The sequence below is a fragment of the Triturus cristatus genome, chromosome 5_1 (assembly GCF_964204655.1).
Source record: "Triturus cristatus chromosome 5_1, aTriCri1.1, whole genome shotgun sequence".
NCBI lineage: Eukaryota > Metazoa > Chordata > Amphibia > Caudata > Salamandridae > Triturus > Triturus cristatus.
Genome location: NC_140587.1, coordinates 785,683,576 through 785,755,664, shown reverse-complemented (window position 1 = coordinate 785,755,664; position 72,089 = coordinate 785,683,576). Strand labels below are relative to the sequence as shown.

General features: G+C 48.1%; 1 long non-coding RNA gene across 1 annotated transcript; it reads left to right on the top strand.

The window, feature by feature from the left end:
* Positions 1-41,655: 41,655 nt before the first annotated feature.
* LOC146831478 (uncharacterized) lies at positions 41,656-70,530 on the top strand. Its single transcript, XR_014961299.1, has 3 exons — positions 41,656-41,717; positions 46,188-46,238; positions 70,414-70,530. It is a non-coding gene; the product is annotated as an uncharacterized LOC146831478 (long non-coding RNA).
* The last annotated feature ends 1,559 nt before the right edge of the window (positions 70,531-72,089 follow it).

Here is a 72,089-nt window from a genome sequence, read left to right as displayed (position 1 = left end):
CAGTTTCAGAAGGGTGGAGAGCCCAAATCTTTCCAGTCTGTAGAAAATCCTGTGTACTATACACAAAGTTACATTGCACTCTTTGCTCCAAGCTCAGTCATGAAGTTCTTTTTGGGCCTCCGACATGTGATTAAATTATCTGAGGTTTCGCATAATTTAGCACCCGTTGCAAATTGAACCCCAGGTATGTGGACGAGCCTAGATACAAGTTGTTACAATGGACAGGTTTAGACAGGACACAAGAAGGTCTCAGTAATGCATGACTTTCCCTGTGGAGAAAACAGAGAAGCCTCCCAGTCGAGTATAACTGTATAAGATTTCACTTCCGGAGTGAGCAAGGGACATAGCCCCATACTTTGTGGCCTGAGAGTGCTGTCTCAACTATTGGGATTGTTAACCAGGACAAACACTTCAGAAAATTGTACCCCATCTACTGTTGAATGGCTGTCAAACAATCCCTCAGTCTCTGCTCAGACATTGGAGCCTCCTTACCATACCTGATAATCAACTGAGTAACATCAGCATAGGTCACAACACTGCAGCTAAAGGATCTACTCAGACCTGACAAAGGATGGATATCCATGGCAAAAAGAATTGGTGACAAGGAGGAGCTAGACCGGATGAATGCCTTTCTGGATCTGAAGATGGAGGAAACAGAGGGGCATATTTACAAGAAAGTTGCAAAGTGTGTCGTTAAGCCAATAAGGCTAACGCCGCGCTCCGCCACTTCTGAAACGCAGGGCTGCACCGTATTTACTAGAAAATGGTGCAGCCCTGTGTTTCCCCCTGCGCTGGCGCTAAATTAATCTGCCTAGCGCCAACACAGGGAGCCATTACAAAAATGGGGTAACCCAGTCGTGGTTAGGACCTGGGTACAGTACGATACAAAAGACAATGGTCCTGGAACTTACTTGTGAAAAGAGATCAATCAGTTTACCTGTTTGGTATATTTAGCAATTAATTTTCATGAGCATACAAAAGACGATTTATCAGCTCATAATACTTAATATATTATTCAAAAATACAGACAGAAAAGGGCAACAAACCATAGTCTAATTCACCATGCATTTTATTCTCATGTCAATTGGTGAAACAATCAGATAAGTTTGTACGTTTATCATTTTACAGGGGAGGTTGCTCCAAAGGGAACGTGCGTGAAGGAAAGGTGCTCAAGGGTGAAGTGGTGAGGGAAAATATTCAAGGTGGTGACTTAAGGGAAAAACTTTACACATTTAAACAGTTGGACCGGTTGTAAATCACCGTCCTATTGGGCCTGGCCACGGTTGAATACACAACTTCAATTTTGTTCACAGTTTTAATTTACATAGAGAAACACTCTCATGTGGCACTTTTGGGGTGAATGCGGGGACAGACCAGTTAAAATGGCGTCGACGTTTCGACCCGTCTTGTGGCCATGAGGGTGGTTGGAACCTTGGCCTTGCAGGTCCTCTTCAGGACAGGGTGGGGCAACCTAGGTAGGTATTGGGCCTTTTCCCGTTACCTATGGAATGAATAGGGAGAGGTGGGGGTCAGGATGTTGCACTTAGGGATAAAACTGATATGCCAAAAGTATATCCAAAGGTATATCCATATTGACTTACCCAATGTGACTAGCGGGATGTGCGTCACAGTCAAGGTTAGGAGGTGGCAGTCCACATAATTCTATGGCCGCATGGACAATTGTGCTTACAGTTGCTGGAAGCTGAAAAGAAATGGGAGAGTAACTATCCCAAGTGCCATACAACATGTGCTTAATCGAGGGTTGATGGCGCTAGTGCGTCGGAATTACCTTCAGTCAGCTTAAACCAGTCAAGGTCCAATGATTAATAGAAGACGGTCTGTGTAGCTAAGACGACCGTCAACAAGTATGGAAATAAATTCCTAGACTGTAACAATAAATAAAATAAAAGAATAGGGAGTCAGCCTGCCGTCTGGTGCGACATCGGCAGATGGATAAAACCCCCCAGGGGAAAGAAAATAATTACCTTGCGCCGCTATGGGTCAGCATCCGAGTTCCGCCTCGAATGGCTGGATACTAGAGACGAGGCTGCCTCGAGGACGTTTTAAAAGAGATTCCACGTCAACGTGTGGCTGACGTTGCCGTTACGCTGCAGACGGACAGGGATGACAGCCTGCCCTGAATCCGTGCGTTACGTGTCCTAGCCGAGTAGGTCCAGGGGGCTCAGTTCCGTCATATCTGGGGTGTTATAGAATACACCCGGTGTTCAGGGTGGCATAGTGGTGAATTAAAAAAGGATGCGTGCCCACATGGCCGAGTAGGTTCAGTTCCGTCATGTCTCGGGTGAGCACAGTGGTGAATTCAAAAGAGAGGGTGGTGCGTGCCTTCATGCTCGTAATGTATTCGCTTGGAGGTGGCATAATGTACACAGGATGTCATAGGTGCTACACAATACATAGAGGGAAAATGCACAGTGATAGTTACTGAATAAAAGGACAATTAAAAACATAAGGAAATAAACACTATTTACAGAATACAATCGTTACACAAAGCAGGCACAGTTATGTCCCATCTAAAGGGCGGTGATATTATGTATAGGATGAACCTGATCATATTAACCTGCACCTTTCTAGTCATGGAGTGTGAAGCACTAGCTCCCTAGTGTTCCAGACATAATGTGTGCAAAATCATGTATCACTAGCTTTGACAGAGAGTCAATTAATTTCTAGGACATTCTGATCAAAGCGAAGTCAGGTAAACTACACACCAGTCTGTACAGAAAGAATAGCGAGCGCAATACACTTCTGAGATACACAAGCCATAACCCTCGTAACCTCAGGGACAACCGGCCCTTTGGCCAATTCCTGAGGTTAAGGAGGAACTGCTCCAAGAAAGAGGACTATTTTGAGGAGTCAGCAGGTCTCTTAGCTAGATTGATTGAACGAGGGTATCCGATTAGACTCCTTAAGAAAGCACGCAAGCGTGCGTGGCATAACCATAGGAAGTTCCTACTGGTCCCTAAATCAAAGACAAATTCAAGTGAGGAGAGGCTAGTATGCGTGACCACCTTTAACACCAAAAGCAATGCAATAAAAAAGACCATTAACCAGCATTGGCATTTAGTGTCAGACGAACTGGGAAATATGCACCCCCACTCTACATGCATTTAGAAAAGGTAAAAATGTGAGGGACCATGTGATCAAATCTCTGTTACCCACACCACGCACTCCTGGCCAAACCACCTTGTGGGGGATCCCGCCCATCAGGGGACACCACAAATGTGGCCTATGTAAAGCCTGCCCATTTACAGAAGAAATCACTGAATTCACACACAATGACCAGACACACACACTACAAGAGCACAGTAATTGTAATACCACCGGGGTCACTTATGCGATCATTTGCCCGTGTGGATTCATGTATGTAGGCCAGACTATTCAGAGAGTGAAATGTCGCATTGTACAGCACTGCAGCCGCATACGATGCGGCACCTTTAGTGGAGCACTTTACCACATTTGAACATACAGCTGAAAGTCTCAAATGGTGGGTAATTCAGAAAGTTAAGCCCAACCCGAGAGGGGGAGAATTTGCAAACATACTCAATAAACGTGAGTGCAGATGGATACACTCATTAGACACGATCGCAAGGGGCTTGAACGAATTTGAGGAAATCAGTAGACAGGTTTCTGTACTTAGTAACGGATGAACCTGTGGTTGAACACATCATGTATAGAACACAAGGGGGCTAGTGATACATGATTTTGCACATATTATGTCTGGAACACTAGGGAGCTAGTGCTTCACACTCCATGACCAGAAAGGTGCGGGTTAACATGATCAGGTTCATCCTGTACATAATATCACCGCCCTTTAGATGGGACATAACTGTGCCTGCTTTGTGTAACGATTGTATTCTGTAAATAGTGTTTATTTCCTCATGTTTTTAATTGTCCTTTTATTCAGTAACTATCACTGTGCATTTTCCCTCTGTGTATTGTGTATCACCTATGACATCCTTTGTGCATTATGCCACCTCCAAGAGAATACATTGCGAGCATGAAGGCACGCACCACCCTCTCTTTTCAATTCACCACTGTGCTCCCCTTCAACCTCGGGTGCATTACACAACACCTGAGACATGACGGAACTGAACCGACTCGGCCATGTGGGCACGCACCCTTTTTTAATTCACCACTATGCCCCCCTGAACACCGGGTGCATTCTATAACACCCCAGATATGATGGAACTGAGCCCCCTGGAACTACTCGGCTAGGACACGTAACGCACGGATTCAGGGCAGTCTGTCATCCCTGTCCGTCTGCAGCGTACCGGCAACGTCAGCCACTCGTATCTCTTTTAAAACGTCATCGAGGCAGCCGCGTCTCTAGTATCCAGCCATTCAAGGTGGAACTCGGATGCTGACCCATAACGGCGCAAGGCAATTATTTTCTTTCCCCTGGGGGTTTCATCCATCTGCCGATGTCGCACCAGACATCAGGCTGACTCCCTTTCTTTTCTTTTCTTTATTGTTACAGTCTTGGAATTTATTTCCGTACTTGTTGACGGTCGTCTTAGCTACGCGGACCGTCTTCTATTAATCATTGGACCTTGACTGGTTTAAGCTGACTGAAGGTAATTCAGACGCACTAGCGCCATCAACCCTCGATTAAGCACATGTTGTATGGCACTTGGGATAGTTACTCTCCCATTTCTTTTCAGCTTCCAGCAACTGTAAGCACAATTGTCCACTCGGCCATATAATTATGTGGACTGCCACCTCCTAACCTTGACTGTGACGCACATCCCGCTAGTCACATCGGGTAAGCCAATATGGATATACCTTTGGATATACTTTTGGCACATCAGTTTTATCCCTAAGTGCAACATCCTGACCCCCACCTCTCCCTATTCATTTCATAGATATGTGACAAGGCCCAATACCTACCTAGGTTGCCCCACCCTGTCCTGAGGAAGACCCGCAAGGCAAAGGTTCAAATCACCCTCATGGCCGCAAGACGGGTCTAAACGGCGATGCAATTTTAAGTGGCCTGGACCCCACATTCACCCCTAACGTGCCACATGAGAATGTATCTCTATGTAAATTAAAACTGTGAACAAAATTGAAGTTGTCTATTCAAACGTGGCCAGACCCGATAGGGCGGTGATTTACAACCGGTCCAACTGTTTAAATGTGTAAAGTTTTTCCCTTAAGTCACCACCTTGAATATTTTCCCTCACCACTTCACCCATGAGCACCTTTCCTTCACGCACGTTCAATTTGGAGCAACCTCCCCTGTAAAATGATAAACGTACAAACGTATCTGATTGTTTCACCAATTGACATGAGAATAAAATGCATGGTGAATTAGACTATGATTTGTTGCACTTTTCTGTCTGTATTTTTGAATAATATATTAAGTATTATGAGCTGATAAATCGTCTTTTGTATGCTCATGAAAATTAATTGCTGAATATACCAAACAGGTAAACTGATTGATCTCTTTTCACACGTAGCGCCAACACAGGCACCCTTGCACCATAGTGCAAGAGTGCCTGTATTGAGGGGAACATTTTTTATGTGCAGGAAGGTGTCCCTTCCTGCATATAAACAATCTTTAAATGGTGTTATGTAACTTCTATGTGTATAGAAGTTGCAAAACAGCATTTTTTTAAAATGATTGTTTATGTTCAGGAAGGAGGACATTCCTGCAAGTAAACAATCATTGGTGTTTTGCTTAACCGGCAGCACACATGGAAACAGCAAAAATGAGGAGAAATAAAGCATTTCTCCTTGGTTTTTAATGTTGGCACTGCTTCTTATTTACGCTGCTTTTGTAAATAGGGGGCAGCGCAAAAAATCAATGGGTGTTGCGGTGGAACGTCCACCACAACACCAATTGCCGACCCCTTTCATGCTAAGTGTAGTGTGAAAGGGGGCCTTATTCACAAGCCGGCATTAAGTCACTTTAAGTGGCTTAACGCTGTCTCGTAAATAAAGAAAAGCTCCTATCGCCATCACCACGTCACTGAAAGTGATGCTGTGTTGGCGATAGGGGCTTGTAAATATGCCCAAGTGTCTGGAAATTACCATCTTTGAGAGATTCATATGACCTCAAAACAGCATTTCTATATCCAACGTTTCAAAGGTGTTGAAGATGCAGAACGATCGAAAAGAATCACTGCCACAGTGCCACCACCATCATCAAGAATAGAGCAATTCTCACGCAGGACCACAAGCAATGCTGTCTCAGTACTGAACCTCGACAGAAGCCCACTTGCCATGACTCAAGAATGTTATGCTCTTCGAGATACTTTGAGGTTGCTCAGCTGCCAGTTTTGCTAGCAGCTTACCTAAAAATGGTTAGAGAGTAATGAGCCAATAGTTGTTGAGGTCTACTGGATCAAGGCTGATCTTTTTCAGGAGTGGAGAAACTACCCTGATTTTCAAGGTATCCAGCACTCTCCCAGACATTATGTTGGAATTAGTCCTATTAACAATTCTACCTGTCAAGGTGAATGCCAGCCTCTGAAGAAAAGGCACAGAAATGGATCAATAGACGAACCAGACTTTCGTCAAAGGATAGAAGAAAGAACCTCCGTCTTTAAGGGAAGACTAAAACTTTTCCACAAATGGCCAGCACCCAACTGCAGAAGGATAAAGAAGCCGGACTGGAGGGAATTGATATCTCATAGAATTCTCTGACTTTGATACTGAATTAAGAGATACGAAATTACAAAAAGTTTGGGATTGTGGCCTTGAAGTGGAAAGGCATGATGAGTTAATAAAAGATTTTATGATGAAAAAGAGGTGCAATGGGAAGTTCTGAGCTTCAAGAAAACTTTTGATCAATACGATGTGTTTCGCTTGCTTGGTGCTTTCGGATAAATAACATGCTGGGGAAAATAAGCAGAGGAGTTATTCTTCTACGTTTGCATTTTTAGTCTACTTACATACATGGAGTTAGAAAAGCAAGCATTTTTGAGTATATTAGAGGTTTTTCCTCAGGGGCATATTTATCCAGTATGTTATGATTGTAATCCTGAATATTGAAGAAAAAAAATTGACATACATAAAAATGAGGTTAATATATAGACTACCAAACTATTGCTGACCCTATACTTATAAGAAAAAGGCTCTCGTCAGGAGGCCACTGTAGCTTGCACCACACATTGGCCCTGCCAGTGCTGCCAATGATAGTAACAACACAACCACTAACTAACTTACTAGGCCCTTCAACCTATACGAATGGCTTGGGCAGCAGGAAATTGTAATTTTTAATGTATATTGAAAAAATAATTCATTGGGGTATATTCACAAGAACGTGTGATAACTACCGCAAGAGTAGCGTAACACAACTTTCAATATCACAGCCCATCGCCGGAAAATAACCCCGTGTCAACGTGGAATTCACAAGGCGGTAGCATGCGACAGACACCAGATAACGCATCAAATGTCAGCATCAAAATCGGTGCCACGCCGCAAAAATGCGAAACGCGAAAAATCATGCGATGAGGACTATCACGGTACACAAATCAGTGAAGACCAGCCACAGGTCAGCAAATCCCACGCATCTGGCAGGATAAAGCAACATAAAAGCAAGAAAAAAAAGCCAAAAAATATTTCAAACTGCGTGCCAACATGGATGCACCCGGACCGAGTGCAGAGGACAAGCCGGACACCACAAGCCCCACGGAGGACAAGCCAGGAACCCCACGTTCGTGGAAGGGCAAGGACAAGAGGAAGAGGAATACGGGGTTCAGTCCGCAGGAAGACCGGATCCTCGTCACGGAGGTGACTGAACAGCATCACCAACTGTTCGGCATCTCCACTGCGGCACTGGCAACCCAAACCAACATATGGCAGGCCATCGTTACCAACGTCAATGCAGTCGGAGTGCCGAGGAGGTCACTGGAGGAGGTCAAGAGGTGCTGACATGATCTGAAAAGGCAGACCAAACATAAGCTTTCCGCCAACAGGGAGACAGCACAAGTATGCGTAGCACACTGCACACCCACAATGACCGTGGAACATGTCCCTGATTGCCTTGGCACACTGCAGCACACATAGAAACGCCAAGTAGGCCCCCATCCTCAATGTGCACAATCACTAATATCACAACCGACCCATGCATATGTGCCAAATCCAGCAAAGCAGCGGCTCTGTGACCCATACTGACTATGCAAGTAACACTGCATGTCCGATAGCATGGTAGCAGCCAAAAAAACGACATGGCCCACAAATCGACATGGAGGTAGCCCAGTGCGGATCACATCTGTAAAGGAGCAAGTCACACTCTGACATATCCACGTGCACCCACAACCCATGCCATACAATACACGCAGCAGACGAACAATGCACCAGGCCACTAAGTGTGTCTGAGAGCACATATGACCCAAGTCAAAAACAATTCAGCCCCCGAAAAGCACACAATTCAAAGGCACCCATCCCCAAAGGGAGAAGGCTACACAAAATCAGAGTTGCAGGGGTAACTCTCCCACATTGCAGCACACCCACATAGCAATCACAGGACATAAGGAGATGCGGAGGTCAAAGGAGACCATGGAGCGGATGCAGGCTGGAAGGATGTCTGACACAGATGGACACCAGCGAGTAGTAGCTGGGGACTTCAATGCCCTGCAGTACTTCATCTTGCCATTGCTGCCACTGAGCCATTCCCAGATGACTGCAGCGGGAACATCGACACACACAGCTCTGACCCCTGATGTTTCCGTGGCACACAGTGATGCTGCCCCATCACCTTCTCAGTCTGATGTGTCAGTGGCACACAGTGATGCAGCCATCACCCGCCGCACACACCGGACACACCGGACACAGAACCCGTATCAGGGGAGTAAGAAGGGGATGTGAACTACTGTGTGGGGAAGGAGGCAGTAGCAGCCATCACCGCCATATGGCCTATCCCTACCTGGTTATGATCTATGCATCATGGCTTGGGAAACACCTCATAGTGACCCCCGGAACACTCTGCGACTTTCACCCGGACCCCGACACGGACTGCCATTTCTTCACCGCTGGCCAATTACACAGCTGTCCTGTTGCAGACTGCACTCTCCCTCTTCCCAATCACTGTGCAAACCCCAAAGGACTCTAGTTAGCACACCACTGGGCTTCCATGTGATGTGGGCTTGGATGGTCATGTGCAGCCCCAGCTCCTGCAATCACCTGAATGTGAATAAAACATTCTAAATCACACAGATGTGTCATCACTATGTTCACTCACGTATGGAGGTATGACTGGATGTAGGTACAATGATTGCACATGAAGGTACACCCTGGTAACTGACATCTATGCGCATGTGCATCCCTGAGACACATGGCCAATTGGATGACTGTGACGGTGAGTACTAGCTGTGTCCCCATTGCACATAAACAACAACCTCAAAACCCCCAACGTAGGCACACGTCCATGTATTGAATAGGGCTGTGTGTAGGACTGGTCTAAACGAAAGCAGGCAGGGACATGCTTAAGACACTTACACGCAGCATGGGTACATGTCGAAGTTCAGGAAATGTTGGGGCTAAACTGGGCAACATTCATCACGGATGGCAACGCTCTCAGCCCACCTTGCCTTGCTGGATGAGTCATGTGTTGTTTGGCGTCTGCCCATTGCCCCGTGTGAGGGGGCACGACTCACTGCCCATGGGATCTGTATAGTGCTCTGGCTCCGGAGTGTGCCGATTGTCTGCTCTGCTGACAGTGATCAGGTGTGAGGATCCGACAGGTTCACATGTAGTGCTACATTGCCATGTGTGTGCTCTCCCCCAGCAGTGTGTTCGAATTGGCAACATTGCCAAACGACGCTGTGTTGCACCGGGCATGGACCTGCATCCCCTTGCACAGGTGTGTGTACACACGCGTTGTTCCATGCACATGCATCCAGAGCCCGGATGTAGGCAGACATATCCTTTGTTGTGGTGGGATGTGTGAGAAATCCCCATGATGCAACAAGTTGTTGGGACATGCGCTGTGGGTGACAATCGGATGTGGCTGCAGGAACGTAGTTACTCGTCCATGAATGCCCGTGCAGCTTCATGTGCAATGTGTTCCAATAGTACGTTGTTGTCGTGTTCAAGGAACCCCAGGGTGAGCCAATCCATTAAGTGGTCCGGGCAGGTGTGCTCAGCCCACGCCGTTTCACCAATCCGCAACACAGCCCAATAGCGGAGCGCCTCGAAGTGGCCACTGCACACGAGGAATTGTGCAATCTCCCATGCACAACTACCAATACATACGCAGTATGTCAGGGCATTCCATGCACGGCTGTCTCGGTTACACTCCTCTTCCTGATCCAACAGGGGGCGCAGACACAAGTCATAGTCCAATTCATCAACAGTTGTGTTCGATAGGCAGACATCAATGGGACACTCGAATGTGCATGTTCGGCAGTGGAACAAGGGCTGGATGCAGGTGACGTAGGCAAGGCGGAAGCTGAGCCGGTAACTGATCCGCAGCACTGCCAGTGGCACTGCGCCCAGTAAATGCAGCATACGTGCACAGTACTGTTCCACATGCTGGGGGTTGTGCGTGTGCCCGGCATGGCCTGCCATTGCGTTGGTGAGTCTTGTGGAACCGGCACTCTTCTGAACTGCGACATTTGTGTGGAGGATATGCCACAGCTCTGAGCTGTGATTCGAATGTGTGTGCAACGTTGGGGAGAGTGGGTTGCTGTTTCCATGAGTGTCAAGGGCATCCCATGCGGAGGTACCACAGGCAGGGGCTTCTCTGTGTGGGGTGTGGATGAGTCGGATAGTTCATTTGCAGAATGTGTGGTGTGGGAGTCATACCCGTTTGCCGTTGCATCTCTCTCAGGGTGTTCCAGGCGCGTTCTGGACCAAGGTCAGAGGTGCAGGTGTCCTTCCGCCTTCTGCATTGGGACAATGGAGCTTTCATCCCTGATGTTTGTCTGACTACTACTTGCGTTTCCGGAATGTGATGTGGCGTTGGCGCTGAGATTGGGACACGGCATTGGGCTCATGGTGTACGGATGGCGATACTCACACACATGTTGGCATGTGGAGCCAAGTGCCCGAGGGGCCTTGCGCTGCTTGTGCAATCTCAGTCCGTCTCTCTCCCTCGCTCCCTCCTTGTCTTTCCTTTGTTGGGTGCATGGCACACCTTCTTCACTTGAATTTGGTCTTCCAGGCTGTGTGCTACGGATTGTCCAGTGAGGAGCCGCTAAGACTCATCCTAAGGGTTGTCTCGGCTTTTGTTTGTATGGTGCTTCGTGTTGGTGATTGCATTGCTGTTTGACTGAGTCTCTATTTCCTGGCCACGCATGTCTGTTGACTTTCCTGCTTGTGCGAAATCAGGCAAAATGTTTGTATTGGGATTTGTGGTGTTGGTGTGCAGTTTCTTAGTCTGGGGTTGGGGGTGGTCCCGGGGGGGGGGGGTGGTGTTGCGGGCCTCTTGGGTGTCCGGGCCACATGATGGGTGGCTCCATGGCATCTGTTGCCCTTCCGATGTGGCCCTGGGCTGTGCTCCCTTTTGTTGTGCAGGCTGCCGTCCAACTTTACACCAGGTCAGAGCAGGTGTAGATTTCCTGGTGCTAATGTGCCTTATCCCCTGTTTTGTGTTTTAATCGCAGATCTGTCTGGTCGTTGTGAATGTTGAGGTGTGATATTGTCGAGGCTTTTGGTACGGGAACGTCCACTCTGCATCCTGTTAGCGATAGTTGCGGGGGGCCTCTGTGGCGATGTTTTTTGTGGCTGCTATCGCAGGTATACTGGTGCTGTGGGCTGTTAACACTAGCTTGTGAATGGGGTGTTAGATTTATCGCAACTTTGGCTGCGATAAAGTGCCATTGACTCGGCGATAGTTCCTTGTGAATATGCCCCATTGTTGTTGTGCTCATCTCTAAATCAGACAGCGCCACCTTGTGGCAGAGTGTCACAAGCGCCGGTGTTGACAAATAGCCGATGTGGACCACCAGAAACCACTGTCTCAAATTAAGCACTGGAACTTGCCACAATACCCATAATTGTAATATGCCAGTAACAGGAGTTACTAGAGTACTTCAAGAGCCAGCGGATGCAAGTCTTTTAAATAGTCCATGCATACCTTGCTAGACTAAAATAAGATATTCAAAAGTACTTGTACATAAATAGCTTGAAATATTTAATACATGTAAATGCATATTTATTTAAATAACATTTCCCCAGCATGTCAACGTGTGAAACATGATCCTTCTCGCAAAGTGGTCAGTATTTATTCTTATGTAATTCTTAATGTGCAAACCACTGCAGCTCGGTAATGGAAAACATCATGGGATGCTAAACAAAGGTGGCTGGCGGTAAAAGTACAACATGACGTTCCGTTCAAGTCCAATGTTTTCCAATGTGGTGCAGTTCAGAGATATCTACATTTTCAGGAAACATTATTAGAACAAAATTCAGAACTGCTCAGCAGTGATTATATCGCCGCTCGTTTCAACCCCTTGTTTTGGAAGGGGGAGGGGTGGGCGCTGCAGCTGATGATCTATGAACGTGCAATAAGCCAGAATTGCTAACATCTTAACAAAACGTATGGGCCAATCCTTTGATCTAAGATGGTCATTGTATCATAAAGCTGCACAATAATCCTGTGTGCTGATGCAAACTTGAAAGATATTCCAAACAAGCAATGGCTGAAATTGCTGACCGAACAAGCCAATGGATGAAGTGGGCTAACTCCACACCCTGCCTGTCTATGTTGAGTGTGTTGATGCCATGGATTCTGGCAGACGTAATAATTTTTTAACTCACTCTTACTCTACATCAGTCCGAGGTGGCTTGAAAGTGTTTACTGTAAACTGAAAATGTGGGTGCCATCTTAGAATGGTCAACATCTCCTGCATCTCAGAATGATCATTGATTTAGGTCTTAGAGTGATGGAGGACACACACTCATCCTGGTCGAGCTGTCTTGCAGGTGAGAAGAGAAGAGAAACTCCTTACAAACCCCACCACAGATTAAACCTTTGAGACTACAAGCCCCACCAGGCCACCACAGATGGTATTCTCAATAGAACTGGTTAGGAATAACCTCGGAGGGACACTGCAAAACTCAGTGAGTTCTAACAACAAAGAGGTGGCTTTCCTCACTATGAAATAGTCTCATTCAGAAACTGAAACTCCAAAGCTGTGTTTCCAATCTAATGCACATGATGGACATTGCTCTATACCAGGGTTCTCCAAAGTAGGTCCTGGAGGGCGGATCAATGCCCGATTTTTAAAATAACTACATTTATCTAAATGAAGATATGCTAAAAATATGCCATGGATCCGGCCCTCCAGGACCGACTTTGGAGAACCCTGCTCTATACTATCACTATTCTCCATTGCAGTCTGGCAATTAAATTACTTTTAGTCGCCTTGCAGTCCTTTGACCATTGATAACAACCTGTCTCCATATATTCCATTTAGATTAGAGGGCATACATTCCTCCTCCATACCCCTGGTAGACTACACCACCAAGTAGGAAAGCATCTTTCTAGAAAAAAACTATTTTTATGTAAATTTAACAGTGTACTATGAGAGTTTTTGTATTTAAAAAAACAAACGTTTGTTCAATGAGGCAGGTAGTACTACAGTATTTAGACTAGATAATGTAACCATGATTTCCAGCAAGCCTTGGCCGTTAGTTGGTGATTGCTAGTATGCATGGCTGCATTAGATAACAATTGAGTCAAGTTTAAGGCATCCATCCATTTAAGTCAAGGCATCCACCTGAATATATGCTTTGTGGTGGAGCGGAAGTACACGCCCACTGGGACGGGACTCATTGAATAAATGGCAGGTGCCCTACACAGTGGTTTCTGTTTTCTATTTGGCTTGTGAACAAGGACCAGAGTCTGAAACGCGTAAAGCATTCTTATAAGGATTGAAAGCAGAAACCTGATTGAGCTGCAGTCCTTACTTTCAGAGGTTTACTTTCTGTGTGGGCATCCTCATTTAGGGTAAACCTGTTGTTTTGGATGTTGGCCGCTGTGCCCAGCCGCGAGGATGAACCGCCGCGTAACTGCGGATCGGCAGCGCCTTCTGGACTTAGCGCTGGTGGAACGGAAGGCTCAGTGTGAGTTACTGAATATGGGCGTGCACCTTCAGCATCTCTAGCTTTTATCAACCCACAGTGGATCATATATTTTTGACATTGATGACTATGGCAATACACACTTGGGATTTTACTTTGTGTAGTGACTGCCAATACCATAATGCATTGTAGCACACGCTCATTGGAGCGGAGGTACATGCCCACTGGGGCTGTACTCATTGAATAAATCGCAGGTGCCCTACACAGTGGTTGCTGTTTTCTGTTTGGCTTGTAAACAAGGACGAGAGTCTGAAACACGTAAAGCCGTCTTATAAGGATTGAAAGCAGAAAGCTGATCGTGCTGCAGTCCTCACTATCAGAGGTTTGCTTTCCGGGTCGAGTGTAACGCAATATGCTGCTAAACTCCTGATGCGCCAAATCGACAGATGCACAGAAATCAGTTACGGACCACAGCTTGTAGTTTTAGAAATTGCAGTGCTTTAATGCAGACAAAAATACAGCATGTCAGTCAAATACTGGCCAATGCCCAGCCTGACGCGTTTCGACCGCGATGCCTCAGTCTTGATATATATATCGCCAGTAGGTAGTTATAGTTAGGACCTATTATCCATAGGAAATCCACAACATTCTATTTGGAATAACTTTTGGCGCCGGTTGACGAATCGTCGCGAAATTTTCAAAACTCGTGGCCCGCTCCGGTCCGCTCCTATCCCGAAAGTCTCGGGGTGATTCGTCAAGCGGGGGCCGAGAAAAAAGGGGGGTCCCAAAACGTGTTTTCACCATGCAATTTTCCATAGGGACCGTTAGTCGCAGCTACAGCCCGAACTGCTGAACGGAATTATACCAAATTTGGCAGAAAGGTAGACTTTGGATCAGAGTTGTGCCTTTTGGTTAAATGGTGTAAATCCGTTCAGTAGTTCCTGAGAAAATCAAAATCACATATATATCTATGGCCGCGCTGGATTCGCGCACCCTGAGCGCACCCTCCCGATCACGAGCTGCATGCTAATTGGCTGTCAACTGTCTGTCAACACTCCAAACGAGGAAGTGTTGGCAGCCATTTTGTTCTTCGGAAGAAGCGAGGCTGAAGAAATCAGTGGAACTAGTGTGTAAAACTCATAAAGGGGGCAGGGTAGAAATACCCTGACCATCTAGACCTGCTTAGGGGGTCGCACAAGGACCCCCAGAGCTGTAAATGTTTTTTTTTGTTTAAAAAACGGCGAATGTGCGCAGGGTGCGCAGATCTTGCCATAAAAAAACGAAGCGCAGGCTTTAATAATTAGCCCCCGGGGGGGCCAAATACTGGGGTAAAAAGTTTTAAATTTATATGGGGCCCAGAGGGGCTCCCCAGCCCCGGGGACCGCCACCCCCCAGGGCTACAACAAAAATGGGTGGGGGGGCTCAACCGCCACCACCCCAGCAAAATAGATGGGTGGGAGGGCTCAAAGGCCCCCCCAGCCCCAGGGACCGCTACCCCCTGGGGCTTTCTCAAAAATGGTTGGGGGGGCTGAAATGCTCAAAGGCCCCCCCAGCCCCAGGGACCACCACCTCCCCGGGGCTTTGTATGTTGTGCAGGGGTCACGTGGCCCCCCTCCTGGAGCCATCGAGGGCCCTGGGGACCGCCACCCCCCAGGGCCGGCTCCTGCAGTGTCCCAGGGTGCCCACCCCCAGGACACTGCTGTTTGCTATGGCAGGGCGAGAGTCGAGGCTCCCGCCCTGTCATAGCAAACTTGGTTTGGATTTTGAAAGATAGAGCAGGGAAACCTGCTCTCTCTTTCAAAATCCAAACCATTTTGCTTTTCCACATGGGGAGCTGCATGTTAGCAGCTCCCCGTGCGGAAAAACAATGCCGGCTCCCGAAGGCCGCGGGGTTCCGGCTGGGACCGTGGGGGGCTGTCAGGGGACACGGCAGTTTCCCTCGTGCAGGCAAGCGCTGAGGCGCGGGAAAGACTACATTTCCCAGCGGCCTCGGCACGACGTCTGACGTCAGACGCCGCTTCACCCATGATGTGGAAGCAGAAATAGCGAGGCAGCGGGATCGGAGGCTGACGATTATTCCGCGATTACCTGGATTACCGCTGGTCGTTCTCCTGTTGTTCTTGGTCTTGTACAACTTCATAGTAACGTTCCGCCCTGGAAACATGAACAAAAAAGCCGACGCTTTGTCTCGACAAGAGTCCACAGTAGTACCATTAACCAACCCAGATAGAACTATCCTGGATCCTCAGAAGGTTATTGGAGTAGTACATAGTGACCATTTCCTACGAGATGTTATGAAAGGACTCCAGACCTTTCAATGGAAGGATTGGTTTAAACACCATCCTGAATGGACAAAGAGACAATGTGTTGTCATGAAAGGGACTCAAGTTCTTGTTCCCACTCTCAAGTTGAGACAGACCGTCTTTCAATGGTGCCACACAGACCCTAGTGCAGGTCATCATGGCAAAGATAAAACATGTGAAAAGATCTTGCGACAGTTCTGGTGGCCTTCTCTCAGAAGAGACATTCAAGGAAAACCACAAGGGCTATTGCAACCTCTACCCACTCCAGACGTTCCATGGGAAAAGATTCTCATTGGATTTTATAGTTGGGCTTCCACCAGACAAAGAACATGCAGTTATTCTGGTCATCATTGACTAATTAATGAAAATAGGGCATTTTATAGCCGGCAAAACAATTCCTAACGCCGGTCAACTAGCCAAACTTTTGATGGAACATGTGGTGAGATTGCATGGCCTGCCTAAGGTGATTTTGTCAGACCGTGATGCCCAGTTTACGGCCAAATTCTGGAAAGCTTGGTGTTCAGCGTTGCCTACTAGTTTTCACCCCCTGACAGACAGGCAAACGGAAAGAGTGAATCGAACACTGAAACAATACTTACGTAGCTATGTTGATATCAACACCGACGCTTGGGTGGAGTGGTTATGGTTGGCTGAAATAGCGTATAATAATGCCCAACACAGTTCCACAAGACACTCTCCTTTCTATAGCACTTATGGTTACCACCCTCGCTTTATCCCATTCAGTACGCCAGGTAGGTGTGAGCGTATTTCAGAAGTGCATGAGAGAATAGTACAGATACAGAAAATCAGAAAATCCTGCAACACACGAAGAGACATCTGGTTCATGCTAAAGTTTTGTATAAGAGACAGCTGACAAACATCGCAGTCCAGGGCCCACTTATAGAAAACGGGATTTAGTGTGGCTATCTGCACGTAACATCCGTTTCAAAAGGTATAGAGTAGTGCGACTTATTAACCCAGTGGCAGTGAAGATAGCTTTACCCCCTCACATGAGAATTCCCCCTGTGTTCGACATCTCTTTGTTAAAGCCTGCATTTGGTCCGGCCCGTGCTAGGCCAGCGCCGGTGTGGATAGATCAGGATGAGGAGTATGAAGTTGCTAGAATCCTTGATTCCAAAATCAGTCGTAACAACCTCTGGTTTCTGATTGCATGGAAAGGGTATGGTGCCGAAGAGAACTCTTGGGAGCCAGAGTCAGCGGTGCATGCTCCTAGACTGGTTGCTGCATTTTACAAGCGAAACCCCGACAAGCCATGCGCCTGCCTGTGCTCTCCGGGAGGGGGATGTACTGTCAGGGGACACGGCAGCTTCCCTCGCGCAGGCAAGCGCTGAGGCGCGGGAAACACTACATTTCCCAGATGCCTCGGTGCGACGTCTGTCATTGTTAAAACGTTTATTGCTTGCTACGTTGCTGTGGATTACGTGCGCATACTGTTGTATATTTTCCATACGTTGGTGAACTCTCCCTTGTTCTTTGCCCACAGAGTTCATGCGAGGGAAATCTTGGCACTTCAGATACCTTCATGATTTAGGGGATCCCTAGTACCGGTTCTTTTGAGAGGTGCTTACTAACGTGGAGAGTGACGTAACTCTTCCTGTTGTGGGTTCATACCAGCACCTTCTGGATGTTGTTTGCTCCACGAGATTGAAAGCTACTCAGTGTTCGTAACGTTGTGTTTACTGTTCTATTTCCATTGCGACAATCACAGCTACACTACTATGTTACTTGCTCTTTTACTTTTGTCCTCCACAGGGGTGTCTCAGACAGAGGGTCTTTTGAGCAATAGTATTTACCTCACAAATCCCAGGTAGAAACTTTAGGGCATGGGATGTCAGTAGGCCATGACAGAAGAATAGGTTTTGATCTGATGAACCTTTTATGTTTTCCAGCATACTGTATGGTGATTAGAGGTGGCAAGCTCAACACCCCTGTTAGCCGGCAATCTTATTTTTTCTTTACAGGTTAGTGGAAGTATGGGCATAAAGGAAGAGAGAGAGGTTATAGGTTCCAGTAGTAAATACTTCTCTTTTGTGCAAAGGTTGGTCGCACACTGCTCGTCACACCAGCAAGTTGCCCCAAGGAACTGTGGTAGATGTAGTGGCGACGGCGAGTACGCCTATGCCACGATGTATAAAGAACAGTATGTGTTGCGTTAGCCATCCCTGGACACGTGTTTCGAGGTAGTTGCCTCTCGTCAGCAGGGAGCAGGTCAGTGTAAAGGGGTGCCGCGTAGACTGCCAAAATGTAATTAAAACAGGTCAAGTACCTCTCATGGCGCGCAGGTGCAGATCCAAGGCTCGTCAGCCCGTTGGCTCAAGGGAGCCGTAATAAATTGTGCAAAGGTTGGTCGCACACTGCTCGTCACACCAGCAAGTTGCCCCAAAGAACTGTGGTAGATGTAGTGGCGACGGCGAGTACGCCTATGCCACGATGTATAAAGAACAGTATGTGTTGCGTTAGCCATCCCTGGACACGTGTTTCGAGGTAGTTGCCTCTCGTCAGCAGGGAGCAGGTCAGTGTAAAGGGGTGCCGCGTGGACTGCCAAAATGTAATTAAAACAGGTCAAGTACCTCTCATGGCGCGCAGGTGCAGATCCAAGGCTCGTCAGCCCGTTGGCTCAAGGGAGCCGTAATAAATTGTGCAAAGGTTGGTCGCGCACTGCTCGTCACACCAGCAAGTTGCCCCAAGGAACTGTGGTAGATGTAGTGGCGACGGCGAGTACGCCTATGCCACGATGTATAAAGAACAGTATGTGTTGCGTTAGCCATCCCTGGACACGTGTTTCGAGGTAGTTGCCTCTCGTCAGCAGGGAGCAGGTCAGTGTAAAGGGGTGCCGCGTGGACTGCCAAAATGTAATTAAAACAGGTCAAGTACCTCTCATGGCGCGCAGCTGCAGATCCAAGGCTCGTCAGCCCGTTGGCTCAAGGGAGCCGTAATAAATTGTGCAAAGGTTGGTCGCGCACTGCTCGTCACACCAGCAAGTTGCCCCAAGGAACTGTGGTAGATGTAGTGGCGACGGCGAGTACGCCTATGCCACGATGTATAAAGAACAGTATGTGTTGCGTTAGCCATCCCTGGACACGTGTTTCGAGGTAGTTGCCTCTCGTCAGCAGGGAGCAGGTCAGTGTAAAGGGGTGCCGCGTGGACTGCCAAAATGTAATTAAAACAGGTCAAGTACCTCTCATGGCGCGCAGCTGCAGATCCAAGGCTCGTCAGCCCGTTGGCTCAAGGGAGCCGTAATAAATTGTGCAAAGGTTGGTCGCACACTGCTCGTCACACCAGCAAGTTGCCCCAAGGAACTGTGGTAGATGTAGTGGCGACGGCGAGTACGCCTATGCCACGATGTATAAAGAACAGTATGTGTTGCGTTAGCCATCCCTGGACACGTTTTTCGAGGTAGTTGCCTCTCGTCAGCAGGGAGCAGGTCAGTGTAAAGGGGTGCCGCGTGGACTGCCAAAATGTAATTAAAACAGGTCAAGTACCTCTCATGGCGCGCAGCTGCAGATCCAAGGCTCGTCAGCCCGTTGGCTCAAGGGAGCCGTAATAAATTGTGCAAAGGTTGGTCGCACACTGCTCGTCACACCAGCAAGTTGCCCCAAGGAACTGTGGTAGATGTAGTGGCGACGGCGAGTACGCCTATGCCACGATGTATAAAGAACAGTATGTGTTGCGTTAGCCATCCCTGGACACGTGTTTCGAGGTAGTTGCCTCTCGTCAGCAGGGAGCAGGTCAGTGTAAAGGGGTGCCGCGTGGACTGCCAAAATGTAATTAAAACAGGTCAAGTACCTCTCATGGCGCGCAGGTGCAGATCCAAGGCTCGTCAGCCCGTTGGCTCAAGGGAGCCGTAATAAATTGTGCAAAGGTTGGTCGCACACTGCTCGTCACACCAGCAAGTTGCCCCAAGGAACTGTGGTAGATGTAGTGGCGACGGCGAGTACGCATATGCCACGATGTATAAAGAACAGTATGTGTTGCGTTAGCCATCCCTGGACACGTGTTTCGAGGTAGTTGCCTCTCGTCAGCAGGGAGCAGGTCAGTGTAAAGGGGTGCCGCGTGGACTGCCAAAATGTAATTAAAACAGGTCAAGTACCTCTCATGGCGCGCAGGTGCAGATCCAAGGCTCGTCAGCCCGTTGGCTCAAGGGAGCCGTAATAAATTGTGCAAAGGTTGGTCGCACACTGCTCGTCACACCAGCAAGTTGCCCCAAGGAACTGTGGTAGATGTAGTGGCGAAGGCGAGTACGCCTATGCCACGATGTATAAAGAACAGTATGTGTTGCGTTAGCCATCCCTGGACACGTGTTTCGAGGTAGTTGCCTCTCGTCAGCAGGGAGCAGGTCAGTGTAAAGGGGTGCCGCGTGGACTGCCAAAATGTAATTAAAACAGGTCAAGTACCTCTCATGGTGCGCAGGTGCAGATCCAAGGCTCGTCAGCCCGTTGGCTCAAGGGAGCCGTAATAAATTGTGCAAAGGTTGGTCGCACACTGCTCGTCACACCAGCAAGTTGCCCCAAGGAACTGTGGTAGTTGTAGTGGCGACGGCGAGTACGCCTATGCCACGATGTATAAAGAACAGTATGTGTTGCGTTAGCCATCCCTGGACACGTGTTTCGAGGTAGTTGCCTCTCGTCAGCAGGGAGCAGGTCAGTGTAAAGGGGTGCCGCGTGGACTGCCAAAATGTAATCAAAACAGGTCAAGTACCTCTCATGGCGCGCAGGTGCAGATCCAAGGCTCGTCAGCCCGTTGGCTCAAGGGAGCCGTAATAAATTGTGCAAAGGTTGGTCGCACACTGCTCGTCACACCAGCAAGTTGCCCCAAGGAACTGCGGTAGATGTAGTGGCGACGGCGAGTACGCCTATGCCACGATGTATAAAGAACAGTATGTGTTGCGTTAGCCATCCCTGGACACGTTTTTCGAGGTAGTTGTCTCTCGTCAGCAGGGAGCAGGTCAGTGTAAAGGGGTGCCGCGTGGACTGCCAAAATGTAATTAAAACAGGTCAAGTACCTCTCATGGCGCGCAGGTGCAGATCCAAGGCTCGTCAGCCCGTTGGCTCAAGGGAGCCGTAATAAATTGTGCAAAGGTTGGTCGCACACTGCTCGTCACACCAGCAAGTTGCCCCAAGGAACTGTGGTAGATGTAGTGGCGACGGCGAGTACGCCTATGCCACGATGTATAAAGAACAGTATGTGTTGCGTTAGCCATCCCTGGACACGTGTTTCGAGGTAGTTGCCTCTCGTCAGCAGGGAGCAGGTCAGTGTAAAGGGGTGCCGCGTGGACTGCCAAAATGTAATTAAAACAGGTCAAGTACCTCTCATGGCGCGCAGGTGCAGATCCAAGGCTCGTCAGCCCGTTGGCTCAAGGGAGCCGTAATAAATTGTGCAAAGGTTGGTCGCACACTGCTCGTCACACCAGCAAGTTGCCCCAAGGAACTGTGGTAGATGTAGTGGCGACGGCGAGTACGCCTATGCCACGATGTATAAAGAACAGTATGTGTTGCGTTAGCCATCCCTGGACACGTGTTTTGAGGTAGTTGCCTCTCGTCAGCAGGGAGCAGGTCAGTGTAAAGGGGTGCCGCGTGGACTGCCAAAATGTAATTAAAACAGGTCAAGTACCTCTCATGGCGCGCAGGTGCAGATCCAAGGCTCGTCAGCCCGTTGGCTCAAGGGAGCCGTAATAAATTGTGCAAAGGTTGGTCGCACACTGCTCGTCACACCAGCAAGTTGCCCCAAGAAACTGTGGTAGATGTAGTGGCGACGGCGAGTACGCCTATGCCACGATGTATAAAGAACAGTATGTGTTGCGTTAGCCATCCCTGGACACGTGTTTCGAGGTAGTTGCCTCTCGTCAGCAGGGAGCAGGTCAGTGTAAAGGGGTGCCGCATGGACTGCCAAAATGTAATTAAAACAGGTCAAGTACCTCTCATGGCGCGCAGGTGCAGATCCAAGGCTCGTCAGCCCGTTGGCTCAAGGGAGCCATAATACATTGTGCAAAGGTTGGTCGCACACTGCTCGTCACACCAGCAAGTTGCCCCAAGGAACTGTGGTAGATGTAGTGGCGACTTCTCTTTTGTGTCTCATTACAGGTCTCCCTCCCTGCTGTCCCCATCCTTCCCTTCCCCCGCTTAACCACCCTTTAGTCTGTGTGTACTCATATCCAGACTTGGGGCTGTTGAGAGGTGGACCCCTAAGAGCATCAGTTCGATCCTGAGGATACGTTTAGGCCTGGGACAGGGTCATTGGGGCTCCCCCCACGGTCCCCAATGTTATACATGAGCCCCGGGGGATGGGGTCCCCGGGGAGAATAGAAATTAGTGATAGGTGCTAATTTGTTTCTTACGCGCACCCTACAGGTTAGGAGTCATGCACCGTAAGAAACAAATTAGACTCCAGCGCGTCGGCTGCACAGTATTTCTTGCGTTGGGTGCGCGATTCCTAACGCGTTGGGAGCGCAACTCCAAGCAAAAACAAAAAAAATATTTTTCAGATATACATCAAGCTGATGTGTTTAGATCTTGGGTGGCTCTAAAAAGAGCCGTTGTGTTTATTGGGAGATTTTGGTACCTACAAGTAAGTACCGATGCAGAGTCTAAAGTTCATGAGGAAGACTCTGTTACCCTCATCTGTAATATGTACACCATCTCTCCTATAGGTGCCATCCATATTGAAACGCAGATTGTTGTGGTAAATGGACCCCATCCTATAATCTCAGAAAAAAGCAGAAACAGCTTTATTGTCATGTTTCCTAGCTTTCTCAATCTGTGGACAAAATTGATTGGACCAGTTCCATTTCTGCCTTTGGCATATGTTAGAATAGACAAAGGCAGTTTGGGGGAAAAGTGACATAAATTCTCCAAAGGTGTCCTTCATAAGCATTTCCAGACCTACCCCAGTCAAAGTGCCTAGGTCATTGCCACCACAGTGCACAATTATGAGGTGAGGGTGTTGGAGATGTAAAAAGGATTTAACCAATGGCATCAATTGGTGCCACTTTAACCCTCTCTGTCCAATCCATTTAATGTCTACATTTGGCAAAGCTAGGTCTTTGTCAATGCCTCTGTTTTCTGCATACCTTTGGCTCCAGAAAATATAGCTGTGTCCCACAATCCACACTCTAAGCCTCTTGAAAGGAGGTCTGGATGCACTCAGATGGCTTCTGTAAATGAAATGGCAGTTTGAAAACTAAGATGTTTCTAAAATGGTGGATAAGATGCAGTTTTGAAAAAAGAAAAGAAAAGATTGATTGTTTGAGAACATTCTAGACTGAAATCTAGGGTGCATGTTTCTGTTTTTTAAAAGCATGTTTCTTAATGGTTAACAAAAAATGCTTGAAAGGAACATTACATAGGATAAGCTGATATATTGAAAAGTGAAGCACACTTGTTGATTTGATTAGCAACATTGTGTGCTGAACTTGTGACCTGTGTGCTCAGTTGAGTGTTCTATGAACTGTTACTATGGTAACAGGCATTAAGCAGAGTTGAGGGTAGGGTTCAAAGTTACGTGAATTCCTCAGTCAGTATCCAAACACTTCCAGGAAACACCCTGTCACTCCCCTTGCACTCCTCTAGTGACCCCTTCAGCACCATGTACTAATCCATTCACTGCGACAAAACCCAACCACTTATAAATACACCCAGGCACTCTCCTTGCAGTACTCTAATCATTCAGTCAGTATCCAAGTATTCATGCAGTGAGCCTGGCCTTAGCACGTGGACTGCTTCAAACCCCTATCCACTATGCATGCAGTCCTCTAACCACCTACACACTTGTCTTTCACACCTTCAATTCCCCAGTCAGTATCCACACACTTCCAGCAAATACCCTGTCACTCCCCTTGCACTCCTCTAGTGACCCATTCAGCACCATGTACTAATCCATTCACTGCACCAAAACCCAACCACTTATAAATTCACCCAGGCACTCTCCTTGCAGTACTCTAATCATTGAGTCAGTACCCAAGTACTCATGCAGTGAGCCTGGCCTTAGCACGTGGACTGCTTCAAACCCCTATCCACTATGCATGCAGTCCTCTAACCACCTACACACTTGTCTTTCACACCTTCAATTCCCCAGTCAGTATCCACACACTTCCAGCAAATACCCTGTCACTCCCCTTGCACTCCTCTAGTGATCCATTCAGCACCATGTACTAATCCATTCACTGCACCAAAACCCAACCACTTATAAATTCACCCAGGCACTCTCCTTGCAGTACTCTAATCATTGAGTCAGTACGCAAGTACTCATGCAGTGAGCCAGGCCTTAGCACATGGACTGCTTCAAACGCCTATCCACTATGCATGCAGTCCTCTAACCACCTACACACAGATTTGATTGGTTCATAATATTTCTCATTGTACCTATTGAAGAACCGCAATCATTTCAATCATTCTTGTTTGAGCATCTTTGGAGACATAACTCTGTGCTTACCTGCTATCACTCTCATGCAATTTTTCAAACAATGAACTAGCAATATGTTCTTATTGTAACAGTCTGCCAAATCCTAAGCACTTATGGGGCAAATTTAGAAGCATCCAGTGCCAACAATATGTCACTTTTTGTAACATAGTTAGAGCGCAAGACACTCTTTCATATTTACAAAGAGAGTAAAAGGTACTCCGTGTACCTTTTCTTCTCCATGTAAACACGACCTCATCATACATACCACTTTGCATTAAAAGGATGTTCTATAGGTGTTGCTGTGCGTGTTTGTACAGAACACGCATAGAACAAAACACATTTCCAGATTTATCAGAATTCATAAATCTGGACATATGTGTGAATGCTGCACCTTCCTCCTATTGGTGTAGCAAGGCATAACAAGGAGAATTGTTTTCATTTCTCCTCATTTTTTCTCTTTCAATATATGCTGCATTGCACAGCATACATTGAAGGAAAAAAATGCCTTCATTGATTATTTTTGTGCAGGAAGGTGTGTCTTCCTGCACAAAAACAAACTCCACATGACACAGATATCCTTGCACCATGGTGCAAGGGTACCTGTTTCACCACATGGCGGCAGTTTAAGCAGCAGTGCACAGAGAAGCATAGACTTGCAACATATTTATGTACATATGTTGCATCCCTGTGCTTCGGAAGAACCACAGCACACTCCAGCTAAAGAGCTTACAGTGTCATTCTGCAGCACTTCCTTATAGTTCTGCACTTATACATTCACCATACACTACTAATGCATTCTTTATGTCAATTATACACTACGCATACATTCATCTAAACTTTCACAGACTATCATACAAATATAGCTCTTTTTTTAACCAGAGTAGTTAGTTCTGAGAAAAACTTTTATTTTTTTTGGAGTTTTATATATTTTTTTGATTTTTTTAACGTGTTTTTATTTTTTTGTTTTTTTTTTAAAGGAAAAAAAAGTCAACTGGTCGAACAAAACCATGAAAATGAGGTTCTTCTTAGTAGAGTTGGTGCTCCAAAGAAAGTCTAAGAAGAATGGTTGAAATGGGTGGGGTCCTTCAATAGTTACAATAGGAAGTGTTATGAACCAATCAAATCTCTTTTTTTCTGGTCACATGGGGTTTGCGTAGGTTGCACGCAGGCAGCACGCACCCGGCGCGACTTTGGGAAAATTGCATTTCAAAGTAATATAAGTTTATTAAAACTAACAGAATATTATTTTTATAATTAACTCAGATAATGGCTCGCCTTAATATTTATATTAAATACATATATATATCTTTTTAGACATTAAAAAAATTTCACGGATTCGCGCTACCAGCGCGTCGAGTACGTATATGATGTCACGCAGAAGCGCGCGAACGTTGCGTAACGTAATACGTATATGTCACGTATGCGCTTGAAGTCGCATAGCAATCGCACAGGACAATGTGCACCCATCGCACACCCTACGCGGATCCTACACAATAATCCTAAAATGGCAGCTAGGGTTCCGCGCAGTGATCGAGAAAGGTACACTTTGGGTGCGCGACTCTCAAAAATATATATTTTTTTAAATAACAATAAAGAAAATAATATTAATACATTTAAAAATATAAAATGAAAAAAAATAGAATTTCAATAATTTTTAAAACATTTTTTTTCAATGTATATTAAAAATATGTAATGTAATTTAAAAATAAAATATCTAAAAATAAATAGTTTAAAAACATTTAGTAAATCAGTATCAAAAAAATAAATATAACAATTAATACATTTAAAAATTGTAATTGAAAAAACCTTTGAAATTCACTGAAAAAAAACATAGGTTTCTGGCACGTTATAGTTAGGAATTAGCATTTAAAAAACCTTTGAAATTCATTGAAAAAACAAAAAATATTTAATTTTCAGAAAGACACACATTCACTGGAGGATGTCATCCGTGATGTCATTTGAGATGTCATCAGTGATGTCATGAGTGATGTCACTGACCATGTCATGAGTGATGTAATATGTGACGTCATCAGCAGTGCATTGCGGGCGCGCGAGTTGTAGTTAGCTGAACTAACTATAACAGGGGAATTTCTATGATTTTGTACGAGTGCAATGTCCAGCTAACTATAACGCCCCTGAAACCTATGGTTTTTTCAGTGAATATATATATATATATATATATATGTATATATATATATATATATATATATATATATATATATATATATATATTTGTTTTATTTATTTAAATGTGTACTTACCTCCGTTCATCCATATTCCGGTGTTTATATTTCCCCACCCTGCCCCTCCCCCGCCCCGTCTCACCGCCCCACTGAACTCCCTCCACGGACCGCTACTGCTGTAAATATCTGTCGATTGGTCATTTTTCCTGCTTGGGTGTATGTTCAGATGGTCACAAAATATGTGTAGGAATATATTGTAAGGAACAGATATATATATTGTGCATATAGGTGCATGTGGGCTACTCACCTCCCCGTGTATATGTGATTACACACATGCGCGCAGGTGTATTTATATATAATATATATTTGTACAACATGAACTAAATATGCATATATAATGGCATGCATTTATAGCATAACATTAGCATTTATAGCATAGCGTGTTTACAAAACGCATGTTTATCTGTGGATTTCTTGGTGCTAATAGAAGATGAGCATATGTTTAGGAGCACCCGTATGTATATCGATGTCTACATGCATGTCTGTACCTCTGGACACTGTTGCACACGTATGTGTATTACTGCATACAGAGTGACGTGTATGTATTTTCTACGAGTACGCACACATACAGTTGTGTGTGTGTTGTGTATGCATGTTCGTAGTTATGTATAGTCAGGCATATTTGCTTAGACGCACTGAGGAATATGCATTTCATATGTAAAGCAGCTTTTTGAGCTGGGGTCGGAGGGGCTCCGGGAGGGGGCAGGACACGGCCACTCTTACTCGCAGAGTGGAGAAGGGTTCACCCGAAAGCCTTGGTTTTTGCCAGGTTTCATGGGACATGAATGTAGCTGTGCTGTTTGCCACTTCCGGCAAGCGATGGACACACAGATGCGTTGTGCGGCTCTTGTATGTGTAGACATGGGGGCACCTGCGGGGTTTCAATGTGCTGTTCACCACCCCAGACCTTGGCCCAGGGCAGCGTGTGCTCACCAACACATGTGTCCCTCCACGTGTTACTCCTGATTTTAGCATGCTCTCTTCTCCCCCTGCAGCCACCCGCTCTTCCCCCTTCTCGCACTGGTCTTTGAGGAGTGCGAGCTCGCCACCTGAACCCCCCGGGAGCCCGACATGACCGGGGGAGATGTCTGCTCCTCCGACTCTTTCAACGAGGACATCGCCGTCTTCACCAAACAGGTCTCCGCCTTTTATCTGCCTGTGCCCCTTCACCCACCCGAAATACCATCTTACTGGCCCGGTCTGGCAGGGCACTCTGGCTCGCTGAAAACCGCTACACGTGGTCACTTCACGCATGTTGTGTTCAGTCCTCGTGCACGTGGCTGTAGCGTCTGGCAGGCTGCTTCAGTGCTCTTGTGTGTATGGCATGGAGTCACGGCAGTGCACCTTACCTGTACAATGTGCACTCAGAGAAATTTATGGCTGTTGTAATGTACGTATATTTGCAGGCAGTACGTGTGTATACATCTCTATGAATCAACACATATGTGTATACATCAACTCACTTTCTATAAATATGTTATATATTAATTTATATAAATATACATATCTGTGCATGTATATCAGTAAATAGATATTCACTCACAACAGACGCCGGTCATATTTTAACAATTACATAATATTCTACAAACCTATATGTGTATTGTAGTTCGATATTACTGTTTAAAAAATCTTTGTATATTGCGTTATGAAAAAAGCAGCATATTTCTATTCGCCTGTGAGTGTGTGGGGTGTATTAAAAGAAAAAAGGCATCAATCAATCAATCAGAAACATTTGTAAAGTGCATTACTTACACGTGAGGGTCTCAAGGCGCTGAGGGGGGGGGGGGGTGCTGCTACTGCTCGAATAGCCAGGTCTTGAGGAGTCTTCTGAAGGTTAGCAGGTTCTGGGTCTGCCGTAGGAGGATGGGGAGGGTGTTCCAGGTCTTGGTGGCGAGGTAGGAGAACGATCTGCCGCCAGAGGTTGCTCTTCGGATGCGGGGAACTGTGGCATGGGTGTGGTCGGCGGAGCGGAGCTGGCGGTGGGGGTGTAGAAGCCAGGGGCGGCTGGTGTTAATGGGCGTAGAGGGCGTTGCCCTACCACCCTGAGAGAGAAGCAAGCAAGATGAGCAAAAACACCCAGCAGCTTGAAACAAATGATCGTCAATAAACACGTTGAATTGTTGACATTACCTGCTGCGCATGTGCCATGCAAGGGCGAGGTATTGCTCAACCTGCAGGCACAAGCTGCAGCAGTGACATCATTTTAGAGGGAGTGGTGAAATACAATTGCCATCTACAAGGATGCCTTTGGGGCGCACATGCAATGGCCCAGGAAGGAGTTAAAAAACACTGTATTCATTTCAATGGGAGGGGGTGGGCCAGGCTGCGGCCGAAGGAAACAAAGAGGTAGTGGATAGGTCATCCCGAGAGGAGGCGGGTGTAGGAGGGGTGCCTCTCCTGAATAACTTGCTGTATCACATGTTTAAAACTGCATGGTTTCCCTTTTGAAAACGTTAAGAAGCAGCCTGAGCCCCAACCTTTCACTTCGGGAGGGGCCCCGGCCTCATCTCGTTTGATTTTCGTGTACAACAGAGGCCCGAAAGAAGGAACCGAGTCATGGAGGAAGCGTGGAGAGAGAGAGACGAGAAGGCCATACCTGACTGACTCGAAAGGCGGGGCCGGGATCGGCCCCGCTGCAAATATGGCGGGGCACCGACCCCCTTCCCCCCTCGCCCTTGTGTGTCCGTTGGGCGGCGTGGACCACCGCGTCATCATGACGCAGTGGGCGCGCCGTGTGCAGGATTGGCTCACAACGGTGACCCATGACCCGGAAGCGGTTAAGGCGCTTCCGGGTCATGGGGGAGTGGGGGGGGGGGGCTGGGGGTCAGACCAGTTAGAACTGGTCTGCCCCCATGTATTAGGTTAAAAGGCTGGGGAGCGCGGGACTCGGCCTCTTTGTCCTGCGCTCTCCCAGCATCTGGTCGCAGCCCTTTAGGAGGCTGCTTAACGTCTTTTGTTGTTTGTTTTACCTCAGTTTCCCCGTGACGACTCGTACATATAGAAGAGACGCGTGCAGCGCCGGTGTTGTTGTCGGGAGATCTGCCTGGCAGCGTGGTCCTGGGTCACGGCATTCCGCCGCTATGAGTGCATCCTGGGCAGAGGAACAGCGCGTTTCAGCGCGAGGACGGCGCTTGCTTTAGACACGCTGGTATCGTGCTCGAGGAGGCTCGCGAGGGGTTCCAGGGCGCGCGCACGCGCCGATACGGTATTCGTTGGGGGGGGCCGGGGGGCTGAGCGCTGGGGTGCTGAGCTCGTGTTATACGATATTGAGCTAATGGTGTAGGGAATTGTGGGGAGGAGCAGCTGTGTGTGGCATACGGTGACCGGGAGGGAGTGACATTGAAACCCCTTTGTTTGTTATGTGCATTTTAGCGATTGTGGCCTGATAGTTTGGGTCCTGGGCTTCTATGTTCAGGTGATAGGTGTATTCCCATTGGTGGTTGCTCCCAAAAATGCCTGCGCTTGTGTGGGACAGTCAAGGCATTTTTCCTATATAGTATCTGGGGGAACACAAGTGGCTGCATTGTATTACATTATTAATTTGGAGTACTTTTAGGTGAATCAGGGTTAATGTTTTCACTATAATTTGTTGTTTGGGGCACATTTCCTCGAAAATACAGTGAACCAATTTTATGTGTATGTTTTAAGGGGGGCAGGTATTGTTTCTACAATATTGTGATTACTATATTGCGCTAAGACTGTGTCGCTTGTGTATTTCCAGGTAAAAGAGTTGAATTGCGGGTGGGCAAGGGGTATTGAAGGAGAGGCGCGTGGGGCATAGCGTAGCATGTCAGGGAAGCGGGGAACCAAGCGTTCGTGCATGGAGCATATGCTTGAGGCAATGATGCGTAGGATGGCGACTATGGATAGGAGGTGGGGCAAGGTGGAGCAAATGGGCCATAGCCTGGCTGAGCTCAGGCAGAAGGTGGAGGATCAGGGTGGGCCGTCCGGGAGGCCTAAGCGCACAATAGTACCCCCAAAACCGAGGGGGTAATTGGAGGCTCTCCCTAAGAGGGTTAGACATAAGAAGGGTAAGATTCAGGATCCCAAAATAGTGGAACCTCTAGAGACCCCGGGGGGGGGCTGTCCGTCCGGGCTCCCAGCAGTGCCAGAGACTCCGGATTTAGTGCCCAACGTCCCGGGGTCAGCAGTGCCAGTACCTGCACCAGTTCCGGTGGCCCCTGTGATTGAACCGGTTGTTCCAAGTATCATCCCGGTTGTGCCCCCAACAAGCCTCAATGTTCCTGTATCGAACCCTGTGGCCCCGGTACCATCACCAGCAGGGGGAGGGCAGGTCCCGTTGGAGTTAGCCACTCAAATAGCGGCAGTGCTTCCATGGTTAGGAAAGGGGGGGGTGTTGCCTTTGGCGGCGGGCACCGATCCCTTGGCAGAGGCACAAAGAATGGTGGCAAAGATCATGGCGGCCCCGGGCGTGGAACAGAGCCTGGGCGCGGTGAAGGCCCAGCAAGCACAGCCAGGGCCGCAGGAAAGCGACAGTGGAAAAGCCGGGACGGCAGAGCCAGCGGGTAAGGGATTGTTGGGCGCCGGGGTATTACCTTCCAGGAAGGAATATTTAGCGCGCCATGTTGCAAAAGACGTGAAAGAATTGATTTGGGCTGGGGCGTATGTAAATATGTTTTCCTTGTTGGTGGACAATAGGGAAATGGGGTATGCTAAGAGACAGAAGGATTGGATGCTTCCCAGTGAGTGGCGGGCGGAAATGTCTAGATTCAGGGTAGAAGAGACTTTGACAAATTGGATAAGGGCATTTTCTGTTTATATGGCCATAGTGGCTGAACGTACACCTAATATGCAGGCGGAAATGGCATGTTATCAGAGCAGGGTGGCAATGACGCATGATAAATACGGTGGTGTGGGTTGGAAGGAATACAATATGAATTTCAGGAAGGCGAAAGAGTTTGACCTTTCACTCACATGGGACAGGGTGGATTCTATTTCCTGGTTTGATCAGTTTGGCCCAGGGCAGATGGGCAGTACAACTCAGAATTGGGGCAAGGCACACATCTCACCGCCGCATCAGCCCTTTCGGTCAGGGCACCCCGGGGCGGCGGCGTCGGTCACTGAGAAAGGGGGAAAGCGAAAGGGAGTGTGCTGGGACTTCAATAGGAAGTCCTGTACTAGAGCCCAAGGCACCTGTAAATTCAGGCATGCATGTGCCATATGTAACCACCCCTCTCACCCAGAGTCAAAGTGCCTTAAGAAAGGGAACAACTTTTCAGGGGCATGGGGGGGAAAAAACAGGATTGAGGAGGAAATTCAAAAGGTAACGCACTCGCCCATTGATGTCTTGGCCATGAATCCTTGGTTAAATCGGTATCCAGATCATGCAACAGCTAGGATGCTGCAGGAGGGTTTTTTGTATGGTTTTAGGATACCGGTGGGGGATTACAAAGGGGCATCGGAGTGCAAAAATCAATTGTCTGTCAGATCAAACACAAAGGTTGTAGTGCAAAAGATTAAGAAGGAATTGGGCCTAGGGAGAATAGTGGGTCCATTTGATGTCCCCCCGGTGCCTAATTTTGTCTGTTCTCCCCTAGGGGTGGTACCAAAAAAGGAAGAGGGGGAGTTTAGATTGATTCATAATCTATCAGCGCCCAGAGGCAAGTCATTGAACGATGCCATCAATGAAGAACTTTGCAGTGTAAAATATGCGTCCTTTGATCAGGCTGTAGAGATGTTGAGGGTTTTGGGCCCGGGGGCTTGGATGGCAAAATCTGATATTGAATCTGCATTTCGAATGTTGCCAGTACATCCTTTAGATCATCATTTGCTGGGTTTTTCATTTCAAGGACAGTTTTACATGGATAGGTGCATGCCTATGGGTTGCTCAGTTTCCTGTGCTTATTTTGAGAAATTTAGTTCATTTTTGGAATGGGTTTTCAGACAAGTGACAGGACATCATTTTGTGATGCATTATCTCGATGATTTTCTCTTTCTGGGACCGGCGGGCTCTCAGGAATGTTTTGTGGCCTTGGAGGAATTTTGTGGACTCATGCACACATTTGGGGTTCCCCTGGCGCAGGGGAAGACAGTGGGGCCAACAACCATAATTGAGTTCCTAGGCATTGAAATTGATTCAGTACAGGGCTGTTTTAGGTTACCTGAACAAAAGATAATGAAATTCCGTGCTGCTTTGCAGCAGTGTTTGTTAAAGGACAAAGTGACCTTACATCAATTGCAGCAGGTGGTAGGCCAGTTGAATTTTGCACTACGGGTGATACCTATCGCTCGACCATTCTCTCGTTCCATTTCTCAGGCTATGGCAGGCTTACACGAAAAACACCATCACACGCGACTGTCATCTGAGGTTCGCCAGGACATGCGGATTTGGATAGCATTCCTGGAGGGTTTCAATGGCAGAGTGGTGTGGCCCGGTCCCCCCATTACTTCGGCTGCCTTAGGTTTATGGACTGACGCGGCGGGTAGTGTGGGATTTGGTGCCATACTTGGGAACAAGTGGGTGGCTCAGCCGTGGCCGGGGTGGTGGTGTGAGTGTGGCTTAACAGCTAACATAGGTTTTTTGGAATTATTTCCCATTTGGGTTGCATTAACGGTATGGCCCCAGGATCTCCAGAACCAGTCCGTAATCTTTTGGTCTGATAACATGACAGTGGTAGAATTCATCAATCAACAGGCGGCAAGGTGTAAAATGATTCTTCGCCTGTTGAAAGAGATAGTGCTGTTATGTATGAAACTAAATGTACAGTTTAAGGCAAAGCATGTCCCGGGAGTGCGGAATAATGCTGCTGATGCACTCTCTCGCTTCAAGATGCAGGTTTTCAGGGAACATCTACCATCTGCGGAGGCAACATCAGCACACTTCCCCGAAGTTCTTTGGCAGATTGGTGCCCCCAACTACAGAACCTCGTGGCTGCTAGCCTAGCTCCAGGGACCAGGAAAGCTTATGAAGGGGCGTTTTGGTCTTACTGTACTTTTTTGGGTCAAGACTGGGAGGAGAGATGGGATACGTCAGGCGCATTCCTCTTGTTTTTAGACAGCCTACATAAAGGGGGGCGCACGGTGGCGGCAGCCAGGCGTCATGTAGCGGCAGTTTCCTTCTTTGCGCAGAGTAGAGACAGGAACAATCCCACAAATAGTTTCATCGTGAGGAAGGCTTTGAAGGGGTGGCGACGAATCCAAGGTGGGGTTCCTGATACCAGGCAGCCGATAGGGTTGGAGCGGCTGAGTGCACTGCTGACGGCGCTGGGTGCTATCTGCAGTTCAGTCTATGGGGCATTTAGAGTGGGTGAATTGGTGGCGCGCAACAAGCAGGATAGGCAGGGTGGCCTCTTAATGGAGTACGTAAAGATACAAGGTGACATTTTGCTTTTGACCATCAAAAAATCAAAAACCGATCAGGAAGCTCGGGGTGAAAGGGTGGTACTGCATAGGGCGCGAAGCAATCTGTGTTGCCCGGTAATGCATCTTGAAAATGTCCTCAGTCTAAGGAGCAGCGCGTTGGGTGGAGCATTACTAGTACATGCAGACGGTACACCACTTACCAGGTACCAGTTCAAAATAGTGTTGGATATGGCAATCACCAAGGCGGGCATGGATCCAAGTGTTTTCGGAACGCATTCTTTTAGGATAGGGGCTGCCACTGAGGCGACGGCTAGGGGGTTGCACCCCAGTAAGGTACTGAAGATTGGACGATGGGTTTCCAATAGTTATAAGCGTTATGTGCGGCTACACATGTTGTGATGGCTCATTATAATGGTGTACTGATGCTTCTCTGTCTATCGTTTTCTTCACAGTTTCTCATTCCTATCACGGAGGGGGGGAACTGCCATCATCCCAGCAACAACGTTCTCCACATCGATCAGCAAAGCTACAGGTCACAGGGTCACGTAATGTGTGGATTGTGGGGCATTCATATGTGCGGCGTATGAAATCTGTTTTTCTTGCAGGTGACTATAGGAAACGGGCAGAACAGAAGGGGTTCACAGTATCTTTTCATGGAAAGGGGGGCCTTTGCCTTAGTCAATTTAGGGGCTTTATGACTGATCTGCTGAGGAGACACAGTCCTCCTCCCTCTATCGTTATTCTACACCTGGGGGGCAATGACTTGGTCAGGTTGGGCAGGAGGGTCTTGTTTGAGAGCATAATCTCTGAGATTGGCTGGTTAGCCAAGGCGTGCCAAGGGGGCTACATAGTTTGGTCACACATGGTACCCAGATTTAAATGGAGAGGGGGGGACTCTGTGAGAGCTTTGAACCGCTCGGTAAAGAGGGTCAATAATAAAATAGGGAAACTGTTCCGATCTTCCAAATTACAGTGCATTGCACATGGGTGTGTTAGGGGGGAACCGTGCTTCTTAAAAGACGGGGTCCACTTGACTAGGTCGGGTAATGACTTGATGTTAGAGAATTTCATGGCTTGGCTAGAGGGTCTGAGGGAAGGGGCATGACCTTTCTGAGGGGTGGTTTGGGGGGGGGGGCAGATAGTCGGGCAACTATGCTGGCCTGTGGCGGTAAGGTCATGACTAGTGAGCAGTAAATTTAAGGTCCTTAGGGGGCGGCCTCATTCTCAGATGGGGTCGCCCAGGGGGAGGGACAAGGGGTCTCTCCTATAACTCCAGGGGCGGTACATCCGGTTGGCTGGATGGGTGCGGGGAAGGGGAGGAGTCACGCTTTCTTTTAGGCTGGTTGGCCACCCCGCACTGGCATGGACGTCATTAAATGGCGCAGAGTGCAAGACCCCCCAAATTGGCGTGGAGTTCAGGGAACGTATGGGGGTAACCGGGGGGGGGGGGAAGTACCCTCTCGGTAAGCGGGCCCCCTGCGCATGCGCAACCCTACGGGGGGCGCGGTAAAATTGATAAGGATCTGACACCAGTTAATGACCTTGCCGAAGGCCCAAATAGGATACGCAGAAAGTAATTAATGTATGATTATGATCTTTATGTTAGATTCGGATAGGAAAACTATGTATTAGTGATATGTTAAGGTTAGCCATCTGAAATCTGTGCATATTAATTGTAATCAAATGTCGTGTTATGTTTCTGCGTATAAAATGTAACTAATGTTTATCTCTTAAAAAATTTTGATTTGTTTTCATATTTTAATAAATACGGCCGGGGGTTGTTCGACCCCCGCCTCCAAAAGTCATTACCTCTCATGTTCCTCATTACAAATGTGTTTATGACCAGGGGGGGGAGGGGGAAAATCGGTAGTCCCTGCCCACATGACCTCGTGGCCTGAGCCTCCAAGCCTGATGCGAGGCATCGTACAGTCGCAAGCACTGGTGTCTGGTCAGTACTACAAAAAGTCAAAATTAAATATACAGGTTACTGTTATTTAGATAACTGTTGTTTAGGTGTGTACTGTTTGGCAGGGCCCGGCGACCCGGCCCCAGCAGCGTGCTGTATTGGCATGTGATGTGACTGTGTTTCAAAATACTGTATTTTGGTAATTCTAATTATTCTGATTCTATGGCGCGCTCAGCACTGCCCAAGTTTCAAAAGTTAACGACTGTACCAGCGAACAGTAACCCAGGCCTCACCTCAGGTTGCTACCATTTGCCGCTAAGCTGCATTTGTTGATAACAGTAAACACATTGCACGTTGTCACCGCTTCTGTCAAATAGCAGAACATTTTATTCTTATTAAATATTAAATATTGCTTTTCACCTCCTCAGCTCCATCCCATTTTGCCTGCGCGCGGTGAGGCTTTTCGAATCTCAGCCTTTCTATTCTCTTTTTTCTCTCACTCTTCTCACTCTCTCTTTTTCGCTACGTATTTTGTTTCTTTTTCTGCCTTCTCTTCCTCTCTCTTCAGTCTGTCTGTCTTCTCTCCCTCTAACCCACTCTGAGCTCTCCATACTTTTTGCCTCTCTTGCTCCTGTGTTTGTCTAGTCTATTCGCCTGTTGATCTTGTAAAAAGTCGCAATCCAACACAGAACTCATTTCGGATTTCGAACCTTTACAAATATTCCCTTTTTGTGTGTGTTCTCGAGAGGGACGTTCCCTCACTCGTGGCTTTTATTACAAGGGATATTTGTAAAGGTTTGTGTTCGGTGGTCACATACACGGGCTTTGCAGACATAATGTGATGTGACGCAGAAACACAGTTTGTATTTGAAGGGCCATTTATCCCTCTGAGATGGGGTGGATAGCACATAGCATTACAAATGTTCATTGTTGCCAGCTTTCTGTGCACTGACTTTGGTAGACTTGTTATCATTAAGGTCAGTGTTGGCCCTCCCACCCCTGGTTCGGTCTCAGTTAATGGAAAATTGTCCAGGGCGTGTTTTGTAAAGCAAGGGTGAAATCCTGCTCCATCATGAAAGGACTTAGCAAAAGATGGGGTGATGGGGCACAGGAGAGGGTGGAGGATGGGGTGTGTTCACTAAGGAGGAACACAACCCATGCACATTCTATCGGACTGCAGCATTTGTATAGCGCTTACTATGCACGTGTGAGTGCTGACATGCTTTCCTAGAGCGCTTACTATGCACGTGTGAGGTGCTGAGAAGCTTTTGTTTTTCAATCATGCACTCCTTGAGTCCAATGGGCCTCCATTTTTCGATTTTCTCCTAAACTGCACTATGATTTCTTTGTTGATGTTAGTGCTCTGAGCCCCTTCTGCTCGCACATGTATTAAGTGCAAATTTTCCAATGGACTCAGGCTGTGACTGACTGTCATCCCTGCGCATCAAGGACTTCCTCCTCCAGCAGTTTACAGCTTGCCCTGAGATATGTGTGCTGTGTGTGTTTATGGCCTGACATATGGCTTGCAACCTATTTGTCGATGGGATGACACCATTGCCAAGGCTGTACTCTGCTCCAGCGTAAACTTTGAGAAAGAAAATCCCGAAGGCCCCTCTTCCCTTTGATGCACTGTGCTCTTGTGAACAGGTCAGTTCTCTGGTTATACTGAATAAGCAGCTATCACCGACATTAGCATATGAAATATTTTTATTGATGACATAACTACAGTATCACAATTGCTTTATTATCCTTCTTGTGCTCACAAATGTGCTTGAAAATGCACCATTTGCCCATTCGTTTTTCCAAATATTCCCAGGGGGATAACTCCTCCCCCCCCAACGCTCCTTATGACAGTCAGGCTCAGTCGCTACCCTTGCTCGCCACAGGGCACTCATAACAAACCTTTATGCCCTGCAACTTTCAAATGTCACCAGCCGCCCCTGGTAGAAGCTGAGTCGTCTGTTGAGGTATGCTGGTCCGGTGTTGTGGAGTGCCTTATGTGCGTGGGTGAGGAGCTTGAAGGTGATACTCTTGTTGACGGGGAGCCAGTGCAGGTCTCTCAGGTGGGGTGTGATGTGGCTGCAGCGAGGGATGTCAAGGATCAGGCGAGCAGAGGCGTTTTGAATGAGCTGGAGTCGTTTCAGGAGTTTGGCCGAGGCTCCTGCGTAGAGGGCGTTTCCATAGTCCAACCTGCTGGTGACGAGGGCCTAGGTAACCGTTCTTCTTGTTTTGGTGGGGATCCACCTGTAGATCTTGCGGAGCATGCGGAGGGTGTTGAAGCAGGAGGACGAGACGGCGTTGACCTGCTTTGTCATGGAGAGAGTTGAGTCGAGGATGAATCCTAGGTTGCGTGCGTGGTCGGTGGGGGACGGTGCGGAAGGTGGCCGTGGGGTTGGAGGTCTCGGTGGTTGTCGGGCGGTCGTGGCGTTTAAGCTGTCGTGGATGTCAGCGATCTTGCGATGGAAGAAGGTGGCTAGGGAGTCGCACAGGTCTTGAGAAAGTGGGATGTCGTTGGTGTTGGAGCTGGGGTTGGAGAGTTCCTTCACAATGTTGAAGAGCTCTTTGCTGTTGTGTGCGTTGTTGTCTAGGTGGTCTTTGAAGGAGGCCCTTTTGGTGTATCTGATGAGGTGGTGGTGTCTGCGGGTGGCGTTCTTGTGGGCTACGTAGCTGTCCGGTGTCTGTTCACGGTGCCATTTCTTCTCTAGCTTTCGACAGGTTTGCTTGGAGGGCTGGATGTCTTCAGTGAACTAGCTGGCTTTCTTGCTGGTGTGTCTGTTAGAGAGTTTGTTGAACGGGTCGAGGGTGTTGGCGCAGTCGTCGATCCATTGTCTGAGGTTCCGGGCGGCGGTGTCGGGGTCAGTGGGGTTGGTGGGTGGGCCCCGGGCGAGGGTGGTGGTTAGCTGGTCTTCGGTGACTTTGCTCCAGCAGCGGGGACCTGTTGGGTGCGGTGGTGCGTGGTAGGTTTCCGGAAGGTGAAGTGGATGCAGCGATGGTTGGTCCAGTGGAGTTCGGTGGTGTGGTTGAAGGAGATGTGGGAGCTGGCGGAGAAGATGGGGTCAAGCGTGTGACTGGCGGAGTGGGTGGGCATTGTGACGAGTTGTCTGAGTCCGAGGTTGGCGAGGTTGTCGATCAGGGTGGTGGAGTTGTGGTCATTGTTGTTCTCGAGGGGGAAGTTCAAGTCCCCGAGAAGGATGTAGTCCGTGGATGCAAGGGTGTGCGTGCTGACGAAGTCGGGGATGGAGTTTCTGAACTGTTGTCTGGGTCCGGGGGGTCTGTAGATGAGGGTTCCTCTGAGGGTGGTGTTGGGATCGGCATAGATCTGGAAGTGCAGGTGTTCGGCAGTGCTGAGGGTGTCGTCGGTGTTGGTTGAGATTCTGAGAGTGTTCCTGTGGACAATGGCGATTCCTCCTCCTACTCTGTTGGTGCGGTCCCTGTGGGTGATCTTGTAGCCGTCCGGGATGGCTAAGGTGATGTCAGGTGCCGAGGAGGGGTTCAGCTAGGTCTCCGTCAGGAAGGCGACGTCTGAGGAGGTTGAGTCGAGTAGGTCCCAGAGTTTAACGGCTTGTTTGCGGGCGGAATGGGTGTTGAGAAGGATGCATCTGAGGTGATTGGGTTCTTTTCCGGTGGGTGGATTTGAGGATTGGATGGTGGTGAAGCTGCAGTTCCGGCAGGTGAAGGGTCCTTGCATGCGTTTCGGGGCGGCCAGGAAGCAGGTGTGTGATCGTCCAGTGTTGAGTGCATGGAGGGTGCTGGCATCGTAGCGGCGTCAGGTGTCGTAGTGTACGTGGGGGCCAGGGGTACTGGCGCTGAGCGCGGTCCAGGCGCGGATGGGCTTGCCTTAGGCGCGCCTTCGCCGCGCGCCTGCCATATAAGGGGAGGTGGGAGGGAGGAGCAGCTGGGAGGTGGGAGCGGGGTGGCGAAAGGACGCGCAGGGATGCAGGGGATGCAGCAGCGGGAAAACGGGGCAGGAACGGCGAAGGAGACAGAAGGAAAAAGGGCACAGGGCACAGAAATAACACAGGGAACAAGGAGGAAAGAAACAATAACAAATAAGGCAGGAGCAATACAAATACAGTAAAACAGACCTGCAGCCTACCACTGGCCACCAGGCGAAAGGACGTGCTGGGGGGGCAGGGCCACAGGGGACGCAGCGGCGGGAAAACGGGGCAGGAACGGCGAAGGAAACAGAAGGAAAAAGGGCACAGGGCACAGAAATAGCAAAGGGAACAAGGAGGAAAGAAACAATAACAAATAAGGCAGGAGCATTACAAATACAGTAAAACAGACCTGCAGCCTACCACTGGCCACCAGGGTTGAGGCGCAGGTGGGAGCCTGCGGGTGGAGGAGGGCCTCAAACTCTCCTCAGCAGGGGCAGCTGGGGCTTAAGGGCAGCATGCACTGGTGGTGCTGTGCGGCGTGGGGAGCGACCTGCCTATGAAAGGGTCAAGGGTCGCTCTCCTCGCAGTGGCCGACAAATAAGGGGAGGTGGGAGGGAGGAGCAGCTGGGAGGCAGGAGCGGGGTGGCGAAAGGACGCGCTGGGAGGGCAGGGCCGCAGGGAACGCAGCGGCGGGAAAACAGGGCAGGAACGGCGAAGGAAACAGAAGGAAAAAGGGCACAGGGCACAGAAATAGCACAGGGAACAGGGAGGAAAGAAACAATAACAAATAAGGCAGGAGCAATACAAATACAGTAAAACAGACCTGCAGCCTACCACTGGCCACCAGGGATGAGGCGCAGATGGTAGCCTGCGGGTGGAGGAGGACCTCGAACTCTCCTCAGCAGCCGCAGCTGGGGCTTAAGGGGCGCATGCACTGGTGGTGCTGTGCGGCGTGGGGAGCGACCTGCCTATGAAGGGGAAAGGGTTGCATCAATCTGTTCACAAATAAACTGGGTAATGATTTTGATTTATATATATTATCTAGCTATCTATAATATATGTATATATGTGTATGCGTGTGTGTGTGTGTGTGTGTGTGTGTATATATATATATATAAGCAGCCATCTTTTGAGTCCGAATGTTGGGATTTTATCACACAAAGCATTGTCAATGTTTTGGAAAAACAGACCTACCTGAGCACTAGTCTTTTGAAATGTTTCTTCTATGTTCATACACCACGTGGTGTCGACACTCCATTCACTGAAATGCATTTAAAAATGGTGACGTATGTGTTCCAATTTGACTTGTGAGCAAGGGCTCCAGAAGCCCGAAACGCGTCAGGTTCGAGGTTCAGGCAATAAACTTCATTTGACCTCATTTCGCTGGGTTTGCGTCTCTGTTCGCCATTTGGGTGGAGGTGCAGAGAATCATTGTCTTTTTACATTAAGTTACGGAAGCCGGTTTTCTTCCGCAAGTGAACCCACTCCCTTTAAAGTTGGCTGCCGTGGTGAAACCGAAGAAGTGCTTAGTTCGAGAAAGGAGCTTGAAACGGCAGCCCCCGGTACAACCAAGGAAGTCATCTCACCAGCCGGAAGGAGGATTGACCTAACAGTCAAGCAAACAGCGGGACTAACGGTCGGAAGACGATCCAAGGCGGTGAGTGGTGATTGTTTCGGTGAAAGGGTACCGGCGGGGAGGAGAAGGAGGCGTATCAGTGGTTACGATATTGGTAACACACAGAGACTGAGATTGTCATCAATCAATAGAACCTCGACATGTCAGCGGAGACTGTACGTGAGAGAGAAGCGGCGGCAGAAGAGCTGTTTAGCAGTGCACCTAAGACGAACACCACTATCGGTACGTCTGCTGATAGCAATACAGCAAAAGAAGGGGACATGAAGGCCCTTTTAAAACGATTGGAAAAATGTATGAAAGCGGAAATTACGAAGTGGTGGGAACAGAAATCCCTGTCAAAATACATTGAAGCAGGAAGAGTCCCGAGGGGTCTAAGAATTCTTTTGGCACCTAGTTACGAGTGCCCTAATCCGAATATGCTAAGGGAATGGGGTGAAAGTAACTTACAGGCATCAGCTAATTTGGTAAAAATATTGGTAAAATATGCGGACATTGACAGAGAAGCACTTATGCGGGAGATCGAGCAGATTAATGAGAGCCTAAGCAAAATGGAACCTAATGATTTTATTTTCAAAACAAGGGCAGAAATAAAAGAGCGACTACAAAAACAGGAAGAAAAAATAAAGGCGCGCAAAGCTTTCAAATTCGCCAGAGATAAAGCGGATTATGAACATGGTCGCATATACACATTCGCCCGAAAATATGAAACAGCAAAGCGTAACAAGACCAGTAACAAAGGAAATAAGTTGCAAGAACAAAGCTCCAGCACCAATTCCAACTTCGAAACCAATGAACAAACAACAATATCGGATAAAGATTCACTAACAAGTGAGAATTTATCCGAAAGGGGAAGTAATATGGAAGATGACGCGCAAAATAGAGTGCTGGATCTAGGAGAGGAGGTGGATTTTTTAGCATTAGACCGACGTCAAACGCTAAGACCGAGACAACAAATGAGGAGAGAAGAAGAAAAAGAAACAACATACGAAGGAGGGAAAGGCGGAAAAACTACAAAAAACACAAAAAAGCCAAAAAAAACCTACTGGCGCCAAAAATAAATGAGGATGATAACACCATCATCAATCTGTCCACCATAACTCTCACGCAAGCAGAAAAGTAACTACTAGCGCTAGGACTCTCATTTTGCCCGATTAGTGATTTTAATTACACTCGCACGAGGATTGACATATTTTGCTTTATACGGAAGCTTAAACTGAAAAAGTTTTTTGCCATTAAGGAAGGTTTGAAAGACACACAAACAGATGGTAATGTCAATAGAGGAGACACGGAACTACAAGCTAAAGATGTTCCAGCTCTCCTAACTCTACACCATCTATTTGATAATAGGTCCAACGAAACACAGGAAGACATTGATATCTCTAATACGCAAGACCGATTAGCCGCCGCTGCAATCCAACAAAGCGGAGCAGGTATAAGCCCTTTCAAACCTAAATCACGATTTATCCCTATGATGCCTAAAGATGCCATCAATATTTTCCATGAGGTGGTTATTGAGGACATTAAGAAACTACACTATCAAACCAAACATAAAAAACGTCATAGGAGTAATCAGGAGTCAAAATACTTCCAACTAATGAAAAAACTTGAGACCAACCATGAAATCTTGGTTAGGAAATCAGATAAAGGGGGAAATGTTGTAATCTGGCCCCAAAAGGATTATAAAATGGAAGCACGAAGACATCTTGATGACAAATCATGTTATGAAAAAGTAGATCATAAAACATACAATGTAGCCAAGAACGGTTTGAAAAGTAAGCTGCTACAATGGAAAAGAGATGGGTGCATTTCTTCTGAAGAATTTAATTTCTTATATGTGGAGCACCCAATCTTACCAAGGCTATATTTTATTCCTAAAGTCCACAAACTAACCACCCCAGTGCCAGAAAGACCAATAATAGCAGCTATTGGGAGCATGGGTGAACATATCACACAGTATGTGGACTTCTTTTTACAGGATTTGGTGAAGGAACTCCTGACATATATTAAAGACACCGGAGATTTATTAAACAAATTAACCAATGTACAATGGGCAGATGATTTGCTGCTCATTTCGTTAAACATTGAATCTCTGTACACTAGTATCGAACACAAAACAGGTCTAAATGCTTTGGCTCATTTTCTAGGAACTAGACCGTTAGAATTGTATAATCATAACAAGATGTTATTAGATCTAGTAACGTGGTGCCTGTTTAACAACTTTTTTATGTTTGGAAATGAAGTATTTGTACAAAAGAGAGGCGTAGCGATGGGGGCCTGTTTTTCCCCCAGCTATGCATGTTTACATGTTGGCTGGTGGGAGGAGCAGGTCCTCAAACGCACATTTCAGGAGGAATACCGCACCCATGTAGTTCAATGGTGGCGGTATATTGATGATGTTCTGATTATTTGGAGAGGGGATGAGCAAAGTGCTAGGAATTTTATTGACAAGATCAACATCAACACCTACAATCTCAAATTTACTTCTTACTTGAGTACTCAACAAGTGGACTTTTTAGATGTTAAAATCTATGTCAAAAACAACCAGCTGGCTACTTCCCTACATAGGAAAGCTACAGCAGGGAATACTACCTTACACACCAGTAGTGCACATCCCCACCACACCATTAAGAGTATACCCTTAGGTGAGCTAACACGCCTAAAACGTATCTGCAGCACAGCAGGGGACTATGAAGTCTGCAAACAAGAGGCGTTAATAAGATTCAGAACCAGGGGATACAAAGAAGCAATACTTAATGAGGCGATTTCAAAAGTGGATTCCAAATTAGGGCAACACTCCTACCCATTAACAACCGTATGGCAGTTAATGAAAACACGAACAACACTCCCAGACTCATCACTGCGTACAACAGACAGGAAAGACAAATTAGATCTATTGTCAAGCGCAATTGGCCCATTATTATGACAAACGGGGTTTTGGCTCCCATTCTACCATCACAACCCACGATTACACATAGGAAGAGACCTTCCATGAAAACTCAGATTGTTAAACCTTTTCCTGAACTAGCTGCTGCTAAACAATGGTTACAACCGAAGCAGGGGTTCATTAAATGTTTCTCGTGCAGAGCATGCAAGTTCGGAGTAAATACTGTTGCATATTCTACCCCTTTTAGTCCAAACATGGTTAAAATTCAGGGTAGTTTTAACTGCAAAACAGAGTTTGCTGTATATGTTCTGACATGCACCTGTGGCCTCAGATATGTGGGTAGTACCAAGCTGCAGGTGCACGTCAGAATTTTACAGCACTTACGCGCCATAGTCAACAATGATTCTTCTTATCCCGTGGCTAGGCATTTTAAGACTGTTCATAACAATGATCTGAGTTGTTTAAAATATTTTGTCGTGGCAGCTGTTCCCAAACCCCGTCGTGGGGGGAACAGAGAAAAAAGTCTGAGACAACTAGAATCCAGAATGATTTTAGAACTAGATAGCAAAACCCCCAACGGCCTAAACAACACAGATGAAATGTACCATTTTCTGTAAATTATATCATATATATCTGTTTGACGGATCCATTTACTTTCCTTCCCTGAGTAAGTTTCGTATTTTGTCTTTTTTTAGAGGTGACTGCGGTTCTTTTAGAAACGTCTGATGGTTTTGTTAGGTTTTAAGCCCTGATTTTACCTTTGTCAGATTAGGGTTTTTAACCTTCCTTTACCTAGATGTTTTTAACCGCCTACTTATTTATACATTTTATTGCACTAGCACTTTATGGGGATCCACTTAAGGATCAGGTATTTGGCACTTATTCTCACACAACATACTTGCACAACAATACCATTGCAGTCTGCACTTTAATTTGCGTATTATGCACACTTAGCAATTGCACTTTGTAACAGTACTGTTCATGCTTCTTTGCACCTTTTCATGTACCTACTTTCGGCAAGAGAAAGATAAATTTTAGCCCACATTAAGGTTTTCCGTCATACATTTCTGGTGTAGTCATTACAATTATATTTGCATATTTTGTATTGATACTACTTACTTGGAGATTTTTTCTATGTCCTTCATCACAACCATCACATGACCTTTGAGTGCTATGTATATAAGGTTGTTAACAATGGCGTTTACTTTATGTGATCAAGGCCACCTTGTGGCCGAAACGCGTAATGACGTGCGGTGTTGGTGCTGGTTCTAATTAAATTCCTCTGAAGCACGACTGGTGTCCGTGTGCTTTCTTCGTCGCCTGCCTGGAAGTGGGAGAATGCGCCTGGTGTTTGCATATATATATATATATATTCCCCGTGCTTCTTCCGCAGTTCGAGCGTCAGGCGACAGAGAAGGGCCACTTTGTGACCCGTGCAATAAATTGTATATTTAGGGCTAGGTAATGACCTAACAGGATATATTTTAATCCTTAAACCCTGCTGTCTCGCCCCTCCCCAGTTCAGACACAAACTGTCCCTAGACATTTTTTTTCTTTGTTTAATGCATTGTTTTCTACTTCTGACTTCATGTTTGCCCTTTTTGTAGGTCCGCGCAGAAAAGCCACTGTTTTCTTCAAACCCAGAACTGGACAATTTGGTAAGAATAATAAAATATGTTCCTATTTTCGATTGGAACATTTGTAGGGGTGACCCCCTCCTGCGCATCCGCTTGCGCCCCAGAAATCATCGCATATCAAATCGCGAATTGAAGGGTTTTAATTTCGAGTCTTTCCACTTTGGTGCTTCGGGCAGCGCTAGAACAGTTTGAATATGTATTTGGGGGTTCGGTGGAGTCTGTGCACACAAGAGGGTGTATGTACCTCCAACCGCCGACCATGACCTGGGGAGGGAGTCTGCAAGAAAGCAGCGTCCAGTAACACTCCCTTTTTACTAAAGGCTTTATGCTGCAGTCGGAGACCCAACTGAGGATATTTTCCCCGATGGTACCATAGCGATAACACTAGAGGAGGTGGAGGAGGCCATTGCCAATAGTGCTGGTAATAAGGCCCCTGGCCCGGACGGTCTGTCCATCGACCAGATAAAATCGAATACTTGCTTTTGGGCCCCCTTACTCTGCAACCTCTTTAATAACTTGAGTAAGAAGTCCATCCCCTCGACATGGTCTAGTAGTACCATTGTACCTATTTTTAAAAAGGGAAATAGGATGGATCCGGGGTGTTATCGACCAATATCACTGATCGATAACACCCTGAAGGTCCTCGGAAGGGTTTTATTCAATAAAATAAGCTCCTGGGCAGACGAGAACTCCATTATCCATCGTTGTCAGTTGGGTTTTAGGAGTAAACTAGGCACGGTGGAACAATGTCTGAACCTTAATCTCCTTATGGCCAAGTATACACGGGCTAAACAATCCCCTCTATATTTTGGCTTTATGGACTTAAGCTCAGCATTTGACTTTGTAAACCGTTCTCGCTTATGGTCCATTCTTTTAAATTATGGTTTGGATGAAGCCTTAGTCCACTTTTTGGCCAACCTCCATCGCAATTTGAAAGCCCGCGTACGAATAAACAATGAAGGCGAGGTTTCAAATGATATTTTAATTGGCAAGGGGGTGAGACAGGGCTGCGTCTTGGCCCCCCTGCTTTTTATATTATATATTAATGAACTGTCCAATTCCCTATGCAATCTGACCAAGGATGTTCCCATTATTAACAAGAAACCCATCCCGGCGTTACTCTACGCAGATGATGCGGTCCTTATGGGCCGCACCCCGAATGCTCTGCGTATTTTAATTTCGGGATTTGTTAACTATATGGCCGATTTAGGTTTGTGCACTAATTTTAATATATCTTTTATAATGACCTGCGGTCCTAAGAATTATAAAATTTCAAAGATTACGATAGGTCAAAACACTCTAAAAAGCACTTGCACTTTCCCCTACTTGGGTCTGTTATTTTCTAATAGCGGTTCATGGCAACCCCATGTCGCAATGGGGAGAAATAAACTTTCCAAATCTATTAACTCTGTTACCTCTCTTCACCAACCCCGCCAGGCCGATGTTGTTTCCAGCCTATTACAAGTTTACCGGACCCAATGTCTCCCAACTGGAACGTATGGAGCAGAAGTCTGGGGATTCTCAAATTGCTCAGAATTACAGAGAGAAGAGAATAGATTTTGCCGGAAGATCCTGGGGGGAGTTATTAGTGCACCGACCTTCGTATGTCACAATGAATTAAAATTACATTATATTGAGGATTTTATAAGAGCCAGACCTGCATTATTTTGGTTAAGGATTTGGCAAAACCCAGCAGCCTCCCTTTCCCGTGAGATCATTATGGATTGCTTGCAAAGTGAGAATTTGAGTCTAATCCCATGAATAAATGCGGTAGAAAAGAGCCTTGTGAGCGTCAATAATGGTCACCTATTTTCAAACCCCGACCAGATTGACTGCTCCCATAAAAATTTAGTGAGAAGGGCACTCTATCAACATTTCCATAATGAGAGGGAAAGAGTGGACTCACTGAAACAATCCACAATAAACTACTTAATGATCCGGGAATTACATACTGAATCTCTGATGTTACCCCAGCCCTATTTACGAAAAAAAATGGGCAGGTGGAACAGGATCTTATTATTTAGATTCAGGGACAGGAGCATTGTAAATCTTATCTGCTTCCCACTGGGCTACACTAAAAACCTGTCAAAATTAAATTGCCCTTGTGACCTTGGTGGTACCCAGAGTATGCTCCATTTTATTTTTGGCTGCGGGTTTTACAGGAAATATACAAAGTATTACCTGACCCCTTATTGCAGGAAACACAATCTGATTGATCACAATCATGCTTTTAGACACTTTTTAATGCTTGAATCAGATGAATTAATTTTTAGAGTTACTGGCTTCCTCAATGCTATTGTACGTTCACGCAGGTCTTTGAAAATCGAGTAATTTTATTTTGTATCTTGCACATCAAAGCCTAATTTACATAAATGTAATGATTTGCATCTGTTTACATATGCATTTTTGCACTTTGAAGCCTAATTTGCACAAACTTAACGTACCATACTAGTTTACATATGCATTTTGCACTTTAAGGCCTAATATGTATGAACATAATGCAACATGTCTGCCTTGCTCCTATAAAACCAGAGGTTACATCTCAGCATATTTTTATATATTGTATGTATATGCATAGTTTAGTAAGAAAGTATATTTGTATTTTATTTGTTGTCTTTGTAAGTCATACTTTTTGTTACCTATCATAAATAGTGGCCCGAAATTGAAGTATCAAACTGTGTATTTTAACTTGGATCTTGTGCTTTTATGGATGATTTTTTGAAATCCGAATAAAGTCTATTTGAATTGAATTAATTACTAAAGGCTTTTAAAATGGCAGCCCCCTGTTTTGGAATAGGGTGTAATTCGCTTCCTTTATGCCTGGGTTCTTTTCGGGGTTGGAGGGGGAGGTGGTCTGCTAAGGGTTTCGAAAGGGCTGGGTCTGATCTTAAAACTAAAATAAATGTGGGATCTGGACCCCTGGGTAATTACTCATATGAAGAAACAAACGAAGGGAGAGGGAGAGGATCACTCTTATTCCCCCTGGAAATACTAGTAGAAACAACAAAAGAGTGATTGATACATAACTAGAAAAACTAGCCAATAAAACAGCGTAGGGAAACAAAATTATTTTATAAAAGAACCCTCACTCACCAACCTGGTTGGTGACTTGCTTCATCATAGGTTTCCCACCGCTGTGGAATCTCACCTGGTCCTGAAGAATGCTTAGAAAATCCGAAACCTGCTAACCATTTCTTTCCACTTATTTTAAAATCGGACAACTCTGGTTATCCTAACCAGCCAGTCTAGGTCCGTTCCACTTGCTTTTAACCTGTTGTTGGTTTGCCTGGAATAAATAATTTTTTGGTTAAAACCAGCCACCTTTTAATACTTGCACCACTTTTCACAATCACTCTCCCAAACAAAAACCTGCTCCGCTGTAACTCAGGCGTTGAAGCACACCAGGGTGGCACTCGGCCTCTCTGGTGGAAACCCTATGATGAAGCATGTCACCAACCAGGTTGGTGAGTGAGGGTTCTTTTATAAAATAATTTTGTATCCCCACGCTGTTTTATTGGCTAGTTTTTCTAGTTATGTATCAATCACTCTTTTGTTGTTTCTACTAATTACTCATATGACCTGACAGGGGGGCGACTGGGGCTGCTTGGGGTGCAGGGGAGGGGGTGGCCTTACTGCTGATTGACTACAGCTTGTAAATCCCCCTTACCACTTCTTGCAGATGATCCAGGCCATCCAAGTGCTAAGGTTTCACCGCCTGGAGCTGGAGAAGGGAAGGGGGTGAAGGTTGGGGAAGGGGGCGGGGGGTCCCAGTTTCTACATGGACTTCTGCCGCTTTAAAGTGCGTGAAAGTTGTGGGAAAGTGCCCACTCCTGGAATGACAGCTCCGAGTCTGGGGATGCCACCCCGCACACACACACACCTATCACAGTTCGTGTTCTAATTCTCTTCCTACCCCCGCCCACAGTCCAGCCGGGCCATGCACTGAGATGAAAAGCTCTGACCCCTCCGAGCCGCCGTTCCCTTTAAATCCCGGTGCCCCCGAGCCGTGTCCCGCTTATACCGCTTTAGTAAATGTTGCCTTGGCTCCTAATACCCAACTTTAAGCAAATAAATACCCGGGAAGAGGGGCGGCTGCTGAGGCTCTAGGCGGGCAGATGGCTGCAGCACAAGACTGCGCCACCCCGTGGGAGCTGCACGGACCCCGTGTCCAGAAATAGAGGCGCTCCATGTCCAGAATTAAAGGCTAACCGTAACAATTTGTTTTTTTATAACAAACAAGCATGAGAACAGGCAGGAAGAAGTTTCCAGCCGTGCAAGTACCAAAATAGCAGAAGACATTTTTTATGATAAAATCTTTTTTGAATCAGGTTTTTCAGTTGTATATAATGTTGTCTTTGTTTGTATAAAGGCAACAAAAATGCTTAGCACTTTTTATTATAACTTTTCAACATAATGCACAGCAGCCACAATGCTCTACAACATAGCCAAAAGTTCTGGCACAACAGATAAGGTTCCAAAGGCGAGGCCTATTGGCTGTGCCAATGCTTGTTTTAAAATGGTGTAAATTCGTTCAGTAGTTCCTGAGAAATTTAAAGAAGAAAAATATCAATATCTTAGCACTGAGTGACTTCTCCCGAGTACGAGCTGACTTCTGATTGGCTGCCAACACTCCAAAGCAGAATGTGTTGGCAGCCAGCTTGTGACTCGGTAACTGAGTCACAAGAAATCAGTAGCAAAAAGGATAAAAAAGAGAAGGTGGCAAGTTAGAAACACCCTGACCCCCTAGGCCTGCTCAAGGGGTCCCACAAGAAGCCCCAGGAAAAAAAAAAGCTTTTTTAAAAAAAAATAATTTCGGGCGAATTCGTGCTGGGTGCGCGAATCCAGCCAAAATTATATATAAAAAAAAGCGCAGTCTCCCGCGCTTCGTTTGGTTCAAGCCATCGGGTGGGCCAGGTCCCAGGGGCAATTGTTGATTATGGTGTGGCGGCCCGTGGGGGCCCCCACAGCCCCGGGGACCACTACCTCCCCAGGGCTTTGTTTATCATATGCGGGGGGCACAGGCCCCCCGCAGCCTAAGGGACCGCCACCTCCCCGGGGCTTTTTTATAAAAAATGCGTGGGGGGCTCCTGCCCCCCATGGTGCCCCAGGGACCGCCACCTCCCCAGGGTATTCCTAATTATGTGGGGTGCCTGAAAGGCCCCCCCCCAAGCCCCGGCGACCGCCACCTCCCCAGGGCATTTAATTATTTTGGGGGGACCTCACAGCTCCCTCAAGCCCTGGGGACCACCACTTCTCCAGGGCTACATGATTTAAATGTGGGGGGCCACGTGGCCCCCCTGCAGCCCCAGGGAACGCCACCTCCCCGGGACTATATTCAAAATTAAAGTGTGGGGGCTCGAGCCCCCCACACTGCCCGGGGACCACCACCTCCCCGGGGCACTAATTATTTACATAGGGGGTCTGTTACGGCCCCCCAGGCCCCGGGGACCATTACCTCCCTGGGGCTTTAAAAATGCTGGGAGGGGGGCCACGCGGCCGCCCTCCTCGAACCCTCCTTGGCCCTGGGTACCGCCACCCCCCCAGGCCTGCCCACCCCAAGACATTGCCGTTTGCTATGACAGGGCGGGAGCACGGCTCCCGCCCTGCTAAAGCAAACTCCTGCTTTGCTTCGTTGAAGCAAGAGCAGGAAACCTTCTCTTGCTTCAATGAAGCAAAGCAGACTGCTTTTGGGCAAGGGTATCTGCTTGTCAGCAGCTCCTCTTGCCCAAAAGCAATGCCGGCTTCGGCAGGGGGCGGGATCCAGCAGGGACCGTGGGGGCATTGGGGCTCCCCCCATGGTCCCCAAGGCTGAGGATCAGCCCAGGGAGATGGGTCCCTGGGGCCAGAAGTGGCCTGGGAGGGGGGCCACTCGCCCCCCTCCCTGTTGATATTAAAATAATAAGGTAGGATGTGGTCCCCGGGGCCAAAACTGGCCTCAGGAGGGGGGCTATGCGGCCCCCTCATCCCCAAAAAAACAAGCTGGCCAGGCCCCGGGGGATGGGGTCCCCGAGGCCAGAAGTGGCCCAGGAGAGATGGGCCTCGCGGCCCTCCTCCTGAAAAAAGAATTCTTTAAAAAAAAAAAAAATTTTTTAAAGGAAGGCCGGCCCCGGGGATGGGGTCCCCGCGGCCATAATTGGCCCCCCTCCAAAACTTTTTTTTTTTTTTAAAAAGGCTGGCCAGGCCCTGGGTGACGGGGTCCCCAGGGCCATAATTGGCCTCAGTAAGGGGGCCACGCCCCCCCTCCAAAATTAAAATAAAAAAATGTAAAGGCTGGCCAGGTCCTGGGGAATGGGTCCCCGGGGCCAGAACTGGCCGAGGGATGTGGGTCCATGTGGCCCCCCCTCCTGAATATTTAATTATTTAAAAAAAGAAAAGCCGGCATCTCACCGGAGGCCCCGCCCCCTCCCTGCAGCACTCTGCAAACGCGCCCCTTGGTGCGTTCTAAGTTGGGGAATTAAGTCCCCTTCATTCCTGAGGGTCCCTGGGGGCCAACTGGCCCACCAGGTACCTCCAGTAAGCCCCACACAGTGGGATTGCTGAGAGGTGGTCTGAGCCCACGACCCTTTATAAACCACTCTGCAAACGCGCCTCTTGGTGCACTGCTGCTGGGGCGCTGCGGTCCTCTTGTGTCCTGAGGACCTCAGGACACAAGTGGACTTCATCCCCCCAAGCGACAGTGCGCCAGGAGCTGCGTTTGCAGAGTGGTGTAAAAAGGGGTGTGGCCTCGGACCACCTCTCAGCAATCCCACTGTGTGGGGCTTACTGGAGGTACCTGATGGGCTAATTGGCCCCCAGGGACCCTCATGAGGAAAGGGGACTTCATGCCCCAACCAAGAGTGCGCCAGGAGGCACGTTTGCAGTGTAATGGAAAAAGGGGGCATGGCCTGTGTCCACTTCTCAGCAATCCCACTGTGTAGGGCTTTCCTGAGGTAAGATGTAGGCTAGTTGGCCCCTAAGGACCCCAGGCAGCGAAGGGGACTTCAATCCCCATCCAAGAGCGTGCCAGGGAGCGCATTTGCAGAGGGGTGGGCAAAGGGGGCGTGGCCTGTTATGAGAACTTACCAATCCTGCTAAATGGTACTTACTGGAGGTAATAGGAGGGGTAGTTGGCCACCAAGGATGTCCTTGGGGGCCAACTACCCCTCTTGTTACCTCCAGTCAGTCCCACACAGTAGGATTGCTAAGACGTCTTCGGAGGCCATGCCCCCTTTCTCCACGACTCTGCAAATGCACTTCCAGGCAGACTACGGGATGGGGGAGGAAGTCCACTTTACTCCTAAGGGACTTTGGGGGCCAAGAAGCCCTCCTGGTACCTCCTGTAAGTTCTACATAGCAGAATTCCTGAGCACTGGTTGAAGGCCCAGCCCCCTTTCTCCACTACTCTGCAAACGCGCCTACTAGTGAAAGAAGCATTTGCAATGTAATAGGTTTTGCATTTGCGAGAGATCTATTGGCGTTGTAAATGTTAAAGTTTCTTACTAATGTTTTTGGGTGTAGAGTGGATGTACGTTGTGTGTAGTGGAATTATGTGGATATGTTGTGCAGTGAAATTATGTGGCTAGAAAGTATGTGGTATTTAGTGTATAGGAATTATGTAGAGTGGGATTATGTATTATGGAGAGTAATTATGTGGTATTGTAGTCTGTGTTGTGGAGTGGTAACCTCAGGCTTAATCTTCCTCGTTTCCAAACAAGCTAAAGTATAAACTCAATGAGACACTGAGGAGCACTTCTGGACCTAGTCGGAGGTATGAGCAGGGCACTGGAATTATGTGACTGTTCGGCTGCACTAATTGTTACATAATTAAACATTATCCACATTTGCCAAATATTCTGTCATCTGCTGCCTAATCTGCAGATTTGAACAAAAAAAGCCTTGTTTCTAGCTCAAACGCAAACCCAAAAATCCCAAACCCAAAAATGCAGCTTCACGTTTTACAGCGTGGTGGAAGGCCCTTTGCAAAGCTGAAATCGTCACGTGTTACTTATTGATAAATGAGAGTGTTAAATTGGTACTAATGGTGCACAAACATCTCTTCTTTCTGTGCCTCTCTTGCCTCTTTCTGCATTTCTCTTACATCTTTCTGTACCTTTTTTCCTCTTTCTGCACCTCACTGTCTTCTTTCGGCACTTCTCTTGCTCCATACTGCACCCCTCTTGCCTCTTTTTGCACCTCTGTTGGTTCTTTATGCACTACTTTTGCCTGTTTCTACTACTCTCTTGCCTCTTTCTGTAGTTCTCTTGCCTCCTTCTGCACCTCATTTGCCTCTTTCGACACTTCTATTGCCTCTTTCTGCACCTCTCTTGCCTCTCTCTGAACCTCACTGTAGGAAGGAGGAATCTGACTGCATGGTTGCCCCCACTTTTTTTCCTGGTGTTTTGATGGTTTTTGACTAGTATGGCTGGGAACCTGCTATCCAGGACCCCAGCCTATCTGCTTACTCCCTTAAATGACATGGCGTGCATATTAGATGCACTAGTGATTGGATACTGTGGTACCTTATGAGCCCCTAGTATATGGTACCTTAGGTACCAAGGGCATAGGTACTTCACAGGCCTACCAGGGGCTGAAGCATGTATTATGCCACCCCTGGGAAGCAGACTAAATCTGACACCACAGGCCTACTACTGCAGCCTGGGTGAGGTAGTGTTAGCACTCCTCACTGAGATATAGGTTCCCTATATCTCACCTTACACACACATATAAACCTATCAGTCACCCCCAAGGCAGGCCCTATCAATACTGAGGGCAGGGTGCTTGGTTTCCATGTGAGGGGGTGCCTCTGCCTGAGCAGGGCCCCTCTGCAGCTGGCAGAGTCTATTCTCTGTGGCTGTTTGTGGATGCGGTTAAACCATATACTCTTAAGTGCATTATAAACTAGCGTTAAATGCTAACTTTGGGATGGCTCCATCAAAACATGTCGTGATGGTGTCAAATGCCTTGGAATCATACCCCCACACCAGTAACTGGTGTAGGAGTATGACCCCACCCTTCTAGAGTGATAGAGATGTACCTACTGTGGAAACCCGGTAGAATCCTGAAAGAGCCCTGGCACCACAAAATGGATGCCACCAGCACAGACACTGGGCTGCCCTCCTGCTGCTGACCGAAACTCGCAGTGGAGGAGGCCCAACAATAGGCATTCTGTCACAGGGAGGTGTCACCACCTTCCAGACAGGTTTTAGTGTATTGGGGCTGGGTGGGTGCACTCCTAGAGTGCTTTGAAGTCCTGCACTGGGGGAGCAGTAGGCTCCTCTGTGCATATGCCAGCTCAAACCAGTTCAGGGGCTACCTGCCCCTGCTCTGGCACGAAACTGGACAAAGGGAAGTGGGTGTAACCACCCACTCCCCTGACCCTCCCATTGGAGTGGTCATAGAGCTAGTCCCTCCCTTTCTTTTAATGTAAGATAGGGAACCCTTGCCATTGCAAACTAGATATCCCTGGACAACGCTGTGAAGAAGAATCCTGGACCTGCGATGTTCCACTACCTTTGGAAGACTGAAGAATCTCCCTTGGAGTCAAGGAGTGACTCCCCTGCTTGGCAGGCACCAAAACTTTGAATCAGTGGTCGCAAACTTTCCCGCTCCTGCCGGAGCCCGAAGTCCCTGCAGCCCCAGAAGTGGATTTTCTGACTTCTCGATGGGCATCGTGAGTCCCCAGCAAAGCTGAGACAAGTGGACCGCACGAGTGACGAGGAACAGCAATACCCGTGTACCGTGCACTATTGTCGAGTACAGCCCCTTCACGACATTCTGCGAACCTTTGCATTGGACCACATGTGTTCCAAACCTCCAGCAGGATTTCCACCAAAAATCAGAGGCCTACCTTGTCCCGAGTGACCGTGGGCTCCTGTGAAGTGAATCCTCCCGAGGCGTCATTGCGATCCCTTGCCAGCTGGCTTGTGGGTCTCCTGAAGACTTTTCTATCAAACCAAAGGGCTCTCCTGGTTGCTCCAGGCCTGCCCTGACTTACCTTCGCTGGGTGAGTCCCTCAGACCTTGCTGGTCTGCACCGCTGACTTTCTTCACTTTTCACAAGACTTGCTGTTGCCAAGGCTTGTTGGCTCCAATCCGGTTGCCGATGCCTCAGCAAGCTGCAGACTTTGTGGAACACACTAAATCCAGCTCCTGGTTGTTATCGACACCTCCTGGACCTCGTGGCTGAAGAGTCAAGACACCTGTGATCACCTGAAATCACCCGACGACTGTGGGCACCCATCTTCCTGGGCCCGGGTCACAGGCAAGTGACTTTGAACACTGTCTCCTCTGCTATCAGGTCTTCTTTCTTTTGAATCCAGCCTTGGATTCCACCGGACACTTCTTCAGTCTTCACAAGCAGCAAGTCTTCTGTGGCTCCCATTGAAAACAACGCCGCGACCCGACACCAAAAGACACCTATGCACCCGGTTTCCCTGGGTGAGGTAACTCGTGCACTCCGGTGCTCCTGTGTGTGTTGCTTTTAGACTCTCCTGAAGTATCCTAAAACTTTAAAATTCCAACCGCAACTTGCTTCATTGAAGTCTATTGGGATCCGCGGCTGTGTTCTCACACTGCAGGCGTCTGCCCTGGGTCCTTTACTTACCTGCCTTGGGTGGATTACTGAGGCCCCAGCGCTTCTGAAGGCCCTAGGCCTTCTCCCTTCTCAAGTCGTTCTTCTTATACCTCTTTTTTAGTATATGGTCTGGTACGCCCCTAGGGCCCCAGCCATATAAGTGCTTAATTTGTTGTGAAACATTGATTTGTGCATATGTTCCTGACTTCTAATCTCATAAAGAGATTAGTAGAGTGTGTCTAGAAATAAATACATATATAATTTATATATATATACGTTTGTGGTATCCTTTCATTTGGTAATTCAAGAGATTATAAGGTAAAACAAGCTGCTTTACATTCCTCAGAGACTTAGCCTGAAGGCTGCTCTCCACAGCTACCACTAGGATAGCTTTCTTTAAAAGGTTGTTTTAAACCTATCTACCATAAGAGTCGAATTGTACTGGTGCAAGGTGGCCACTTTAACTAGTGACCAGCATATACCTGGCCGACTTCTCACATTGGTAGGCAGTGTGTGGGATTCGAGCTTGCCATTGTTTTACTAGAAAATCTCTATTTGAATTACTAACTGAAAACCACTAAAGGTACTCAAGGTACATATAAAGTCAAGCTTAGTATCAACAAGTTCTACTGAACTTAGAGCTGTGTGTGAAGGGATAGCACACCCTTGCTACAGCTCAAGCTAGGATCAGTAGGCCACAAGCTAGTGTAGGTAGTACAACACTGCACAACACTAGAATGTCCTCAAAGGGTGGAGCCAGTGGGTCTACTCAGACTAAGTATAAGGACATGACTTTCTTTGACTTGAAAGCCATGTGTGCTGCAAGGCACCTGAAGCTAAGACAGAGTCCCTTCACTCTACACGTGATAGATCTGCTGACAGCAGATGATCTTAGATTAGCTCTAGGAGCTAATAGGTCTGAATCAGGGGGTGGGTCAGCTATAGTCTCTGGGTCAGATGATGAAAATCAAGATGACTTGGACTTTGTGGTTGAAGGGCCAGACCCACATGGGTCTGAAAAGGACAGAGGAATTCTCCCTAAGAGAACTGACAGAGTGGAGGAGAGGCCTAGATCCCTTTCTAGGGAATCTGAGCACTCATATATCACTCTGGCAGGGAATCTGTCTAGCAGAGGAACATATACCTTCCTAGAAGGGAGACCTCCTCTGACAGAATGTACAAACTGCTGCAGTATGAGGAAGCAAGATTTGCCCTTAAGGCCAAGCAGTTGGCATTAGACAAAGAAGCCTTTGAGCTCCCGAGAGCTTCTAAAAGAGAGGGGTTATAACCCCCTGGTGGCAGCAACAGTGTCCCTAGAGTCAGAGATTACATTCCAGACCATAAGAACCTGTCCAAGGTTGTTCCTCCCTACCAGAGTGGGGATGATATCCACAAATGGATAACTGCTATGGAAAGGGCCTGTAGAGTACAACAGGTCCCCCAGAAGCAGTGGGCAGCAATCTTGTGGCTCTCCTTTTCTGATAAAGGTAGAGACAAGCTCCTCACTGTTAGAGGAGAGGATGCTGATGACTATGAAGTCCTGAAGAGTGCATTGATAGATGGGTTTGGCTTAACCACTGAGAAGTACAGGTTGAAGTTCAGAGATACCCAGAAGGCACAGACACAGGACTGGGTGGACTTTGTAGATTGTGCTACTAAGGCTCTGGAGGGTTGGATAATTGGCAGTAGAGCAACTGACTTTAAGGGATTGTATAATCTAATAATGAGAGAGCAGATCCTTAACAATTGTCAAAACCAGCTCTTACACCAGTACCTGGTGGACTCTGATCTGACCTCTCCCCAAGAATTGGGAAAGAAGGCAGACAAATGGGTCAGAACCAGGGTGAGGCCCAAGAACAAAGGTGGTGACCAGAAGAAAGATTCCACTAAGCCCAAAGAGAAAGGTGGGGATAATACAAATACAGAAAAGTCCTCTGAAGGGCCCCAAAAACCCAGTTCTTGGGGTGGGTCCCAAAATCCTTCCTCTTCCAATAAGAAACCATATTGCCATGTGTGCAAGCAACCTGGCCACTGGAAAACTGACTCCAGCTGTCCAAAGAAGGGCAATAAAGAAAATGTTCCTCCCACTGTAGCTCCAACACCTCCTATTATTACCAGTAGTAATCCCCCAGGTGGTGGGAGTGCACCCAAAAACATATTTGGGGTTTCTTGGGGAACTCAGGTGGACTCTGGCCTAACCAGGTCCCCTACACAAGCAACTCTAGTCTGTGATGGTGGCATGGGGTTTGCCAACTTTACCATGAGACCCAATACTTTGGACAGGTATAGACAAGAGCCCATGATCAATGGTCAGAAGGCTGTGGCCTACAGGGACACAGGGGCTAGGGTCACCATGGTGACAAAAAGACTAGTGCCCCTAGAACAGCTTTTACCTGAGTTTAGATACCAGATGACCAATATTGATGGAATTAGGACAGACCATCCCATGGCAGTGGTAAATCTCAGCTGGGGAGGGGTCACTGGTCCAAAGAGAGTGGCAGTGTCCCCAACCTTGCCTGTAGATTGTCTACTGGGGAATGATCTGGAAATCTCAGCCTGGGCTGAGGTGGACCACAATGCCCATTTAAGAATGTTAGGCATCCCTGAGAGAGTGGATGAGACCCTGAAGGCCTCACCTCCACCCCAGGAGAAATTAAGGGGAGTGAAGCCTGAAACCATGGATCACTCCACACAAACAGAGAGCATAGGGGGTGAGGAACAGTCCTCCCCCCACCAGACTAAAGGTAAGGGTCAGCTTTCTAAGGGAACTGATCCTGCCCCTTGTGAAGTAACTGCCCCAGAAGTGGTCAGGCCTGTCCTGGCCACATCTCTGATGGCAGGGGATTCTTCCAAGGTGGTACCCAGTCTGGAGCAGGTATCCTGCCCCTCTCTACCCTTCCTAAGTCAGCCCAGGGCTGCGGAGGTCAGGGAGGTCAGTGGACCCTTAGTGGCCCCCTGTCCAGAGGAACCCCCTCATCAACAGATTAGGGACACCCAGCAAAATAGTTCTAGCCAGGTGAATATTCCTCTAGATACTGAGGGATCCCCCTTGCCCCTAGCTACAGGTATCCCACAGATGGACTCTGTTGGGCGCAGGGAGACCTGGGACATAGTTGCCTCAAACATTCCAATGCCCTCCACTGTTCCAACCAGAGGGACCCAACCCCCAGCTGTAGGCAGCCAAAGGTTGACCCTTATGACCAGATATGGCACAGTCATGGACAGAAAGGCTTCCATGGTGACCAGTGTCCTGAGGAAGTTGAGACCACCCCAAATAGGGCCTCACATCCAGACTCAGACACCCCACCAGCCTGCTTCTGTACCAAAACACAATACAGGTAATTTCCCTAGACTTTGGAGAGACTCCAGAACCCCTTGGGGAAGGATTTCCCAAGTGGACCATGAGACAGGGAGCAACCATGCTAGTGCAGGTTCTTACTTATATGGCCACTCAGGAAATAAAGGCTAATCTGGACAAGGTTAGCCTTATCTCCTTTTGTTTGGGGGGGGGGGGGGGTTTATGTGGGAAGGTGGAATCTGACTGCATGGTTGCCCCCACTTTTTTTCCTGGTGTTTTGATGGTTTTTGACTAGTCTGGCGGGGATATCTGCTTACTCCCTTAAATGACATGGTGTGCATATTAGATGCACTAGTGATTGGATACTGTGGTACCTTATGAGCCCCTAGTATATGGTACCTTAGGCACCAAGGGCATAGGTACTGTACTTCACAGGCCTGCCATGGGCTGAAGCATGTATTATGCCACCCCTGGGAAGCAGACTAAATCTGACACCAGAGGCCTGCTACTGCAGCCTGGGTGAGGTAGTGTTAGCACTCCTCATTGAGATATAGGTTCCCTATATCTCACCTTACACATACATATAAACCTATCAGTCACCCCTAAGGCAGGCCCTATCAATCCTGAGGGCAGGGTGCTTGGTTTCCATGTGAGGGGGTGCCTCTGCCTGAGCAGGGCCCCTCTGCAGCTGGCAGAGTCTATTCTTTGTGGCTGTGGTTAAACCATATACTCTTAAGTGCATTATAACCTGGCGGTAAATGCTAACTTTGGGATGGCTGCATCAAAACATGTCATGTTTGGTGTCAAATGCCTTGGAATCATACTCCCACACCAGTAACTGGTGTGGGAGTATGATCCCACCCTTCTAGAGAGATAGACATGTACCTACTGTGGAAACCCGGTAGAATCCTGAAAGAGCCCTGGCACCACAAAATGGATGCCACCAGCACAGACACTGGGCTGCCCTCCTGCTGCTGACCGAAACTCGCAGTGGAGGAGGCCCAACAATAGGCATCCTGTCACAGGGAGGTGTCACCACCTTCCAGACAGGTTTTAGTGTATTGGGGCTGGGTGGGTGCACTCCTAGAGTGCTTTGAAGTCCTGCACTGGGGGAGCAGTAGGCTCCTCTGTGCATATGCCAGGTCAAACCGGTTCAGGGGCTACCTGCCCCTGCTCTGGCGTGAAACTGGACAAAGGGAAGTGGTTGTAACCACCCACTCCCCTGACCCTCCCATAGGAGTGGTCATAGAGCTAGTCCCTCCCTTTCTTTTAGTATAAGATAGGGAACCCTTGCCATTGCAAACTAGATATCCTTGGATGACGCTCTGAAGAAGAATCCTGGACCTTCGATGATCCACTGCCTTTGGAAGACTGAAGAATCTCCCTTGGAGTCAAGGAGTGACTCCCCTGCTTGGCAGGCACCAAAACTTTGAATCAACAGTAGCAAACTTTCCTGCAGTCCCTGCAGCCCCAAAAGTAGATTTCCTGGGTGCCGCTCGCAGGCGTGGACTTTGGATTTAGCTGCATCTTTGACTCTGGAGGAGCTGTTGGGGCATTTTTCATTGCGCTATCTATCCCTGAAGCCTGCCATCCTCGCTGGGACTGCGAGGCCCAGGGTGCCCTGCAACGCACTGATACACCGCACCTGGTGCCTCTTCCCGGCCCCTCCCCTCATTACTTCTGCCTTCTTAACGCCTCGCGGCCCCCGCTTCGCGGGAGCCGCTCGCAGGCGTGGACTTTGGATTTAGCTGCATCTTTGACTCTGGAGGAGCTGTTGGGGCATTTTTCATTGCGCTATCTATCCCTGAAGCCTGCCATCCTCGCTGGGACTGCGAGGCCCAGGGTGCCCTGCAACGCACTGATACACCGCACCTGGTGCCTCTTCCCGGCCCCTCCCCTCATTACTTCTGCCTTCTTAACCCCTCGCGGCCCCCGTTTCGCGGGAGCCGCTCGCAGGCGTGGACTTTGGATTTAGCTGCATCTTTGACTCTGGAGGAGCTGTTGGGGCATTTTTCATTGCGCTATCTATCCCTGAAGCCTGCCATCCTCGCTGGGACTGCGAGGCCCAGGGTGCCCTGCAACGCACTGATACACCGCACCTGGTGCCTCTTCCCGGCCCCTCCCCTCATTACTTCTGCCTTCTTAACGCCTCGCGGCCCCCGCTTCGCGGGAGCCGCTCGCAGGCGTGGACTTTGGATTTAGCTGCATCTTTGACTCTGGAGGAGCTGTTGGGGCATTTTTCATTGTGCTATCTATCCCTGAAGCCTGCCATCCTCGCTGGGACTGCGAGGCCCAGGGTGCCCTGCAACGCACTGATACACCGCACCTGGTGCCTCTTCCCGGCCCCTCCTCTCATTACTTCTGCCTTCTTAACGCCTCGCGGCCCCCGCTTCGCGGGAGCCGCTCGCAGGCGTGGACTTTGGATTTAGCTGCATCTTTGACTCTGGAGGAGCTGTTGGGGCATTTTTCATTGCGCTATCTATCCCTGAAGCCTGCCATCCTCGCTGGGACTGCGAGGCCCAGGGTGCCCTGCAACGCACTGATACACCGCACCTGCTGCCTCTTCCCGGCCCCTCCCCTCATTACTTCTGCCTTCTTAACGCCTCGCGCCCCCCGCTTCGCGGGAGCCGCTCGCAGGCGTGGACTTTGGATTTAGCTGCATCTTTGACTCTGCAGGAGCTGTTGGGGCATTTTTCATTGCGCTATCTATCCCTGAAGCCTGCCATCCTCGCTGGGACTGCGAGGCCCAGGGTGCCCTGCAACGCACTGATACACCGCACCTGGTGCCTCTTCCCGGCCCCTCCCCTCATTACTTCTGCCTTCTTAACGCCTCGCGGCCCCCGCTTCGCGGGAGCCGCTCGCAGGCGTGGACTTTGGATTTAGCTGCATCTTTGACTCTGGAGGAGCTGTTGGGGCATTTTTCATTGCGCTATCTATCCCTGAAGCCTGCCATCCTCGCTGGGACTGCGAGGCCCAGGGTGCCCTGCAACGCACTGATACACCGCACCTGCTGCCTCTTCCCGGCCCCTCCCCTCATTACTTCTGCCTTCTTAACGCCTCGCGGCCCCCGCTTCGCGGGAGCCGCTCGCAGGCGTGGACTTTGGATTTAGCTGCATCTTTGACTCTGGAGGAGCTGTTGGGGCATTTTTCATTGCGCTATCTATCCCTGAAGCCTGCCATCCTCGCTGGGACTGCGAGGCCCAGGGTGCCCTGCAACGCACTGATACACCGCACCTGGTGCCTCTTCCCGGCCCCTCCCCTCATTACTTCTGCCTTCTTAACGCCTCGCGGCCCCCGCTTCGCGGGAGTCGCTCGCAGGCGTGGACTTTGGATTTAGCTGCATCTTTGACTCTGGAGGAGCTGTTGGGGCATTTTTCATTGCGCTATCTATCCCTGAAGCCTGCCATCCTCGCTGGGACTGCAAGGCCCAGGGTGCCCTGCAACGCACTGATACACCGCACCTGCTGCCTCTTCCCGGCCCCTCCCCTCATTACTTCTGCCTTCTTAACGCCTCGCGGCCCCCGCTTCGCGGGAGCCGCTCGCAGGCGTGGACTTTGGATTTAGCTGCATCTTTGACTCTGGAGGAGCTGTTGGGGCATTTTTCATTGCGCTATCTATCCCTGAAGCCTGCCATCCTCGCTGGGACTGCGAGGCCCAGGGTGCCCTGCAACGCACTGATACACCGCACCTGGTGCCTCTTCCCGGCCCCTCCCCTCATTACTTCTGCCTTCTTAACGCCTCGCGGCCCCCGCTTCGCGGGGGCCCTGCAACGCACTGATACACCGCACCTGGTGCCTCTTCCCGGCCCCTCCCCTCATTACTTCTGCCTTCTTAACGCCTCGCGGCCCCCGCTTCGCGGGAGCCGCTCGCAGGCGTGGACTTTGGATTTAGCTGCATCTTTGACTCTGGAGGAGCTGTTGGGGCATTTTTCATTGCGCTATCTATTCCTGAAGCCTGCCATCCTCGCTGGGACTGCGAGGCCCAGGGTGCCCTGCAACGCACTGATACACCGCACCTGCTGCCTCTTCCCGGCCCCTCCCCTCATTACTTCTGCCTTCTTAACGCCTCGCGGCCCCCGCTTCGCGGGAGCCGCTCGCAGGCGTGGACTTTGGATTTAGCTGCATCTTTGACTCTGGAGGAGCTGTTAGGGCATTTTTCATTGCGCTATCTATCCCTGAAGCCTGCCATCCTCGCTGGGACTGCGAGGCCCAGGGTGCCCTGCAACGCACTGATACACCGCACCTGGTGCCTCTTCCCGGCCCCTCCCCTCATTACTTCTGCCTTCTTAACGCCTCGCGGCCCCCGCTTCGCGGGTGCCCTGCAACGCACTGATACACCGCACCTGGTGCCTCTTCCCGGCCCCTCCCCTCATTACTTCTGCCTTCTTAACGCCTCGCGGCCCCCGCTTCGCGGGAGCCGCTCGCAGGCGTGGACTTTGGATTTAGCTGCATCTTTGACTCTGGAGGAGCTGTTGGGGCATTTTTCATTGCGCTATCTATCCCTGAAGCCTGCCATCCTCGCTGGGACTGCGAGGCCCAGGGTGCCCTGCAACGCACTGATACACCGCACCTGCTGCCTCTTCCCGGCCCCTCCCCTCATTACTTCTGCCTTCTTAACGCCTCGCGGCCCCCGCTTCGCGGGAGCCGCTCGCAGGCGTGGACTTTGGATTTAGCTGCATCTTTGACTCTGGAGGAGCTGTTGGGGCATTTTTCATTGCGCTATCTATCCCTGAAGCCTGCCATCCTCGCTGGGACTGCGAGGCCCAGGGTGCCCTGCAATGCACTGATACACCGCACCTGGTGCCTCTTCCCGGCCCCTCCTCCCCCCACTACAAGAACCACGCCTACTATCGCGTGAGCGGGACGCGAGCGGGGCGCATACCGGGGCGAAGACCGGGCAAAGAGCGGGCCGTTTGAGGCCGTTCGAGCAAGGGCGAGCTAGGGCTAGGGTCCCTATCCCTTGTCTAAAGTCCCCACCTCATCTGGAGCCGTGTGTGACCATGACGACTAGAGAAACTAGGAGCAAAAGCGCTTTGGCGTCCGGGAGGACAATAGGTACTCTGGATACGTACTTTGCCAAAGCTGGGTCCCTTCTCATTGATGAGATCTCTATCCTTGAAAGGCGCATTTCGCAAGAAATTGATTGGGTTAGGAGATCTTCTCTGGGACCCCTTGCTCATGCCACTACTCCTGTAAAGTCGCCTAATCGTACATCAGTAGTCGCAGGGGGGATAAATGGCATGTCTGTTCTATCAGCCTCACCTGACCTTAATTGCTCTCTTACTCCCTCTACTGATTGTGATAACTCTGCCACTGTAGAGCTTAGCATATTACCCCTCCCAACATGTAAGGTTTCCTTACCCAAGACTAATGCTGAAGGAGGTGTTTCTAATACGAACAAAAGTAATGATAGAGAGCCCATGCAGCTATTACAGGGAGAGAAGGAGGGAGCTATTTTGAAAAGGAAAAAAGGGCCTATACGACAGGGGGTAGACAACCTAAGGCTTCCAAACCCAACTCTAGGGGTAAGGGAAACCACTTGATCCAGTCAGTAAAGGGCTAAAGTCGTCTCGTAAAACAAGAGCTTTGTCCCATCAGACTTCGGGAATAATTCTTCCTAGCCAACATATCCCTGTAGGGGTGGAGGATCTCACTCTCCCAGGTCTTCGCACCCTATTGAGTGAAATGCTTATTCCCCTAGAAGATCGTTTGGCTAATATGGAAATATGTTTATTGGATTTGCGAAAGGGACTTTTAGATTTAGTAGCAGGTCAAAGAGCAAGTGTGCATGGAGCTCAAGGGATTACTGCTGGGACTTCCCACACACTTCCTAATCCAGTTACATTGTCCCCTGCACTTCCAACAGCTACTCCCTTAGAAAACACCACTCCAGTCCCCCTGTCAAAACCTGCTCCTGTATTTCCTTGTAGGCAACAACCCCCGATAGTAACTGCTAGGAGGCCGAATTTAGTTGCCCCGGCCTCCACATCAGGCCAGGCGAAACCAGCAAATGATGCAATAAACGGTTCAGTCGGGCAAACTAGCCCCCACAATTGGCGAAAAATAGTAAATTTGCCCCCGGAGGCGGCAGTTTACACTGTCGTCTTGAAGGGGGTACCTGTGCTTCGCGGAAATGTGGTGGAACCCCATGACTCCCTACATAATAAGTTTACTAGCTGGCTTAACATTCACAGGCCCTTACCACCTAATCTCAAAGGAGAAATCCTTATGGTTAGAAGGGTTCCATGGGTTGGATACACCGATAAGAAAAGCGTGGGGGACTGCATAATTGTAAGTTTTAAGAACCCGAATGTTGTGTCTTACATCTGCAACTGGTTTGGGAATACAGGAGCTACATCTATTGAACTGGTCCATCTGTCATATTTCTACCCTAAAACATGTGATTCGATTATGAGTAGGGATGACGGTTGGACCGGGTGGGATTTGCTGACAATGGGTTTAGATTTAGGCCCACTTGCAATACCTTTACCAACTATGGCAACTATACACATCCTAATAGATATAGTTGTCTTGACCAGGTAGATTGACTTTATAAGGGACAGGGGTTCATGAGAGGTGAGACAGATATCACCACTCGAGAATTTGATGCCCTACGATGGGAGAATTTAACATCCATTACCTCCCTTGGTCAAGTAATTAATTCACCCCAGAGTTTACTGGGTTATAAAAATAACAATTCAACATTGATAGTCCCGCCTGTTCCCAAGGTTGTCCCTATTGTTCCACCTATTATGGAAATACCATTGCATGTGCCCACGGCTCCAACATTGGACACTGTGCCGGAGAAAACTGGGGAATTAGGATCAGAACCTCCAGCCGAAATCTTAAAGGTTCTTTCATGGAATGTGGCGGGCATTGCTAATAAATTAGACACAAGTGATTGGGACTCCCTAATAGGCAATAGTGATATCTGCCTTTTTCAAGAGACCTGGGCGAGGGAATCGCTGTGTAGAGTAGGATACGCAGTGTTTGAAATTAAAGCAACTTGGACTGGCAGAGGAAGGCCATCTGGTGGTTCGGCGATTTGGGTAGCCAGTCACATTGGGTGCAATGCGGAGAGTGTACCAACGCTCTCGCAGGACATACAGTGTGTCCTACTCAAGTGGCCTAATGTTTTAAATTTAGCAATTATCAACGTGTATTCCTGCCCAGTTAGTGTGGCCATGGAATCCCCCACACTAGATGATCTTTCGTGTTTTTTGGGTCATCTTCCTAATGACTACAAGATAGTGTTGGGTGGTGATTTCAATTGCCACTTTGAACCCCTGGAAGGTCTAAGGGAAGGTGCCCTTACGACTGAAGATGATTTCTGGGGTGTCCCGCCTTGTCAATCTCCCTATGTTAAATCTTGGTCCCCTCTGGCAGTACAAATCATGTCCTTAACATTAAACTTTTCTTTTAGGGCCTGTAATGGTCGTACCACCTCTGATATCCCTTCATCTTGCACTTTTAATAGGAAGAACCATGAATCTAGGTTGGATTATATCTTTGTAGATACCAGCCTTTGGTCTAAGATCCTGGACTTCAGAGTAATAATAAGAACGGACAGTGACCACAACGCACTTCTATTGGACATGGTGCATCCTAAATGTGCTGGTCGATCACTCTCCGCTGAGTCTAGTGATGATCGTGGGAACTTGGTTCTCAGCTCTAAGAGACGTAGGGTTAAATGGGGGAAATTGGCAAGCTCAGAAGAGACCATAAGTACAATTTATCAGCTAGCACTCCCCAAGTTAAAAGAATTGGACATACTAATTACTCAGCCAAGATCCTCGGAATTCAATGAGAAGTTAGCCACAATTCAGGAAGACCTAGTGGGAGCATTAGGTGAAGTTTTCTACCCAGTGGTACCCTTGCGGAAAAAAAAGACTCGAACCCCAACTTGGTACAATTCTTTTTGTAAAAAGATAAAGTCAGAACTAATAAATACAATAAAAACAGGTTCTGATAAGTGCAAGGTTACTGAGCTTAGGCGGAACTATAGGAAAGCTATGGCACTAGCGCGATCGGAATGGGATTGGAATAGATGGCAGGACCTTACATTAGCACTAGAAGCGAAGGACCCGAGAAAATTCTGGTCCTTGGTAAATACTGGTGCAGGAGAATTAAAAGCTGCGGTGGAGCCAAATATTGCAGCTTCTGTCTGGGAGGCCCACTTTGGCAAATTGTATCAAGAAACATTTGGATATGCCAATGTTGTAGCCTCTGCTGTTTTATCTATTCCTGCAGCTGGTTTTGAATTTACCCTTGATGATGTGGTCAGTGCAATCGAGGGTTTGGCGAGGGGGAAGGCCCCAGATCTCGATAGATTGCCTGGTGATCTTTTTCGCCTTCATCCAGAGATATGGGGCCCTTATTTCCTCATCCTCTTCAATTCTATTGTCGGAGGAATGGAGATCCCCTGTACTTGGCTGGGGGCAGAGATAGTGCCCATTTTTAAAAAGGGCTCTCCTCTTCTCCCGGCCAACTACAGGCCGATTAGTCTCATAGATGTTCCCCAAAAAATCTATTCTCGCCTCCTCCTGAACCACCTTTTAGATTGGATGGAGGAAAATAAAATCCTTAGCCCCCTTCTGGCTGGCTTCAGGAAAAATACGTCCACCATGGATCAGATCTTCCGTCTCGTTTTCCTTTATTGGAAAACCGTGAGTATCGAGAGGGAGAGGCTGTACATGGTGTTCGTGGACCTGAGGTCAGCCTTTGACCTGGTTCCCCGTAAGAAATTATGGGAGGTTCTAAAGGAGCTGGGCGTTCCGATCCATCTATTAAATGCCATAACTAGGCTCCATGAGAACAACTTTGCTCAGGTCAGGTGTGGGAGGGATGGAGCATTGTCATCAAAATTCCCAGTCCTTAGAGGGGTAAGACAGGGTTGCGTTTTGGCGCCGACCCTGTTTTGCCTCTATGTCAATAATGTCATATTACATCTTGACACTATTGGGGACAATGATGCTCCATCCTTGGCAGGCAGGAGGGTACCAGCCATTATGTTTGCGGACGATACCCTCCTGCTTTCAAAATCCCCGATGGGGATTCAACGGATTTTGGATGGATTTGGTCTTTTCTGTAGTCAATATGGTCTTGAGATCAACACAGAGAAGACCAAGTACATGATATTCAACCCATCATCCAAAACTAGACCCAATCCATCTCTGAGTTCAGTAAGAGGGTAAAAACTTTCCAGTACTTGGGGGTAACCCTCCATGAAAATGTATCATGGGAACCCCAAATTGCAAGAAGTCGGTTAAAGTTGTCCCAATTGCCAGGGGGAATTCTGAAGGTTGTAAACTCCTCCACTTATAAACCCATTAGTCCTGCAGTGGAGGTGTATAAAACCCAAGCTAAAGCGGCAGCATCTTATGGTGGAGAACTATGGGGGTATAAAGCGGGGGTAGGAATTGTTAATGTAGAAAATAATTTTCTTAGGCGTCTTCTTGCCCTTCCCCGCGGTACACCCCTTTTCCCCCTAAGATTAGATTTGGGTTTACCCTCCATAAGAGACGACCTGGAACTAATGCCATTAAGATTCTGGCACAGGCTTTGGTCCACTGGTGAGCTTGTACACTACAGGCAAGAGCTCATGTATGTAATGAACTTGAACCAGTGTGGCAAAATACCGTGGTTGGTCTCCATAAATAAAGAACTCTATCGGTTGAGACTCCCTGAATTATGGGAGTGCCCTGAACAAGGCTGCCATAGAGTTTCACGAAAATGTCTTGTGGGGATATATAAGGAGAAAAGTCTTGCTTCCCTGGTCTCTGCATCCAACAAAGGTATTTTGACTGATCGATTTTTGGTTTTCAAGGACGCATATCAGTTTGAAGGGTTTATGGACATTATCTTTCCCATTATATCAAGGAAATTGTTCATTCAATGGAGGTTAGGGACTCTGCCCATCAAAACCTTTACCTATAAATGGACAAAGAGGGATGATAAAATTTGTCCAGGATGTTGCTCCCATGATGAGGAAGAAATTCATCTTCTGTTTTTTTGCCCAGCCTATAATAGACCAAGGAAATTCTGGTTAGTTCCACTCTGCAGAAATTTGGGTATAAGGAGCCATCTGCACTCGTATAGAATACTGAAAACGAGTACAGCTCCCCACATAGTCTTTGCAATTGCCAAATTTTTAACAGCTATGTGGCGGATAAGGTCCAAAGTGTTAAAACAATGATTCTTGTTGTAATGAATTGCAATTGTTCCCTGTGATTAGTAATGCTATGTATATTGATTTTATGTATTTTAGTAATGATTTTTATATGTAGTGGATGTTTTATGTTGATATTGTACCATTGCATCTTTTATGGCCAAATCGGCCGAAATAAAGAAACTTGAACTGAACTGAAGATTTCCTGACTTCTCGACGGCCATCGTGAGTCCCCAGCAAAGCTGAGGCAAGTGGACCCCACGAGTGATGAGGAACAGCAATACCCGGGTACCGTGCACTATTGTCGAGTGCAACCCCTTCATGACAGTCTATGAACTTGTGCATTGGACCACGTATGGTCCAAGCCTCCAGCAGGATTTCCACCGAAATCAGAGGCCGACCTCATCCCAAGTGACCGTGGGCTCCTGTGAAGTGAATCCTCCCGAGGCGTCTTTGTGATCCCTTACCAGCTGGCTTGTGGGTCCCCTGAAACTTTTCTATCAAACCAAAGGGCTCCCCTGGTTGTTCCAGGCCTGCCCTGACTTACCCTTGCTGGGTGAGTCCCTCAGACCTTGCTGGTCTGCACCCCTGACTTTCTTCACTTTTCACAAGACTTGCTGTTGCCAAGGCTTGTTGGCTCCAATCCGGTTGCTGACTCCTCAGTAAGCTGCAGACTTTGTGGGACACGCTGAATCCAGCTCCTGGTCATCGTTGACGCCTCCTGGACTTCGTGGCTGAAGAGTCAAGATACCCATGCTCACCTGAAATCACCCGACGACTGTGGGCACCCATCTTCCTGGGCCCGGGTCACTGGCAAGTGACTTTGAACACTGTCTCCTCTGCTTTCAGGTCTTCTTTCTTCTGAATCCAGCCTTGGATTCCACCGGACACTTCTTCTGTCTTCACAAGCAGCAAGTCTTCTTTGGCTCCCATTGAAAACAACGCCGCGACCCGACACCAAAAGACACCTATGCACCCGGCTTCCCTGGGTGAGGTAACTCGTGCACTCTGGTGCTCCTGTGTGTGTTGGCTCTAGAACTACTTACCCTGTAAGTGACTTGCTTGTAGACTTTCCCGAAGTATCTTAAAACTTTAAAATTCCAACCGCGACTTGCTCCTTTGAAGTCTATTGGGATCCGTGGCTGAGTTCTCACACTGCATGCATCTCCCGTGGGTCCTTTACTTACCTGCCTTGGGTGGATTAGTGAGGCCCCAGCGCTTCTGAAGGCCCTAGGCCTTCTCCCTTCTCAATTCGTTCTTCTTATACTTCTTTTTTAGTATATGGTCTGGTACGCCCCTAGGACCCCAGCCATATAAGTGCTTAATTTGTTCTGAAACATTGATTTGTGCATATGTTCCTGACTTCTAATCTAATAAAGAGATTAGTAGAGTGTGTCTAGAAATAAATACATATATATTTTATATATATACCTCTGTGGTGTTCTTTCATTTGGTAATTCAAGAGATTATAAGGTAAAACAAGCTGCTTTACATTCCTCAGAGACTTAGCCTGAAGGCTGCTCTCCACAGCTACCACTAGGATAGCTTTCTTTAAAAGGTTGCCTTAACCCTATCTACCATAAGAGTCGAATTGTACTGGTGCAAGGTGGCCACTTTAACTAGTGACCAGCATATACCAGGCCAACTTCTCACACTCACTCTCTTCTTTCTGTACCCCTCTTCCCTCTTTCTGTACCTCTTGTCCTTCTCTGCACACCTGTTCCATCTTTCTGCACCCCTTTTGCCTGTTTCTGCAACTCTGTTGCCTCTTTCTGCACTTCTATTGCCTCTTTCTTGCACCTCTCTTGCTTCTTTCTGCACCGCTGTTGTCTCTTTCTGCACCCCTGTTGTCTCTT